Genomic DNA, 72,089 nt, shown 5'->3' with positions numbered 1-72,089 from the left:
TGACAATCAGTCCTTCCCACGTAAGGGGTGATCGATAGTGGACGTATTTATGCACTGTGGTCTGTATTTCTTCTGCTTATTACTATTTTCCGTTCTCGTGTGGTGGACATTGTTATTTTTCATGTACTTTTTGTTGCAGACAGATTGTCATTTTAGATTTCAATTGAACTGTTATTGTTATCTTCCTTTATCTACTACGAATCTGAATTGCATAACAACTCATGCATGCTTGGGAATTGTGCGCTTTTACAGGGAATTTTGCAGGGAATATATTCCCTGCAAAAGCATGATAAAGTTGGTGTGAAGTTGAAATGATGGGGAGAACATTGTCCAATAGTTCATGAGTAGTAAATTTTTCTATAAATTAGTTAGGAGTCCCATTGAATTGCTCAAACATAGATCAAACATAGAGATGTTGATAGGATGCCAACGCTAGTATAAGAAATCCAAACAATAGTTAGCATTTCTTACGAATTTTTTTTTGGGCTGCCCCCATTCGAAGTCACAAATTTCATACATTTATATCACCAATTATAAAATTATTTTTCATGGTAGCCCACTCAGCACGTACGTACGCATTAGAAGCAACAGATGGTGACATCGAGTATATGTCTGATTGGGATATGAGTCCTGATGAAGATGTGTTGCGACAGTTGGAGGAGGACATAATCACATGGTTGGAGTATTGAAGAATTGCCGAGCACATTGTGCGCAATTACTTGGCACCAAATACCGCTCGTAGGTATTTGTTTCCGACAACGCGATGCGGTCACATTTTCATGTTGCAAAACATGCACGTTTATTCGCAAACGTGTTTTTAGGAGTTCAAGATGTATCCTCCGATGTTTATGCACTTCAAGCATATTCTGCACGATGAATACGGATTGTCGAGCTGTGCAAACATCGATGTGTATGAGCAGGTCAGCATGTTCTTGTGTATACTGGCACATGGGAAAGGATATTGACAGGTGCAAACTCTATTCGGGCATTCGTTATAGACCATATGTCATTATTTTAAAAAAGTCCTTCGAGCATGCCTTGCGTTCGGCGTGAACATGGTAAAACCAGATCCGAGGAACAATAAAAGCGCAGGTCACCATCATCCGGATTCAGAGCGCTATCCACTATTTCAGGATTGTATAATTGCAATCGACGGTACGCATGTGAGAGCTGTATTGCCGAGACATCAACGAGACAATTTTATTGGTAGAAAAGGCATTCCAACACAAAACGTGTTGGCTGCATGTGATTTCAATCTTTGTTTCACGTTCGTATTACCGGGCCACACAGAGAACACACACGATAGTCAAATCTTGTCCCGAGCTGTGCATAGTCCGAATGTCAATTTCTCAGTTCCTGCGAATGGAAAATATTACCTTGTGGACTTAGGGTTCGCACACAGGCCGGGGTATATGGCTCCTTATAAGGGTTCTGACATTCAATATCATTTTCAACAATTTCGCGATGTGGGAGATGGGCGACGGTGTTGTTTTCGAAATGCACGTGAACGATATAATTTTCACCACTCTTCATGTCGAAACGTGATCGAACGGGCGTTTGGTGTTTGGAAACAAAGGTGTAAGATTCTTGATCGGATGGCTGGGTAAGTATGCGTGCGCAAACTGCTGTGGTTATGGCCACGATGGGAATACACAATTTTCTTCGTAGAAATAGGCGTATGGACGAGGGGTTTCGTAGAGCAGAAGAAGTGGAGGATGAAGAAGTTGAAATAGAGCTACCAGACGAAGAAGATGAAATCGCCGCCGAGTGAGATGCAATAGCCGAAGACAATGTGTCGTGGCACGCTCTACACGATTATATGGCACATGCACTATGTTAGTAGTTTAGCGTGCATTTAGCTGATATTTATGTAAATCGTACGTATTTGTACTTCATTTAATCTTGTCGTCGTCGCTTGACACGTCACATTATTTCCTCGTGTCGGAGCATTTCACTTATGGTTCAATCCCTATTTAGTTGTTCGATGAAATTAAAATTGGTGTGTGTCGTGGACGGTAAGATACTACTTCGGTTTAAACATTGCAAAACAGTTGTTTACTATCCCCGTATAGCAAAGTAGATTGCAAAAAAGAGGGTGTGTTCTCTTTCACGTTTTCGGCTCGTTTTTGTTTTAGATTTTTAAAAATGATGGAAACGTGTTCTCTTTCACGATTTCGAAAATGAAGTTTTTAAAAAAAACTTACAATACCCTCTTTGTTAGGTTCCTTTGTTGACACTAGCTCCCATTTAGTTTTGTTCAAAGTTATACTTTCATGAAATATGTATTTGAGAAATTGATAAAAATTATGGATCCGATGAAACATGTGATTAAAATTAATTGTTGTGTTTGACCAAGATTTTTAGCAATATTTTTAACTAGGGACTAAGTATTATACTTATATGATTAACTACTTTTTTATTTTTATTTTAACAAGTGATGTTATACATATGGCTTGAGCGATGAGATTCGTTAAGAAAAAAGAAGGAATTATTGGCAAATTAACATTGATCAACTTGAATAGTGGCCGGCTAAATATTAACTGTTTCGAATCTTTGCAAGCTTGATGGGCATCAAATAAATATTAGTCCTTGTTTGATTTTGCTAAAAGTTGAATTTTTAGTAAATTTTGATAAAAATGATAAAATTTGTGATTGAAAAGTGCTATATAAGTTATGGATTCCATAAAATAAGTGGTTGAAAATGAGTTTGAAAAAAAAAATTAAACATAAGGACCGACTAGGGACTTCGTATTATATATTAATGTTGTTGCCTGCAACTGAGGCTTTAATCATTTGGATTTTGGACCACCCAAGGCATCTTTTCAGATGTTGCACTAAGCTTATGTGATGTACACATCTTCAAACTCTCAATATCCCAAGTCTCTTTCTTTTGATAAATTAACTAAAAACAAAGGTGAAAACATATACATAAAGAAAACATTGCAATCCAATTGGAGAACAGTATATATATATATATATATATATATATAATGGAAGTGAACTTTGAACAAAGCTTATCTATCTAAAACCGGTACACAATTGCATAACGTCGTTTTCACTGTGTAGGATTAAGAAAGTACTCGTTCTTACAAAGATCCACCGCAATCTTTCGTCTGTAAAGTGACATCCTCTCTGCTGAAACTGTTTCTATCGGATGCTCTAGAACGAAGCATTCTATATATTTGAGTATAAACATTATGTAATTTGGCCTGTACAAGAAATGCTCGTATGTTAGTTTAATGTGCCATAAACGAGAACTTAACAACGGTATTATATAACAAGAGTTGAAATGCTCGCCCATTGTGCTTCATTCGTTCCTTGATATGTTTATTTAGGTCTCGTCTGGTGGAAAGGGATGGACACTGCAACAATCCTTGAACCATAGTGTATATTGCGTTTGCGTGTGCCTTGATTGCATCTGGTGTGTGAACATTATTGCTACAGTCCTATATCTGAAATTTTCAATCAGGAATGTTGACCATGAAAAGATAACATTCGTTGTCTGGATATGAGCTTGGAATTAATAAGTACTTGCACCCCATCCACGGATGACTATGTAAAGGCAATCTACCAGTGACATAGTCTTGTAGGCGCATTCTATCCATTTCACCTCTCTGGTTTTCCATTCGAAAGTCCATTTGCCACCTCATGTGACGAGAGCACTCCTCTTCGAATTAGAAGTCCAAAATTGCATATTATTTATTGAGAAGTGTACAACCTTCATTTATACGACGCCTCAATAACTTCAACTCCAGCTCAATATACTAATAAAATAAATAGATGTAACGTATATCAGACATATTAACTACGAAATCAAATTGAGTTGGATTTCTAAAATTTCGTACCGCAGTATTCAAATCTTCGTTCGATCTAGTAGCATTCTCAGCATGTCCCTTCCATAGACGTTCCCATTGCCGTCGTCCAAGTATGTACTGTATGACACAATTGACATTAGTATCAAATAAATCAACACATAATTTCTGGTGTTGCCGTAATAATGTTTAGCATTTGAACTAGTAAGAATGAGTTAAATTTGTTACCCTGGTTCGTCTGTCGCTACGAAATCTCTAAGGCTCCGTTTGATTGCACGAAATTTTCCATGGAACTTGGAATTCGAATTCCAACTTCCACTTTTGGCCTGTTTGATTGACAAAATTTTCCAGGGAATTGATTTTCCATGAATTTCTAGGTACAACACCTTAAAGCGTGATTTTCCACCTTTTTTTTTCCTAGGGGATAGGTGGTTTTTGGTTTTCCACCTTTTTTTTTTTTTTTTTTTTAATTGTTGGCAATGGGAACAAATTTTAGGAATAATTGTAAAAGAGGATATCCCTAAAATTGACAATTTCCACGTAAAACAAAGTCAAACGAACATTAAAAAATACTTTTACTTCAACATTTTCCACGTGAAAAATTTATACAATCAAACACAATAATTTACAATTTCCATGAAAACAATTTCTAGGTAATTCAATTCCCTGGAATTCATTTTCTTTCCACCTAAATTCCATCTTCGCAATCAAACAGACCCTAATTGTCCTATTCTTTTTCATGTCGTAGTCTTCTAAGGGACGACTTGTCGATGCTGAAGACTGCGTGCACTTCCTCTTCCTTTCCCTTTCTCTTCTCAACCTTTGAGCATGTTCGATTTGTTGAGACGTTGATGGCTCCTGTTCATGATCAGTAGGATTTGGACTTGCATAGGGAGAGACATCTTGCTGCATTGAACCTATAATGGCTTCCATGTTCGATTCCCAGTTAGATAATCTGTTCTGCATATTCTCAGTATGTTCATCAATGTATAATCTCACGGAACATAAACTGGAATCCACATAACACCGCATTTGCTCTTGTTGCTGTTGAAATAATTCTTCTTGTCTTTGCGGAACTGCCTGATAATGGGCTTCTTGTGTTTGCGATTCATGGGTCATATGACTTTGAAACAAACCAGATAGAGAATTATCTATGTATGAATGTAAACCATGTTGCATGTAATCTTGCAACGATTTGGTATGTTCTTCAAACAACAGCTTTTGGTTGTCAATGATCGCGTGGTTCAGGACTCTTGATTCTTCAACAAAATCTGCCTTCAAGTTGCCACATAGATCGAACATATCTGATATTGTATGATGCCGGTACATACCAAACATTTCTTTCAAACGGTCTTCAGTTACATATCTCGAGGTACCAGAAGCAGAACTAGGCCCAGCTCCAATTGAAGTTCTCGGTGTACCACCACTTATCGCTTGCTGCGCACGAAGGTGATCCGATAATGATTGTGCTACATTATCCAATTCTTCGTTGACAATGGCATCTAGCATACTATGTTCATTGTCAGCTGGCAGTGACAAAGTTGAGTACCACGATGTTTCTAATTCTTCTTTGGTAGGTTGTAGCACTGCAAGGACTTCGATCTGTAATCATCATAAACAAGTTCGTCTCAGCAAATTTTTCAATGTCAGGTTTTCCAAATTTAATGTGAATGTCAATGTACGTTGGAATTAAAAAGTCATACCTCTTTCGTATCCAAAAATTCTTTAACAATCGTTTCCTTCAGTATTGTAGTACGCCTCCACTTGTACATTCGTGGAATCTGTGCTGTTCTGTACCTACGGCGTCCAAACTTTTCCCTAATCTGTGGAAATGTTTCGTATATCCAATACTGCAACAGAATTATAGCTAAATGTCGATGTATATTTTTTACGAAGAAATTATACGGAATACGGGAACACTTAGAATATGAACAACATACCTAAAATGCAAGTGAATAGCCTTGTATTGTATACTTACATTCTGATTGTCGGTTCTGTTGCATCCTTACCACTCGTTCCAATTGCAACTCTTTCAACGAATTTAATAGAATAAAATATGCGGTACGGCCCCATGAATACGTAAGGAACGCATTTAGATGTTCAACCATGCCCAACGTTCTATAATCAATTTGTCTTGAAGTTGCTTTCAACTCACACTCCACCAACATAACTAGTCCCAACTTAAATTTATCTTCCTCGTCTTCGCAAATATGGAAAGTTTCAAAAAGCATTCTATTGCTAATTTTTTTACCCCCATTGAAGTATTGATCTCTAAGACGATCGTTACTATAGTCAATTTCAATGGATGGTTCATAACAAGGTAGTCCAGTAATTAGGCAAAATTCTTACATGCCGAACCTAGCAACATGGTCATCTAACCGTACCCAAAGTTCATTATTTTTGGCACAATGTACAATTCACATTATAAATTCTTGTACCAACTTGCTACTAAATTGTTCATGTTGCCCCCTGAACATAGCTCCGTAAACAAATCCACAAAAAATGCTACATAATAAAGAACATTGTTGATTGGTATCTATGAATTTTACAAAATCGTTAATGTATTCGCGATTTGGATACTGGACGATGGTAGCAGAAAACCACTGATATGAAGAGAGAACGTATTCTAAAGACATCTGCGTAATTACACAATAAATAAAAGTTTAAAACGAATTATTTTGTTTATGAAAAACCAATATAGAAAATGCACGTAGAAAAAGTGCACAATTCATCGTAAATTATATTGTTAGACAAATCTATTTTTATTTACAAAACCACATCTTAAAGCCTGAGAACAATAAAACAAAAAAATAAAAAAAGGGAACAACATTTTACAAAGCAGTGTGTCACGGAGATGAATCTCCGTGACACACAGCATTGCGTGATACTGTGTGTCAGTGACACAGTCCAGTGTGTCACGGAGACACACTCTCCGTGACACACATGGAGACAGACTCCAGGACACGGAGAGTGTCTCCGTGTCACGGAGATGCAGCGACACTTGACTTATGTCGAAAAAATTATGTCTCCGTAATACAAACAAATTTTTTTTCTTCGACAACTTACTACTAAGTAATACAAATGTTGAATAGAATTTTTGATGTGGTTACCTTTTTCAGTCGAATGGGCACTTTTTTGGAGTAAATGTGTGAGAAGCTTTCCAACAAAATGTGTTGCCGAATGAATGTTATCAATGAGATTGTAGTTACAAAGTGTGGAGAGTGAATGGATGTGAAATGTGTGGATGGGAGAGTGAATGTGAGGATAGAGTGATTGTGAGAATGGCTCTCTACTTAAAAGTGTGCATGCATGTGACAATTCCTTGCAAATTGTGTGGAGAGGATTGAATGTCAGTAACAAAGTTGTTGTGTAATGAATAATTGAGTGAATTGTCTGAATGAATTCTGTATGGGACTATATTCTCGTGTTGTTGTGATGTTAACTTTTTGTACATATTCGGATATATATCAATGACTTTTTTTACACATCAATAATGTGGATTGTTGTCTTGCAATAATTGGAACGTTTCGACAAACTCTAATTTTCTATAATTTATTAAAGTTAATCGAGTTAATCAAACTCTAATATGTATAGAGAGTTGTAATTGCATTACAAGGATCCAAAGAACTACTACATTTTGACCGTGTTTGTGGTGTGTCACCATGAACGCATTGACATTTCATGGTGTTCTTAAATAAAATATTAAAAAAAATTCTCAAATTTTCAAAGTAAAAGCGTTTTTCAATTTTATGTTTTGGAAAATAGTTTCTCGAATATGTATTTTTAACAATTTCGAAACATGCACACAAAACACAATATTAAAAATGAATTCAAAACTCAAAACTACAAAATTGAAACTCGAAGAGAAGAGACCCTAAGTGTTTTACAAAATTGTATTGGTTGTAGTTGGTAACACTTATTTAAGAACATTAAATGCACGTGCAACTGAACAAGTGGAAGGGCAGAAATGGAAAATAAACCATTCAAATATTTGACTAAAAACATCTACTCCATGTGTCCACATGCATTGTCAGGAAAGCAATACCTTCTCTGACACGAGTTGTACAAAGAGTTGAAATAATGATGTTTAAAAATGGGTAAGAATTCAATTGAATGGGGGCCAAACAAGCGCTGTATTTCATCCCTGTGACTTCTTTTCTCACCCAATTGACCCCTAAGACTCTCGAATCTTCATCCAAGGTTCGACACAACTTTTGAGTATTTGCACCTTAGCCTTAGACTTTGGATTTGCTTCATTTCAACCCCTTTTCTTTTGTAATCATGTTCTTTTATCTTCCAATTGTATCCAATTAAAATCTTTAGCATCTTCGATCTTCATTCATCGCCCTCTCATCTATGGATTGCTTGCTTTCACCATTTTTCGTTATTTTTGCATTCTTTTCTCCAATTCTTCATCAAATATCGAGTTTTAATGTAATATAACACAAGTTAGGTAGTATTTTATCCAAAAAACAGTAAAATGTCATCTTTTAGGACCTCGAATAATTGTAGAAATTACACCTACGAACCCCCAAACTTGAATATTTGTTTGTCATCAAACAAAATAAAACCTAACAAACACACAAACAGACAGTATTTATTACCTAATTGATGGCCAATCAATCAAGTAAAGCAAAATGATTTACCTAGCTAACTCGACTTTTTATCTCAGGATTGAAATCATAATACAAAATCTATGTATTTCTTCAAAATCATAATATAGAAATTAAAATCTACTTTTTCAATGTAAAATTGACGTGTGTGTTTGAAGAATTAAGCATAGCATTATGAATTCACAAGTAGTTTCAATTCCCGACCCGCAATGGTCAAATATGTTCTTCCACCACTCAAAAAATTCACACACCCGAAATTTATTCTTTTCGCTCTTTTCAAGTGTGTGTACGGTTGAATTTTTATATTATCTTCACCTCTCTAGTTTAAGTAAATCTCACTAATTTCAAGTCGATATATCAGTAAACAAGGATTCTCCATAGTTTGATTGCTCCAATCTCCAGAACTCAACTAGGCTAATAATATCTTATCAAAAGTCAAATTTTCTATTATAGGTGCTTGTGACTTAACCTAGGCATTCAGTCCGTATCTATTTCATGCATCTGCTTTTTCTATTTTTTTCTCAATTTTTATTTCAATTTTTTTTATTTGCAGCATTATCTCCCTTAAGCTTTCTAAATGACCCTTTTAACGAGTATTAGACCAATGACTCCTAAGTCAGTTGACTTTAGGATTATAAGTTTTAACACCCTTACAGGTTTAATGACTCGAATCATAAAGGCTACGAAGAGAAATTTTCAAATAAAATATTTTTTGATTCTTTGATTAGTGCAATATCCCTCATTAAATACATATCTAAGTAAACCAACTTCTAACTTGAGACTTTCGCCCAATTTCATCCTATTGATCTTAGACTATCCACACAAGATTTTTAATTTCTCATTGGAATCCCCATATATCTCCATATCTTTCCACAACAGTGAAATCCCGGAACTATACTATATTTGGTCTAAGGATGTAAAATATAGTGATTTTGGGTTTAGCATCCATGGTCCACTATTTCAACATATTCAATTATGAAATCAACGCATTCCTAAACAATGCTTAACATAATTCACGTGCTCAATATATATCAAATTTCACATGGAAAAGCAAGAATTAATCTAAGTATGTAACCATTCACCATTCATATATCGATTTATAATTCAATACAATCATCATTGCTAGTCAGGCTGGCTAACTCTTACAAGCACACACGAAGAAAATATTTTTGTTTAATATCCGAGACAATAAAACACACACACAAAACAAAGACAAAAGAAAATTCATGTTTTTCACCCCCAAATTTAAACTAAACATTGTCCTCAATGTCTTAAATTCTAAATAAACATCTAATTGGGTGGGGAGAAAAGGAAGAAAGTACAATCCTAATATGCGCGTGAAATCCAATAGCTAGATTTTCCTATTGCTCTGTGTTGTTTCTTGGTCATTGTTGGTTCAAGTGTTCTACACGTCATGTTCCTACACGATACGATTAGATAAATAATTTAAGATCAGATACTTAGAACAAGTGTTACTTAACTTAAACATTTAATAAACCAACTAAATCTCAAGGGCCTAAGGGGAAAAGACACATGGATGATGAGTCTCTAATTAAAACTAATAACTAATTTAAATTATCATATGACTAAAAATCATAATAAATGAAAGGGAAAAAGATTGGGTTGCCTCTCAATAAGCACTTCATTTGAAGTCCTTAGCTTGACCTTATTGTTTAGACATCATGTAATTCTAAAGAATGCTTTTAATGCCTTGCTCAATTTGCCTCTTTTAACTTTGCTTTACTCTTCGTTGTTTCTACAAATTTTAACACCATCCCTCCATTGTGATATGACTTCCCTATCTCATCCAATTTAAATTCAATTGTGTAAAGTCCTTTCTCCTCTTCGAGTTTAATTGCAAATTCAATGGTAGAGCAACCAATGAAGTCGACAGAATGTGGATTGACATCTTCTTCATTAATTGACTCCTCTTCTTTTTGTTCATTTGTAATTGAACTTTCATCATCTTTGTTCTCGTCTTCCATAATTGATATCTCCTCAGATTGAATGGTCAGTTCACAATCTAAATCTACAGGCCATGGAAATTCTTTTCTTTTAAACCTTTCGAGTGAATTATACCCCTACTTTTTAAATTCATACCAGAATACGTCATCTCCCACACAGAGTTTGTTTTTATCCAACCTAGCAAGATTAGTGTAGTATTTTACAAATACCTCATCGTTCAATATGGAAGGACCAAAATCCACAAGCGTGTCGAAAGGAATACACTTGTCCACAGGCATGTAGGCTTTAATGGATGTGTCAACTACTAGTCTTCGACGTCTTAAATATTGCTTAAATCATAGGAGTTTTAGCTGATAGGGATCAGTGCACGTATTCAAGCAGTAGTCAATATAATGCACACTATAGTAGAATTCATAATAGATATATTTTTCCTTCTAATTCATGTTGAGATTATTTATTACAAAAATCTTTTTACCATGCCAGCGTAAAAATCCAGATGCACTACTAAATGGAACCTAGAAAGAATATCAAACAAGAGAGATCAAGGGTGGGTAACCAAAATCGACAAAAAAAAAAATAATAATAATAATAAAAATAATAAAATAAAAAATAAAATCGAATCGAATCTAATCTAATCTAATATAAACTACTAAACTAAAATCAAATTCGTTATTCCCCAGCAACGACACAAAAACTTGTTGGCATGAAACCCGCAAACATACGAAATCATTGTACAAGTAATAAGATTTGTGAGTTAAGAGTATTCTTTCCACGAGGAATAAGGTCTAATATCTAGTTCAATAGCTTTTATTAAATTCGAAGGAATAAAAAATCAAAAGAGTTGTGATTTGTTTGTTTTCTATACTAATCCTAAACTAACAAATCAAATAAACTATTTTCCACTATGTGAATGTTTGTATTGGAATTGTGAATCCTCTTATTATCATTTAATTCAATTCGCAATCTAGTAAATTCATGCATTCAAGACAATTGATTTTCCACTTTTATTCAATATTCGTTTCCAAGATATATTAAACATATGCTTAACATAACTCAACCCTATTCCTAATCCGAATTTATATGAAAAACATGCATTCACAGGATTTATCACACAAGATCTGCATGCCATAGATATTATTTCTAATATCTATTACTCATGTGTTGATTTTGTCGCGTTCTAGACTTATTTTAAGTATTCTTACACTACAACAAACACCTTGCCATCTAATAGGTGATCAAAAAATCAAATAGCTCAATGAAAATGTAAAAACAATCAAGAAAAATCATTAAATACTAAATTAATTGTTTTGAATTAACATAAACAAATAATAGGGTTCATCATTTATCCAATACAATGAAAAATTTAGCCAACCATTCTAATTATTAAATTATACAAAAATAATGAAAAAAATCACCCGAATCGAAAAAATATGGATGAAAGTAGAGAAATCCACTTTCTTAAATGAGATCTTGATTTTGAATGGATAATCATAAAGAATTTTGAACAATTCCTTTAATGTTGATGATTTAACCTCCCTTCAAAATATGTTGAATCTATGAATTTTTAGGTTTAGGGAGGTCTCCTATGTTGTGGACGTGTTTAAGTGTATATAGGATGTCAAAATATTGTTTCCATGTAAAATTTCATTGAAATAAGGAAATTGGCCCATCACAGAGAATTTGGCCCGCGTACATGTACAGGTATAACCTTGCGCACGCACCATTGAGCCAAGTGGCTCTCGGGTTGGGAGAATAAGGGTATCGTGCACGCACCATGAAATGCCCCAAACGCACGCAAGTTCGCTTTAGTTTGTCCCTAAGCCGCTTTCAGTATTTTGGTCATACTTTCTCTTTCGTGTTCGATTGAGATGATTCAAAATGTGTTGAAAAGCTGATTCAAAGATATACAATTCTTTCGAAGGTACATATTTTCTAATTCGAATGTTTGCTATCCGAAAAATAGGTCTCAAGTTGATGTTAAAAATTCGGAGCATAACTTCTTTGGCAGGAAATTGATTTGTGATAACACTTTAACTATATATCATCCATTTGGCTTTTTTTCTCACCCAATTGACTCATAATACTCTTGAATCTTCATCTGAGGTTCGGCATAACTTTTGAGTATTTGCATTTTAGTCCCCAAAACTTTGGATTTGCTTCATTTCAATCGTTTTCTTTTGTAATCTTGTTCCTTTATCTTCCAATTGCATTTAATTAAATCTTTGGCTTCTTCAACCTTCATTTCGTCGTACTCTCATCTATGAATTGTTTGCAATTTAGTTACAATATCCTCAAATCATTCTGAAATTATTACAATCCATGAATCAGACACAGAATGTATATGGTTAAGGAACATAACCCATTATATCTAAGCATCATACGGATTAATTTTAACAAAAGATAGTACATCAATTTTGTATGAAGACAATGCTGCTTGTATTGTACAACTCAAATGAGGATATACCAAAGGTGACAAAATGAAACATATTTCTCCAAAATTCTTTCACACACGAGTGTCAGAAGAATGGTGACATCAATGATCAACAAATCCACTCAAGTGACAATGTGACTGATTTATTTACAAAAGCACTGCTAACATCAATATTTAATAAATTGGTTTACAAGATTGAAATCGTTGACTCGAAGACTTTCAGTAATCAACATTAAGGAGAGCATCCATACTCTTTTTCTTTCACTTAGTTTTATCCTACTGAATTTTTATAGCAAGATTTTAATGAGGCAACATTTATTTTTAATACTCCAAAATAATTGTACTCTTTTTCCTTCGTTTATTTTTTTGTCCTATTGAATTTTTATCAAACAATGTTTTAACAAAGTAGATATTTTATAATATATCATTCAAGTGAGAGTGTTGTAAATGGTATGTTTATTAGTAAATGACAATTATACATCTGTAACCCTAAGAATTATTACTATTGTATCCCTTATACTTTATATAAATATGTATCTTTGGTTCTCATTATAATAGACATAAGTCTATTAACTTTTATTTTATCTTCTATTTTTCTCTCTTTTCATAACAGGGTTTTTTTTTTTTTTTTTAAATCTTTTCTTCTCTTCTCTTCTCTTAGGAAAGATGCTTATTGTACATCACCATTTACAATTTCTTTTACGGGATATGAGTGATGATAAATTGAATTAAAATTATCAAAATCTTTTCATCACATAAACAATTCTACTTATGTAATGTGGGTTAATGATGTGAAATTTTTTTATATTTGGTTATTGAGATTTTGACTCAATCAAAACTTGTCATATTATCTGTTGATAAATAAATTTGTAAATTGTGATGTAAATGTAACACGAACGATTTGTAATATTTTTTTAAAATTAAAATGCTTTCAAAAAAAACATTTTTTACTAAACTTAAGTGCTCATTACCCATTTTACCCCTCTAAAAATAGATATGTACGCGTCAGGCGCTATTTTGGAGAACTAGGGCTATTCCTTTTTAACTTCAATAAAACCCTGAACCACTTTTATGCACTCTCTTCTAAACCCAGACGCCTGCCGCGCTTCTCCTGGTACTTCCCTTTATGTTCTCAGCAAATAATTAATCAGGTAATTCTATAGAACTTAATCTTTTAATATATTTGATCTTAATGCGTGCGTGAATTTTTCTTTTTTCCCAATCAATTGACAGTTACCCTCGATTTTAATGTTAGATGTACATGGTGTTTCTGCGTATGCATATTATGGAACAAGATTATCCTTGTACTTTTAATTTTTAATGAATATTTTTATTTAATTGATTGTCTGAGTGTTCAAAGTTTGACTTGAAAAGTTATATTTTCTGCGCCTAGAGCAATGAAGTTGTTTACTGTTTAGAAGATTTTGTTGTTAATATACATGAAATGATGAAAAAATAATCAACACGTCTGGTTCCCCTTCCTTTTTTTTACTGAGTTGGCAATGCTTGATTTATTGCAATATAGGGTTGCATACACTTGGTAGCTGAATTTAAGGAGACTATGGATGTTTCCAGTGAAGCACGTTACAAACCACCACCTGAGTTTGAGGAGGACAAAAAAGATCCACTTGTTGAACTCAATTTAACGGACTCAACAGAGCTATGGCTCATTCAGTGGCCCATTAATCATGTAAAAATCATTTTACCTACATCATGTTCATTATCTACTTGTATCAAATTTTACTTTTACTTTTTCTTTTTCAATTTAACTTGTTTCAAAATGAAATGATCAACATCTCTGGTGGAAGATTGTGTTTATCTAGAACAAGGAGATGGATAAAAAATATTAACAGGTGTCTATCGGCTACTGCTTTATTTCTTACCAAAGTGATATTTGAACCCACAAAATGTAAAATATAGTCGAATATCAAAAACTTATGTCCAGTTTCTAAAATTTTTCCTTCATGGTCTTCTATGTACAGTTTTATCATATTGTTCTTCTGGAAACAAACATGTTAAGATTTTTCTTCTATGTTTTCGCATTTTCATCCTATAATGGTCGAAAACTGAATTTCCGTGTATTTGACATTCTTTCCATCAAAACTCATCTTGCTTCTTCAATCAACTATACTGAACAAATTTTCTTTTTAAGTGACCTCATCATTGATTGTTGTTGTGGCTTTATGCAGGCTTCTGATTTTGACGGGCAAGAACTGTCATTGAAGCTTCACCATGATGGACATTTGGGCAGTTTTGAAGGTTCTTCTGGTAATTTGGGTTAAGTGTTGCCATATTTGCCTATGTGCAATACAGTTTAGCTATTTCTTCACTGTTTTAGCATTGTTTTGTGGTGACAGGAAAATCATATGAAGTGGTTAGTTTCAAATTCCAGGATCCTGAGGCAACTGTTTTCTTATCTTCGGCATCAGAGTCAAAAATCGGTACTCATTTTTGAGTTTTCTTGTCTTACTTTATGTATATTTCTTGGATTGTTGCTTTGTTAATGTGATTAATTATAGTAATAATGAGTATTGTCATGTTTGCTATTAATATATTAGGATTATGGATATGCAATTACTAGTTGGACATTACTCATACCAGTAAAAGTTCTTTTCGGATACAAATGTAAGGCAGCATGATCAAGTTGTTATGAATTGATAAAATAAATTAAGATGCAGAAGTTAGCCAAAAAAAAAGAAAGTAATAAACATTGATATATTTCATAAATTTGAAGTTTTACTGCCCTTATCAACCTTCTACGTTTCTTTAATAGCCTTACCCATCATTTTAATATGAACATGAGTTAGGGCAGCCGATGCCTAGTTTTCTGCAAATACCTGAGAACGATTCTCTGCATTGTGTGTCTGCACTAAACCGTGGACAATTTTAAAAAATTAGAATCTGTAGTCAACGTGAAGTTAGTAGTTTAATTTTAAGAACTAGTTGTTTTCATTTTGTAAACAAGTTGACTTGATTTATCCATTTAGTTATCTTTTCTTGTTCTTGTTAGAACCATTACCGACCATGATTATGACATCCTAAAGTAGAAATTGCAACTGGCGTATAACCTAGCACATGGATGGCCACAACATACACGAACTGTGATTCAAATGTCGTTTGCAAAGTGTTAATAACAAGTGATTTTAACAGACTAGACTTCTTGTAAGTTCATTTATTTTTGGTTCTTATGATTGTTAAATGAAGCAAATAAATATGCGTGCTAATTATATTGCAAAAAATAAAGATGTAACATTCCGACTGAATCTGTTGTCTTGTACACAATAACATGACCCAAATAATTAAATTGACTGCAGGTTGTGTAATTTTACTTGTGTCTTTTGTCCATGATGCTCAACCTGATAATGTCACGAATGAACGCGATTGTCTGGCATTTTGAACCCTTTGTGCAACATCCAATACAAATTTGCCATTCATTGTGTTTCTAATTTCTGAAGTTATTTTTTTCACAAGAGAGAGTGGACTTTGGACTCACGAGTGAAAATCATAGACAATTCTCTCATTTATTGTCCCTCTGTGTTGGAGTAGCGCAGAAGTTACTGATTTGTCTCCTTTACAGTTACTCTTTTGCATTTGATCTTACTTATAAAGTTCTCCTTAATGTTGTGGTGAAATGTACACTGTAAATTTGGTTTCATTTTCCATTGATGCATTTTATTTCAGCTGGGAAGATCTCAAGGCGTGTATCTCTTATCCATTACCCTGAACCTGGTGAACTCCAAAAGCACAATAACAGTAACTTGAAAGAGATGTCTCAGAGGTCTTCTGCAGCTACTTCAACAATGTCGGGTCGTCACTTTGCAACTCCTCGAAGTTCTCGGCAAAGAAGCTCTCAAATAATGAGTGGTTATGTTTCCTCCGCGCCTAGTAAAAACAAGAGTTCCATGTCTGGTCATGGGGAGTCTCCAAAGCCTCCAAAGAGAGGACGTGTTGATGAGCAGAGTAAGTCCATTGGTCAGTCTGCCCAAGATTCAGGAAGAGGAAATAGTGCAGTTACCTCGACTGGATCCTTGGAGCATTCTGACAAAAGAAAATCAAAGAAGCAAAAGAAAAGTGAGGTTTGAAGTGTTGTATGCTCAAGTAGTTATAACATACTGTCATACCTTAGTACACTGGATATTCATCTTTATAATATGTTGTGCATCTTTTACTCTAAATTTGGAAGTTCCAACTCGAGAAAATTTTGTTCTTTGCTTCATTTTTGGGATCATTTGTTGAGTTTCGGGGAGCCTTTGTTTGATCTTTGATTTTATAAGCCGGCTTTCGTTCTTTAGCCAACGTCATTGCAGGTTCTTGTTGATATAATGCATCTAGTGTACATAAATGATGGAAGGAAAATAATGTTCTAGATCTCGGTGATTGTTAATTTACTCGTATTAAGCAAATGTTTTCAGCCCCCATTTGAGCCCCATTTTTAACAAATAATGAATTTTGTAATAGTAATTTTTTAAAGATTTGTGTGGTTAGAAGTATGAGAAATTTGTGTTTACACATATTATTTTATTGGAAGAATGTGTGGTTAAAAATGAGTTTGAGAAAAAAAATATATATTTTGAGATAATGGGGTTCAATTGAATAATGCTATTTGTAATCGTTCACTGCTACAATTGCTTTATATGATTAGTGATGGCAACGGGACGAGGCACGTCTCGCCCCAACCCCACCCCGCCCGCGGGGTAATTTTTTGCCCCGTTTACTGTCTCATTTAATTTAATTTAATTTTTTTTTTCACATTTTCAAAATTTAGAGTTATATATTAAATTATAAAATACAAATTCAAAATTTAAAAATTCAAAACAAATAATGCTCAAATTAACATCAATATTCAAAGAAACACTCGAAAAATTAATACCCAAAAAAAAAGATATATATATATATATATTATTTTTTTTTTAAATATACACGGGGCGGGGCGGGGAGCAGGGTTTTTTTCCCCCATTCGGGGCAGGGCCCCGTCGGGCCGGGACGGGACATGGTAAATTGCCATCTCTATATATGGTATACATGTGGAGTATGTGGAGGTTAGTAATTTATTGCATTAAAAAAAAACATAAAACATAAAAACCTACCACATTAATGTACCAAAATACTAATCATCACATGTATGTCATATAAAACAACTACGACAATATGCGACTGAAAATAGCATTAAATTGGGGCTCACCTACCGTTGGTCTCCTGACTTGGTGATACTCAAATTTCTTCTTTTGTTACTTCATAAATATCATCACATTTGTAAACATTAAAAAGAATAAATTGCAAAACCTTCTGAATTGAAGTGCAAATTTTTAGCGTTTATATTGGGTTAATTTCATTTTTGATCACTCAACTTCAACTGGAATCTCGATTAGATCACCCGATTTTAGCATTATTGTCACTTGCATTTATCTTTCACAAGAATTTTAAAAAATAATAAATAAAATAAAGTAAAATTCTCTTGGTTTCAAAGGTAGGATTATGCAATGAGATAACCATAGCAAATTTCCAGACTCCAGTCAGCTGCGCCATCAGGCTGGATCAAGTTTTGGATTGGCCCATCTAGATCCATTAAACTTTTGAGTGCAAACCAACTGAATCCATGCCAAATTAGACAGCCCAACTTGCTTTACACCTCAAATAGCATGACAGGCTAGCTCTTTTTTAAGTCGAGCATTGCCTAAATTTGCTAAACTTGAAAATGGGTGCTGCATCTTTATAGAAATTCAATAATCAGGTCATGTCAACCAGAAAAAACACAGGATGGAAACAAATTGTTAGCTTTCTCATTGATTCAAACTGTCTCAATTCTCCATATCGAGTAAAGATTTCAACAAAATCCATTTCACAATACTGTTTTCTGTAAAATCTCCATTATCTGTACGGCTCAAGAGTACGGAAGATTCATAGATCCTACTTGACAAATTCCTAAATCTGATTAGGGATGGATTACGGTGAACTTGGATGTAGAAATTCAAGTTTATAACAAAAAACATGGCTGCACCGGCAACCAATTGGATTAACCAATCTCACTTTGGGTCGGACCTAAGCCTTGCTTCCAAGCTCATAAAGCCCAGCGTCAACAACTCCAATCCATTTTAAATAGTCCTCTTTATCTCTTTTTAATGCAAAAAGCAAGAGAATAGACGAATTAATCCCAGAGTATCCCGATGACCCACTTGCTTCCATTTTAACCTAACCCAGTTTTAGTCCAGGGTAAAGGTCTAAGCATCGGATGACTGAGAGAAGGCAGGGAATTTCCAGAGTTAAACAGTGTACTCGGGGTAGAAGAGGATGGGTGTATAGCTGTAAGTGGCAGTCGGGGCCCAAGATCATACATCCCTTGTTGCATAAGGGACATATGGGGATGGCCAGGTTGGTTATGGCCATATCCAGAAACAGAAGGTGGTTGTGAGCCTAAAATAACGTGCTGCCTATTTCCCGAGCTATTATTTACAATGGCTGAACCAACGCCGGGTGGGCCCATTGCTCGAGATCCTCCAGCAGATCCAAACTGTGCTGACATCATGAGGCCTCGTTCTGTAGCCAATCTCTGCCGGTTTCTTTCCATCTGTTCGCATTCTCTCATCAATAAGGTCTCGATTTCTGCAAACTGCTTTAGCTTAAGCTCTAATCTCTTCAACTGAAAGGGAAGAGGAAGCACGATTGAACTTGTTAGAAATCCAGCAATATGAAGGCCTAGTATTTAAGAAATATAGTGTTTCCTTTCCATCTAAAGAATAGAATCATAATAAAGAAGATGCTACATGTAATCACATTGTATATAAGGGTGTCCATAATGGAGGCACCTGCCACGCACAGCCCACAGGCGTCTCGACCAATGCCGAGGTGCCGGGTGTAATGGACACCCTTATGTAAAATGTAATGTACAACAAGATTAATCCTCATAATAAATGGATTAAGCAATTCAAGGCAAGAACATTACAACTTCCAGAAATAAAATATCAAACAAAATATCAGATGATAATCCATTTGCTAGTACTAGAAAACTAGAGGACAGCATTAAAAACCTTGAAAGAGAGAGACTGACTAATTTTAAGTGAATGTGTACCTTGTAATAGTTGACAAACTATAAATGGTCACAAGACTGATTATAGTCAGCCCCATATCTCGTTATATTTTAATTCAAGGATGACTAGTAATTTTAGACAGCACTGGTAAATCTGTGATGTTTCTTGATCATATCCTCAGCTGATTCATCGGTTACCATGGATTTTTGGATTCAAATTTTCTGAATATTCTAACTGTGACACATTTGCTTCACACTCACAGATCCAGCCAAGGGCATATATGTTTGATATGCCTATGATACATGCATATGCATAAATGCATGATTCTAATGAAAACATCATCCAACATGTATTCTCTAAAGAACTTGACGAAAAAAGGTCAATACCACAAATTTAGGAGGATGGTCATCCAAACTGGAAGTTTGCTGCTTCCAAACTGTTTACCGGTTACTAGCTTGCAAGTTAGTATTTTGTGAGTTTGCCCTGCCAAGAGGGCGCTCCAAAAGAAAATAACAGGAAATATATTAGGGGAGGGCGTGGGGGTTCCAAGAGGTACGATTTCAATCAGAGCACGGAAGTAGAAACTAGATCAGACCCAAGAAAAAGCAGAGCTTTCCTAGATTGCAGCATGGAAGATGTTGCTTACTAGATAAAGATAAAGATCATGTAGGTCCAGATTCCAACGAACAACATAAAGAAAGATAGTGAGGTGCTAATGCTTTCTCAAGGCAATACAACATTAGCAAGGAGTATCAAAAAATTTAATGGTGAGAGTTCAAGATGCACACTATGAAAGACAATGTATAGACTTATGTTACAGGGATAATTATAAATGAAGTGGTTAACTACAGAAATTGTGGAGCAATTATTAATTTTATTTACTTTACAAATCTTAGAAAGGAAGTAAGGTAATACATTAGAACATCGTACAGCTTGAGATATTGTCATCCTAACGCTGATATGTTAGAGACGCGTGGCGTAGTGTGGTAGTGTCTTTCTGTTGCTTGTTACGGAGGATGGTGTGGGTAAGAAATTTTAAACCCTCACAAAACTTTAAAAACATTTTTGAAACTCTTTTGCAGAGCGAGTTGTTGTAAATGTTTTTCAACTTAGTCTTGAAAAAGTTAACAAAAATAGTTATCAAGCCCGATCCGGCCTAGGCACTGGGTCATCAGGTCATTGGTTGAACAAGAGTTTTGTAGGAAACCGAGGATGGAAAGAAGCCAGGAATGGAAATTATAATCAGTTAGAGATTGTGTTTGGTAGGTTTATTTATTTCCTAACTTAATAGATTACTTTTCCTTTTCTTCTTCATCGTGTATAGTATAAATTGGATGTAATAGGAGTAATTTTTTCATTGAGAAATACAGGACGATTTTTCTAATTTCGATTTCATGGTATTAGAGCTGTGGTTTCTATAACCTAGCAAATCAATGGCTGAATTCCCAACCAACAGCAGGGAGTCAACAACCTCAGAAACATCCCATTTCGAAGCGGAAACCAGTCATTCAATTGGCCCCAATGGACTCGAGAATTCTTCCTTCCAACTCATGGTGGAGAAATTGAACGGAAGAAACTTTCGGGGATGGACCCAATCCATAAAACTAACAATCGATGGAAAAGGAAATCTAGGCTACCTTACCGACGAGACCAATAGGCCAAATGATGCTACTCTTCTGCAGAAGTGGAAATCCAAAAACTCAATGGTGATCACCTGGTTGGTGAATTCCATGAAGTCGGCAATTGGGAAGACTCATCTCTTTCTTTCTACTGCAAAGGACATTTGGGATTCAGTGAAAGAAACCTATTCTGATTCTGAAGATTCATCAAATATATTTAAGACTCAATTATGGCAGACCCGTCTGGGATCGAGAGACATGACAGATTATTACATGGAAATGGTGGCTCTTTAACAAGAATTGGACCTCAATGTCAAGGGGTGGAAGTGCCCAAACGATTGTACTCTGTATAGAAAGAAGCAGGAGAATGAAAGTGTTTTGTGCGGGTAGTCGCTAACAATTAAAAAGGGATCAGACGATTGTATAAGGAATAAACCTTTTGAGGCAAAGTCCCGAAAAGGGGTGTTTTATTGACGATGATTTTACAATTGGAACTAAACATAATGCCTCCAAGGGGCGCAAGTACACGAGTATTGAAAAGAAATGTTTAAGTCTAAACTAAGAAATTGAAATTACATATTTTTTATTTGAGAGTGTTTGATTTGGGGGCTTTTGCTCTGTCTTTTCTTCCTTTTATATTCCCTTCATGATCTTTTCGTGATCAACCGCTTAGAAACTGCTTAATTGCTTTATAACTGCCCACTTTCTTCATGGTGACCAACTTATCGTAGAACTGCCGTCTCTAACTGCTGCCACTACTCTTTGTCGTTCAACCGTCTTCAACTGAACTCCTTGAATTGTGGAACGTGATAAGATTACTCAATAACTGCTTCGATAACTGCACTTTTGGATAACCATAACATCTTATATTTGCTAAGATCCTGAGCGATTCGAAGGTTTGGACAAAAACAGGGTCATAACTCTGGGCGACTGCAAGACACTTCATTTGCTCATATCTTGGGCGTCTTACAAGTTTGGGCGATGGTGTTACCGCGTTCTTGGGCTTCCACTACATTCATTAATAACCCTATTTGGGCCTTTATCCTGAATTGCCCAGTTGGGCTTTATTCTTTGGACTATTCGATTTGGGCTGCACTTTTAGCGTGTCAACAATTACCCCCCAATATGGCAGAATTAATACCAATTATTAATTTTGCCATATTCACTTTGTGTTTCCCAGCAACATTTGAAATTCCCAAGAATTTCAATCATTATTTTCTTCCATAGCCTGAAAAGGCGCGACGTTGCAAACCCTTATAACCCCCAAATACACGCCGTTTCATCGCACCACTAAATCACGCCTCATTGTTTCGCACTTCTCTCTCTCAATATTACTGTTCATCTTCTTGCTTCTCTACTACGTTTCTCAAGCAAACTTCCACAAAACTTTATTTTGTTCCCAATGGCTGCTTCACAAACCCAATCTGGTGACTCTTTCAGTTTCGAAGACTTCCAGAAAATCCTCACTCGGCCATATATAACTCCGAACTTCCTTGCACCAACTAATGTTGAACTCAATGAGTTCTATCTAGGTCCTTCATTCAACAATGCCGAGGTCATCGAACAACTGGTGGTGGGCCAGCTGTTCCCTTGTACTCAAGGTCCTCTGTTTCTGAACTCTTTGCCACTGAGGCCGCTTCGCGAAAGAGGTATTCGCACTTGGCCTAAATCTGATGTTATTTTTCGTAGATGGCATACTCACCTTGTGGGCCATGGTCCTACCAAGGTAATTTTTGATAGTGCTAGGATTTCTGATTTGTTAGATTTCTCTCTTCAACCCCCTATTTTTGATCCAGCGCTTTTCCCTGTTGCTTTAAATTTTTGGTCCTCTGAATATAATACTTTTGTTTTCCCTCTTGGTCCCATGTCCATTACTTTAAGGGATGTTGGGGCCCTAGTAAATCTTCCACCTTTGGGCGATATCATTTTTCCTGGTATTTTGATTTCTGGTGTCGCCCCAAAATTTGACAGAAAACTCACCGAGTCCTATTCAAGCCTGCAATGTTATTATAATCACTCGAGCGCTGAGCCTTCTCATGCTGAGCGTGTGGCATTTCTTCAAATTTGGCTTTATAAATATATTCTATATGTGCCAAGCATGAAGCCTTCTATGAGCTATTTACCCATAGCGCACGAATTGGCACGTGGTAGGCCTCTGAATTTATGTTCTTTCTTTTTGGCTGCCCTCTATAGAGACATGACTTCTCTTCAATTCCAATTGAAGAATGGTACATCTCCCAATGGCAGTGGGTCTCTTTGATTCACTCAAATGTAGTTGAGAGCCTATTTTCCATCATTTGGTACTCTATCCTTGTCCCTTCATTCAGCTAGCTGCTACGAGCTAGCTATTGATCCACTAAGCCCTGTAAATATGTCCAGAAGGGACATCTTTTCATTTTTTTTATACTTTGAATTCAATTCCTTCTTTCTTTTCTTTTTCTCCCCCTTTAACTCCAGATTATGTGCAACTCCCATCCACCCTGGATAGTGCGAGCACATCTTTGCTCGTTTGGGTTCAGTTTTTGACCGGGAGGGAGTTGTTCCATGATATTTTGACTGGAACCAATGCCAAAGCTGGGGTTGAAATATATGCTCCCTAATTTTTTGCTCGTCAACTTGGTTTTGGCCAAACTTGGCCTGTTCTCCCTTATTATTCAAGAAATTTGATAGATCACTTCCACATCATTAATAAGGCAAGGGCAGAAGCTATAGATGCTCGCAATATTCTTTTGACGAGTAACTTTTCATTAGCCCCCTTCAATCCTAACTGTGCCATCCATCCCCTTTTTGAACAACTCTGGCCATCAGTGAAGCGCAGATTATTTGCAACTGATGCCAATCGTGCTTTTCATTCACTGGATTAGCCAAACATTTCTCCCACTTCTCCTGTTTTGGTTACCCCTGTGTCCATTAGGAGTCCTTCCTTCCCTGCTCGTGCTAAACAGTCTGTTCGTCCATCTACTTCTCTTCTTGCTAAGCCCACTGCAGCTAAGAGTGCCCCAAGTCGCAAACGGCCAGCCTCAGCATCTCCCATTTTGGAGGATGATGATGATGACACTCCTCTCATCGTCAGGAGAAAGGTAATTAAATTAGTTTACTCACAAGCATACCTTTTTATACTTGAAACTTTTCTATGTGCTGATGGTTTATTTGGATCTCTCAGAAAAGTTCAGCCTTTCCTTTGAAGACTTTGGTGTTGGCAGCTCCTGCTCCATCATCCTTTGCTGAGGCTACTTCATCCAAACCAGCTGATGAAGGGACTACGCTTAAAGAGAAACCTTCAGTTCCAAAATCCTCATCACAACCAATGGATGAGCCACCTTCTTCCCAGGGTGTCAACCCCCCAAACGTCGAACCAGAAGGTCATACATTTTTTGATGTTTTACCTTTACTTGTGTTATTGGTTTTTGATTTGTTGCTTTTTGAGTTCTGCAGATGCTCCCATGGGTTTGCCCGTTGTGGCAAAGTCTTCTCGCCCAGACAAAGGAAAGTCCTCACAAGTGGTGGAGCCCCAGGTGGTAGATTTGGCTGGGGATATGCCACCTCCCAAGATTGCTGATGAGATAATCTTTGCTTCACTTTTACTTTCACTTTGTTTATTGTAGTGAAAACCTTCAATGTTGGTAATTTTCTTTACAGGATGCCGATAAGATTGTGCGTTCCATCCAGGACTTGTTCACTTCATGGGGGCAAGTCAAGACGTCTCGCCCTATTTCAACCGGTCGTCCTTCTGCTTCTTCAGAGGAAGATATGAAGTTCCTCAAGCAGTCGATATTTGAGTATGTGTCCTTTATTGATATAAACATCGGTCAGGCTAGTGCTGCCAAACATAAGGATAAGTTTGAGCATTTGAGTGCGAAGTTGGCGCAAGCACTGACACTTCCGTCGCTCAATCTTTCTGCTGATTTTAAAGCGACATTGAAAGTTGTCCATTCCGAGATTCTCTCCTTGCTGGCCAAAAATGTTGAACTGAAGGCCAAGAGTACTCAATATCTTCGCGTTGTATCTGAAAGAGAGTCTTTGCTTCTAGAGATCAACAAAGTTGAGGACGAATTGAAAGAAATCTCTTCCGAAGTTATGATTGAAGACTCTTTGATGACCAGTTTGGCACAGATGAAGGAGCTTCAAGCAAGGATGGACGACTGCAAGGCGAGAATGACTGCTAAAAAGCGTAATGTCTCCCAAGGAGTTGAGCGAACCAAGTCTTCGGTCGAACAGTACAAGAAGCTGGAAGTTGATGATTTTGTAGCTGAATTGGATATCACTTCTTCTCGGCAGAGCGAGGATTGGGGGAGACTTAGGGAAAGGATTTGTTCGGTTTGGGGCGAATTGTAATTAAGACATATAATGTCTTAACTTTTCTTTTTGTAACTTCGTATTAACTTTCCTCTTGTAACCTCGTACTGATATCTATTGGTAATTCTGAACGTACCAGCAGCCATTATCATTAATGAACGATTAATTTGTCTTCTTGTGTATTTATTGACATTTTCTTTAATCGTCAACCCCACAAGCATTTAACTGCTTTATGCTAAGATTCACATACATTTTCTCTTGGTATTTCTGTCTCTTTTCCCAAGACTTCGGACCATTTGATTCCAGTTACTAGGCACGAATGTTACTGTTCATATTCTGTCTCTTCACCTTCACGCCCTTATAAATATACTTATATTCTACACTTGTCATTTTCATTTCCATTCTCTTCTTCAAAACCAATTTGCTGTCATTGTTTGACATTTTGACAATCGATCCAAAACCTTCGTCTTCCATGGAAATGGATCATTTGATCCACCAATTTTGCCATCTTTTTTAATGTCACCTTTGGTATGGGAGATATAGGAAATATTCTTTGGCCAGCGAAGTTCTTCTCATCGTCTCCATGTTCCTTACAAGGAGTTCGATGATGGAAGACAATTTTTGAGGATGCCTTCAAGCCACCTTGCTTGCTGAGAGTGCTTCTCAGCCTTCTTGCCCGTTATTGCAGTGATGCATCTAGGAAGGCGATGTGAGGGTGCTTCTTCTTCCCTTCTGCTTGCTGAGAGTGTTTCTTGGCCTCTCTGCTTGCCTTTGCAACAGTGCGATCAGGATAGCAATCAAGGCCAATTCACCCTCTTACTTGGCGATCGACCTAGAGATTAGTTTGCTCTCAATTGTAACTTATAGAGCATTTAGTATTTTGTATTTTGCAACTTTGTACCGAACGTTTGATAACAAAGGAATTTATTTGAGCGTATTTCGCTCTGGCCCTTTTTTATTTACGATCGTTCAACGCGATTTGATTACACTTTTATTTGTTCACTTTCCCATAAGGAACATATTTTTTCAAATATTTGCCATTAATGAATCTCATGTGCTTGATGCCATCTAAATTTTCCAAATGATAGGCCCCATTAGGCAACACACTATTTACTTTATACGGCCCTTCCCAATTTGACGACCACTTGCCATACTTTGGATCCTTGCTATCCAAAGGGAGTATTGTTTTCCAAACCAATTCGCCCAGGCTGAACGACTTGGCTATAAATTTTTTATTATAGAACTTAGCCATTCTTCGTTTTTGAACTTGCAATCTATCTAGGACGTCCAATTTTAATTCGTCCAACTCCAATAAGTTTTGAACTAGTGATTCGGTATACTCATCATCACTTAACTTATGTTGCAAACACACTCTGATCGATTGCACGTTAATTTTCATAGGCAAAACGGCCTCCTGTCCATAAGTAAGTTGGAAATGAGTGATTTTGGTACTTGACCGAGGCGACGTTCTATAAGCCCATAAGGCCTTGTCCAGACATTTGTGCCAATTTTTGGCATTTTCATCTATCATTTTCCTTATGATATTTCTTAGAATCTTATTAGAAGATTATGCCCGTCCGTTGGATTGAGCGTAATATGGTGTGGAGTTCACTAATTTAACTCCAAACTCGCTCAAGAATTTATTCACTTGATCCCCATTTAAAGATGTTCCGTGATCCACCATCAAGTTTTGTGGAATTCCAAATCTATAAATGATATGATCACAGATAAATTCTATGACACTCTTCTGGGTGATCTCCTTTAAAGGTATCGCTTCTACCAACTTAGTGAAAAAATCAGTTGCAACTATAACAAAGGTATGTTGCTTGGACGATGGGGGATAAATCTTCTCTGTCAGATCTATCGCCCAACCTTTGAACGGCCAGCGTTTGATAATAGATGTCATTTCTTTTGTTGGCGCCCTTTGTATTGGACCATGCTTTTGGCATGCCAAACAACTCTTCGCACATTGAACACATGATTCTCCCATCTTAGGCCAAAAATATCCATTCCTAATAATTAACCATCTTATCCATTGTCCTGCTTGATGAGCTCCACATATTCCTTCATGCACTTCAGCCATGATCGTCCTGACTTCTTGCAAACTTATACATTTTAGCAATATACCATCAGAGCGTTTCTTAAACAACTCTTCATCTATCAGTGTATAGTTTAGCAAACGCAACTTCATTTTTCAAATATCTCCTTTATTAGGTTCTTTAAGGAACCTTTTAATCTTTGTCGTCCAATCTATTGTATCTCTATCTTGTATGCAATGAATTTCAATCGTTCTCGCCCTCCTTTGGATCACGGGCAATATTGTTCCATACTCACAAGTAGACTTCCAATTTAAAACCTTTTAGTACCCTGAGGCCATCTGGGCCAATTCGTTTGCCACATCATTATATATCCTATTAACACATTGAAACTCTATTTGGTCGAATTCTTCCAACAACTCTTGGGCGATTTCATACTGACTTATAATGGAATCACTTTGGCATTTAAAATCACCAATCAATTGGTGAATTACCAATTGAGAATCACCTCTAACGATCACATTCTTTACCCCCATATCTATCATTAATTCTAGATCCATGATTAAGGCTTCGTGTTCGGCCTGATTGTTGGTGCACATCCTGTTCAAAGTGAATGCGAACTTGTAACAAATCCCTAAAAGATTTATCAATGCTACTCCTACTCATGCACCTTTAGAGGTTTTCGATCCATCGAAATATAAAACCCAAGGTTTTAATTCGAATGAATTGATCTCTAACTCAATTTTTTCAAGCATATCAAGGCATGGATGATCGGCCAGAAAGTTAGCCAAAGCCTTATTTTTGACTGCCTTTTGGGGTATGTTCGAATTCTAATAAAGCTAATGTCCAAAGGCCTAACCTTTGGTGCAAAATAGGGCGAGAGAACATACACTTAACCAAATTTACTTTAAAAATTAAATAAATGATTACGGGTCGTAAATAATCCCTTAATTTTGTACATGTGAAATATAATGCAAGACATAATTTTTCAATGGCAGAATAATTACATTCACATTTTGTTAATCGTCTACTCAAGTAGTAGATCACCCTTTCTTCACCAAATTGGTCTTTCTGTGCGACTATTCCAGCTATTGATTCTTTTTTAGCCGATACACACTTTCATTAAACGTCCTTGGATTGGTGACACCAACACTGGTAGATTTAATAAATATGTCTTTAGACTTTCAAAAGTTTTTTGATGCTCTTCTTTCCAGACGAATTCGTCTCGATTTTTCAACTTTAAAAACGGCGAAAAAGATTTAATTCACCTGCACAGTTAAAAATAAAGCGCCTTAAAAAGTTTACTTGGTTTAGAAACCTTTGCAATTCTTTTTTGTTGCTAGGTGGTTTGGCCTCCAGAATGGCCTTCGCTTTATTTTTATCAAGTTCAATCCCCCTTTTGTGTACTAAGAAGCCAAAAAAATTCCCTGCATTAACACCAAATACACATTTCAAGGGATTCAACTTTAGTTTATATTGCTTCATTCGCTCAAATGAACATCTTAATTGTTCAAAATGGTCCTCTTCTTTAATGGATTTGACCACTATATCATCTACATACACTTCAACAAACTTGCCTATCATATCATGAAAAATCAAATTCATTGCCCTTTGATAAGTTGCTCCTGCATTTTTCAGGCCGAAAGACATAACTACCCATTCAAAACATCTTAGAGACCCAGGGTATCTAAAGGCAGTTTTGTGTATATCTTCCTCAGCTATATAAATTTGATTGTATCCTGAATACCCATCCATGAAGAAATACATTACATGTCCGACAGTCAAGTCTACTAAAGAATCTACCGTGGGCATTGGATATTCATCTTTAGGTATGGCTATGTTTAGATTCCTAAAGTTTATGCACACCCTTAGTTTACCATTCTTTTTTAATACCGGCACGATATTGGACAACCATTCAACATATCTGGCCGTTCTAATAAAGCCTGCTTTTAATAATTGCTCTATCTCTTCCTTAATTTCAGGGAGTACATTAGGAGCGAAACGCCTAAGAGATTGCCTATGAGGTTTAAAATTAGGCTCGATTGATAATCTATGTTCCACCAAATCTCTATCTAAACCAGGCATATATTCATATTCCCAAGCAAAACAATTTTTGTACTCCTTCAATAAAGCGATTAATTTATCACTAACCTCTTGATCAAGCATTTGGCTGATGAACGTTAGGCGATCTTCTCCTTCATTACCAATATTCACTTTAATCAGGGGGTCTTGTGCTTGAGCGTATTCAGGCTTGGCGATCCTTATCACTTCGTCGTCCAGTTCCCTCGTAGGCACTTTTTCTTCTAAACAATCCACCTTATTGACTTCTTGGCCAACACTTTGTTCCAACTCGAATACTGTCAATTTGTCTCTTAATACTTCCAAGCTTCTTCTTCATTTGCCTTGTCCTTATGTTCTTTATTAAAAGCCATTAATTTGGCTTTGAAGGCCTGAATATCGACCATTTACCTTTGTTACTTAAAACTCATTCAAAACTCCTTGATTATTCTTTTGCCAATTACTGGCTTCTCTAGGGCCACTATGTTTGGCCTTATTTGACTGAACATTTCAGTGAGTGCATCTACCGAAAATGGCTCCACTCTGCGCGACAATCTAAGTTTCTTCTCCATCTTGGAATATTCTGATAGGTCCATAATTTCCTTCGTACATGAACCTTTCCACTGAGTTTGCTTCTGCGATAAAAGGTTTATGATTGGCCTGCACCACCTCTACTTCGCCCTTGTCATTCCAAAAAACTAGGCATTGATGGAGCGATGAGGGTATAGAGCGACTTTCGTGTATCCAATCTCTTCCTAATAACACATTGTACCTAGTGGGACCATCAATTACAAAAAAGACAATGGTCCTAGTAGTTGTTCCTATAGTTATGTCCAATGGCATAACCCCTTTAGCTGAAATTGCTCCTCCATTGAAACTTGTCAGGACGACTTCCGTTGGGATCATATCACCTTCTGTCTTTGCGAATTTCCTCATCATCCTAGATGTAATGGTATTTATAGCTGCTCCATTATCAACAAGCACTTTTGCCACACGTATGTCGTTAACTAGAGCTTTAACGTACAATGGCCTCAAGTGTTTGGTCAATTTCATGGCTAGTCGCTTAAAAATAACATTTTCGACAGTATCTATTTCCACTTCCTGCTTGTCCTCTGTCGAGTTACCCTTTTGTGATAAGTCAACGTGCAGCATATCGCACTGAGCCTCTGTCTCCTAAATTTCCTTTTTACTGTTTTCTAATGCTTCTTCTTCAGTTACCCAACCTATGGGAGGAGGCATTATTCTTGGAGGTGATCCATACTGCACTCTCTTCTTCCTTTTGGGCGTCCCGTACAGCACGTAATAATCGAAAGAACGCCCAGATGGTTCTCCCAATAAGTCTACTTCACGAACTCCCTCTCGATGTAGTTGCTTCAACAGAGTATTGTACGATACTTTTCTTCTCCTTTCTGCTTCCAGATCGATTTCCTCTTCGATGTCTATCATACCATCATCTTCTTTACCATTGTAGGCCTCTCTAGAAGTTTGACCTTCTTCATATTCCAGCATGCATGCTTCATCTTCGTTATCCTCCTTTTCTTCTTCTCCTTTCTCTTTATTCTTGAACTCATTGGCTAGTAAATAGTTATTAGCCACGACAGGAGGTAATGTACCAAACTGAATAATAAGGGGCTGATCTGGATCTTCTCCATCCCTTCTATCTTGCTCAAACTTGGACATCCTAGAAGAAGTCTCTGGCAATTCTTCCATAGGTTCGCCTGTACCAGTCTCTTAACTGTCTTTGAGAACATTTTGATTGGCTGCCTCGAGTAGTCTAGGTGCCTTAGGACGTAGCACTCCCTGTTGTTGCCTCATCATTCGCCCATAGTTCCATTGAAAACGCCTTTGTTGAGTTCTAGTCATCTCGTTGAATGGTATCGCCCTTCAAACCTTATACTGGGACGAATGCCATACATTTGGTTGGCGAGGTTGCGGTTTGAATGTTCTCCCATTATTTACTGGCCTGAACTACCTCTCAAAAGGCGATCCCTTATAGAACGATGTACCCTGCCCTCTACCAGGCTGAGAGTTTGGGAAAAAACTAGGGCAATGGTAAAGCTGCCATATCCCTGGTTTCTCTGCATTTGGACTCACTTCTTTTTTGCATCTTGCACATAGGACGTCTTCGTCCTTTTTGGGCTCCTTCCCTTTGATACGTTCAAAGACACTGGGATGTGGTCCAGGGTCTTCTTCTCTATCATCTATAAACAACTTGGATTTTGGCAACTTGTTTTTGAAACCAGACGTTACCATGTTCACTCCAAGTGGCTGTGGAAAAGGATTTTCATCCACTGCCATCTTCCTCTTATCCTCGAACGTAATTCGTCCTGATTCAATGGCATCCTGTAACACATGATGAAAAACCAAACAGTTGTTAGTCAAATGTGACCATGCATTATGCCACTTACAATATTTTTTACCCTTAACTTGTTCAGGGTTTGGCAATTTATGCTTATCGCTCAACTTTATCTGCTTATCCCTATATAATTTATCAAATATAATGTCAGCTTTGGTTACATCGAACGAGAACGTTCTAGCCTTTATGTTTTCATCTTTTATAGGCTCATCCTTGCCCGACGGTCTAGGCTTAGCCATTATAGGACAAGTATACGTGTCTCCTTTAACTAATTCGGCCAAACACATTTCGGTTTGATCGTAATACTCGTCATTAATGGTATGAACATCAAAATTTGGGTCTCTATAATAAATCCCCTTACTAGAATTTTTCATTTGCTCTTCTTCTCTTATTAATCGTTCATACCTAATCATGTTCGCGCTCAATTGGAAAAGATCAGGAAATTTCTTGTCTTGAAATTTCTTTTTCAAATCAAAGTTTAAGCAACCTTGAGCGATTTTGACAAACTCCTTTTCGGGCAAAGGTACAAAATATTTACTTCTTGCCGTCTTGAACCTTTGAAGGAAACATTCTGCCCATTCGTTTGGCATTTGATGTAGATTCGCCAAATCGGTCAAAGTAACTTCAGACTCAGTCTTATAAAACTGAGCGTGGAACAATTGCTCCAATTGTTGCCATGTTTGGACAGAGTTTGCTGGCGAATTGATGAACCAGGAGAAGGCTACTCCTGTTAATGAACTAGGGAATAGTCTCATTTTATGGTAATCAATTACGTCACCACTTTGCAATGTGAATCGCCTATGTGTTCTAGAGTAAACACCTTTCCTAAACTGGTAAACAATGAGAATTCTGGCACTTTATACCCTCTAGGCCATGGATATGTTTGGTCTACTCAATCAGAATATGACTTTGTTTAAGGCGGCCTAATGACAGGACGTACCCCAAAAGCCATCTGGTCGTGCACTATTTCCATAATCTCATTCCTCAACATGACATTGGGGTCATATGGAATTCCTACAGGTTGGTTGACCGGTTGATTTGCTTGAGACCTGATGTTTGGTCCTTGGTTGGCAACAAAGTTGCCATGATTTGGGTCATTGTTACCATTAGCCTGAACATTTATTCCATCATTAACACATGGGGTATTCTGTCCATTATTTAGGACATTATCTCTTACGTTTAAGTTACCCCCCACGTTAGATGTACCATTGCCACTATTCTGATTTGGTATTACACCACCCCCCTGGTTTGAAGTAGAGGGATCAAAAGGTGATTTTACCCCTTGATTTAAACTTAGGACTGGGGGATTATGTCTCACAATTGTCCTAGTTTGAAAGTGGTTTGCAAGAGGCACAACTGGCTGACAAATTTGGCATACTAACTTATTCATTATTTCGTTCAAAGTATTCAGTTGTTTGGCCATGTTGTCATAATGTGCATTCCTATTCTGGGTAAGTCTTTCCATATTATGAATATTTCGTAAATTTATTTGTTCAACGACATCTTGTGTGAGTTCTCCAAGTAATGTACGCATGGTTCGAGGACTCAACTCTGTCATTGGTTCGTAACGACTATGATTGCTCTGATTCTGTCCATCTATTTGTGGGGAGCTATGCTGCTCCTCATATCGCTCGATCACAGACTGGACTCCTCCCTGACTTGCTGCTTCCTTATCGAATTTCTGAGGCATATTGTTTCACCTTTTGTATCTTCAACACCAAACACCAAGGTCCCACTTGGCATGCCAAATTGTTTCGCGCGGGTAGTCACTAACAATTAAAAAGGGATCTGACGATTGTGTAATGAACAAACCTCTTGAGACAAAGTCCCAAAAAAATGTGTTTTATTGGCGATGACTTTACAATTGGAACTAAACAGAATGCCTCTAAGGGGCGCAAGCACACGAGTACTGAAAAGAAATGTTTAAGTCTAAACTAAGAAATTGAAATTACATATTCTCTGTTTGAGAGTGTTTGATTCGGGGGCTTTTGCTCTATGTCTTTTCTTCCTTTTATATTCCCTTGATGATCTCTTCGTGATCAACCGCTTAGAAACTGCTTAATTGCTTTATAACTGCCACTTTCTTCATGGTAGCCAACTTATCGTGGAACTGCCGTCTCTAACTGCTGCCACTACTCTTTGGCATTCAACCATCTTCAACTGAACTCCTTGAATCGTGGAACGTGATAAGATTACTCAATAACTGCTTCGATAACTGTACTTTTGGATAACCATAACATCTTATATTTGCTAAGATCCTGAGCGATTCGAAGGTTTGGACGAGAACAGGGTCATAACTCTAGGCGACTGCAAGGCACTTCATTCGCTCAGATCTTGGACGTCTTGCAAGTTTGGGCGATGGTGTTACCGCGTTCGTGGGCTTCCACTGCATTCATTAATAACCCTATTTGGGCCTTTATCCTGAATTGCCCAGTTGGGCTTCATTCTTTGGGCTATTCGATTTGAGCTGCACTTTTAGCGTGTCAACAGAAAAGTTGTATGAGTTCCTTGTGAGGTTGAATCATGAGATTGATGATGTCAAACGTAGAATTTTGGGCCGTTGACCACTACCACTGACGCGAGAAGTGTTCGCCGAAGTTCACCAAGAAGAAGCTCGGAGCTAGTAATATTGAAGGAGGCGTCTAGAGAAGTGTCAACCCTAAGCAGTGTAAAAGATAATGGACTCCAAAATTTTAAAACAAATGGGCCTATGAACAGAGGGCCTGGAATCGGCTTTTATAAATCAAGTAGGCCAAAAATTTCCTCGAATAATGGACAATCAAGGGGGAATGGAGTATTGGGCTTGTTACTAAAAGGGGCTGCAACCGGGTTAACCCAAAAATAAAAGAGACGACCTTGATGTGAGCATTGTCGCAGGTAGGGCCACAAAGAAGACATGTTGGGAAATTTTCGAAAAACCCACTAACTGAAACCAAGACAAAATACTAGGAGCCGTGGATACGAAGCTAAAACAAAAAAATTCGACCTCGAGCAATGCATTCAACTACAAACAAATGGAGCGACTCTATCAAAGGTTCTCTAGCCTTCAAACATCTAGTCAGCCAAAAGGCTCCTCTAACTCTTTAGCCCACAAAGGTAATTGAAGAAGATGCACACGTGAGAAGAAATTCTCACTTTTTCTTATATTCACAACATTGATTACGATCAATTTATATACATTAGGTGAAAGAAAAGAAAAAGGAAACTAATCTTCTAAGTTTGGAAGTAAATTGTCCTACCAAAAATTACAAGATTACAATCTCTAATTAATTCCAATTACCATAAATGCTTCCTTACTATATTTGGTCCTTTCTACACTCCCCTTCAAGTTGAACTGTAGATGTTAATCATGTTCAACTAACTGATATTTGGACAATCCTTTTGTGAATATATTTACCGTTTGTTCTTTTGTAGGAGTATATATCATTCAAATAATCCTGTTGTCCACCTTTTCTTTGATGAAATGCCTGTCCACTTCTACATGTTTAGTTCTATCATGTTGTACTGGGTTGAGAGAAATGTTAATAGATGCTTTGTTATCACAATAGAGTTTGATTGGAAGTTCTACTCCAACTTTCAATTCTTCCAAGAGTTTCTTTATCCAAAGTCCTTCACATATTCCTTGTGCAACAGCTCTGAATTCAACCTGATATGATCCAGGAGTCGAGCCCAACGAAGGCAAGTGCAAGACGAGACCCGTTGATAGTCGATGGCGGACCAATGACGCGATCAAGGGCAAAGCAAGTGAAACAAGCGATGGAATTGCTCTTTCAAGAAACCATTGATGGAACCATGTTCGGGACTTAAAATGGAGCAACTTTCATGTTCAGGTCGAAGGCCGAATCAATTTGGATCAATTTGTTATCAAGCGACAAAAGCGGAGGCTGAAAACAACACCATGCAGCCGCACAGACAAAACCACATGCGGCCACACACATGCATACCGAAAACCAAAAGTGCAATTTCAGTTGAACCATGCGCCGCATGGATTTACACCATGCGGCCGCACAAGCAAAAATTTTGGCGAATTTTTCAATTTTGGCAATTTTTCATATTTTGTTAGATTTTGATTCTTTTCCATACTTTGGAGATTATACTCGACTTTTGCACGATTTTTACCTAGTTTTTAGGTTTAGTATAAATAGGAGTTTCCATTCAATTGTTAAAAACCTTTTGACATTATTGATATTGAATTAAAGTGAGGCGTATTATCTTCTCTTCATCATTCTTCATTGAACAATTTCAAACTTATCAAGTGATCACTTGTGGCGTTCAAACAACCAGATTTAATTCTTGGATTACGTAATCAAGGGGTCTTTCAAGCGTCGTTCTTGTTGGGTTTTTTGGTTCGACCTTCTTTGGGTTAATCCTAAACTCTTGGATTAAATTGGCTTTCTTGGGTTCGTCAATCTCGTTATACGTTTCGTAATCAACGTTGCTACGGGGTTCGCATCACAACCTTAGCACTGCTTCTTGCTAACACATTTTGTTTCTTACTTCTCCAAGTTGTCATATTTCCCCATACAAAGGTGCAGTAGCTGGAGGTATACCTTTTATCTTCTGTTGATCCAGCCCAATCTGCATCTATGAATATTTCTAATCCTTTACTCTTATTTTTCCCGAAGAATAGACCTTTTCCAAGGGTTCCCTTTAGATATCTAAGAATTTTATAAATTGCTTCTAGATGAATCTCTTTGGCAGCGTGCATATGTTGACTGACCATACTGACTGCGAAAGCAATATCAAGTCTGTGTGAGAGATAGATCAATTTTCCAACTAGTCTTTGATATCTGTCCATTTCCACGGGTTTTTCGGTGCCCTTTGTGACTTTCCCTGGCTCAATAGGTGTATCACTTGGTTTGCATCCCAACATGCCTATTTTAGCCAACAAGTCAAGAATGTATTTTTGTTGGGAAACGCTGATACCTTTCTTTGATCTTGCAATCTCCATTCCCAAGAAGTATCGCATTTGCCCAAAGTCTTTTACCTCAAATTTAGTTGCTAGGTACTTCTTTAGTCTTTCCATTTCAGCTATGTTATCCCCTGTCAAAATAATATCATCTATATACACAATAAGGATGGTCTTTGCTCTTTCCCTGGATTGATGATAGAACATGGTATGATCTAACTGCCTTTGTTGATATCCCTGAGTTTTCAATACCTTTGCAAATCTATCGAACCACGCTCTGAGTGGCTGTTTAAGCCCATATAAAGATTTCCTGAGTTTACATACTCGATTTTCCTCATTTGACTTGTTGAAGCCCGGTGGTATTGTCATGAATACTTCTTCTTCTAGTTCCCCATTGAGAAATGCGTTCTTAATGTCCAACTCCTGAAATGGCCGACCTAGGTTTACTGCTAATGACAGAAGAACTCGAATTGTATTTAGTTTTGCCATCGGTGCGAATGTTTCTGTATAGTCAATGCCATAGGTTTAAGTATACCCTTTGGCAACCAAACGAGCCTTGTAGTGTTCAATCGTCCTATCTGCCTTGTACTTCACGTTAAAAACCGATTTGCACCCTACAGGTTTCTTTCCTCTTGACAGGTTTACCACTTCCCAAGTTTCCTTTTTCTTTAAGGCTTTCATTTCCTTCATCACTGCCTTTCTCCATTTGGGTGATTCCAAGGCTTCTTGAATATTCCTTGGAATTTCTGTTTCATCAAGGTTAGCAGTAAAAGCACGAAATTCTGCAGATAGAGCATTATAAGACATAAATTTTGAGATAGGATGTAGAGTACATGACCGGGTTTGTTTTTTGAGAGCAATAGGTAGATCATCACTTGGATCGGACGGATTTACATCAGTTCCTCTCACCGGTTCGGACTCTTTGGGTGCTTCAAGCATGAGAGTTTCCTTACACTTCGATTTAGGCCTTCTTGAGTACACTAGGATCTCTTTATCACTTTGTTTTCCTTTATCTCCCCCTGAATTCAAGTTTTCTTCTGTATATGGCACCTTAGAAGGGTTAGGGAATGTGAGGTCAGTTGGGGAAAGGTTAAAGTCCAGGAACTCTTTATTTGAGAACCGATCTTCACTCGAGTTCTCCCCTAGAAGAGAAGGTTTCGAGAAGTAAGGTGTGTTTCCGAAAAAGCTGACATCAAGGCTAACTACGAATCTTTTTCCAGATGGGTCATAGCATTTGTACCCTTTTTGAACAGGTGAGTACCCAATAAACACACATTTGATAGTGCGTGGTTCAAGTTTGTTCCGATATTAGGAGTGAATGTGTACAAATGCAGTACTACCAAATACTTTTAGAGATAGGTTTAAACTAAGGTGGGAATAGGGGAAGTATTTTTGAAGCCTTTGTAAGGGAGAGTCGAAGGAGAGCGTCTTACTAGGCAGCCGGTTAATTAGATAGGTAGATGTTAAAATGGAATCCCCCTAGAATATTTTTTGGCATGTTCATAGTAAATATTAAGGCATGAACTATTTCTCGTATGTAACTATTTTTGCGTTCAGTAATCCCATTTGTTGGGGGGTATGGACGCATGAGCTTTGATGGACTATTCCATGTTTTTTTAGGTAATCTTGCAAAGTAGAATTGAAATATTCCGTGCCATTATCAGTACGGAGAATTTGAAGTTGTGTTTGAAATTGCGTCAATTAGAGGTGGGCAAAACCTGACCAAACCTGCTCAAACCGCCCAAACCGACCCAGTTGGGTCGATTTTTTTGGTTGTTTTTAAGTGGGTTCGGTTTTTGGACTGCGTAGGTGGGTCGGGTTAGGTCGGGTTGTGGGTTAACTCATAAAAACCAACCCAACCCACCTATTTAGAGAAAAAAGGGGAAAGAGAAATAAATTGCCTAAACGTAAAATCGCTATTTTTAAGATTTAGAGTTTCATAAAATTATAACAAAAATCCCATTATAATTTCTAATAGACAAATTTTTATATCGAAGTTCTCAAATCACAATGTATAACTCAAGACTTCGATTGGGTCTTCTCGTAATCTCTATCTCTTAGGATATTTAATTCTTGTACTGGTTTACAAAAGTATCTTGTAGAATGGTTATATGAACTATGGACATAAATGTTGAAGAAAAAATAAATGTTAAGCTTCTATATAGAGGCTTGATCTAATTTCTGAATAAATCGATTTCTCACATTTCAAATAAGCTTGTGAAGCATAATTTGCTTGTTATTGCCTAAAACTATTGAAGATTTGAGATAAATAATAATTAAGAAGTTAAATTTGAAAGAAGAAAAAAAAATTGGCTACCAGTAGAACCACCTGTCTTACTTTTTGGTTTGGCTTCAATTTAATAAGTATCCTTGTCTGTTGTGCAAACTTTTGTTAATCTAGGTTTGACGATGAGCCTATAGGTCCGAAACGGGAACTTGAAGAGGGATGCAAAGCATCATGCATGCGACCACTCAAAGAATATCAGGTGATTTTGACTGAATGAAAATAAACCTTCCTTTTTTGTTTTTTCTAATTTAATATCTTCTTCTCCATTTTTCAAGTTTCCTGCCTTTTGTGTTCTTTTCACATGATACTTAGTATTGCTAAAGCCTAAATGAAATGTTCTATGCATTTTACATTTTTGAGTTTTTTGTTCAGTCTTCTTTATGTTTAATTATATGATAATAAATTACAATTTGTCTAACCCGACCCGACCGACACTTGATTGGGTTGGGTTGGGTTTCAACATTTACTTAGGTTGGGTTGGTTTGATTTTAGATCAAACCGATCGTGTTGGGTTGGGGCAAAAATCGACCCAACCTAACCCACGCCCACCACTAGTGTCAATATCATGGAATGGAAGTTCATGAATACAAATCTAACATCGATTTTTTCTTTCAATAAATAAACCCAACATACCCAAGTCTGGTCATCAATAAATGTAACAAACCACTTTGTTTAGGTACGATTAGGAGTGCGGGATGGTCCCCATAGATCACTATAAATCATAGCAAATGGTTTAGATGGTTTGTACTCGCATTTTGGAAAAGATGTACACTGATGCTTTGCAAATTCACAATTTTCGCATTGAAAGTCAATAGGTGTTTTTATTCATGAAAAATGAAAGACAAACATTTTTTAAATATTGCAAGCTAGGGTGACCCATTCTATTGTGCCATAACAAGATTTCACTATCCTTCGAGGTAGATGAAGAATTACAACTTGAAATTTGACCTAGTGTACTCACATAAGCTTCGTCGAAGTAGTACAGTCCTTCACATTCCTTAGCACTGCCCATCGTCTTCCCCGATGAAAGGTCCTGAAAGACACAATATGATGGAAAGAAATTAGCAGAACAATTGGATTTTTTTGTTAATTGACTAACAAATAACAAGTTACACGACAAATTTGGAACATGAAGGACTGAATCCAATGTTAGCGAATTAGATATTTGAATATTCCCTTTTCCTGTAACAGATGAGAGCGAGCCATCTACAATTTTAACTCGAATGTTACCAGGGCAAGTAGAGTATGAAGAGAATAGGTGATACGAGTCCATCATGTGATCGAATGCACTAGAGTCAATGATCCCAGCTTTTTTATATCGTGAAGTATTTAATGCTCTAAGAATGGTACCTTAGTGGGCTAGTGAGCTAGAGGGACCTTTAGGGAAAGACTGATCGGATGTTTGAAATTTTGAGAACATTTGATAGAGTTGCTCCAGTTGCTCGGGATTAAATGCACTACCTGAGCCTGGATTTTTTTTTATTTCAACTTGATAACCCCGGCTCGTTGTGGTTTGTCTTGATTTCCATTCATTGGGTTTCCCATTAATTTCCCAACATGTGTCTATTTTATGGCCCGACCTGCGACAATGCTCACACCAACGATGACCCCTTTGTTTTTGGGTCAACCCATTTATAGATCCCTTTGAAAAACCCGAAATTCCACTTCCAATTGAATGTCCATTAATATATTCAGCTTCTGGCCTAACTGTCGGCCCAATTACCTTACCACGTCCAGGCCCATAAATTGTACCATATGGAGGTCCAGTCTTCTTTCCAGCCAAAGCCTCCAGAGGCCTCCTTCAACATTACCTGCCGGCGAGCCTCCTCACGATGCATCTCTGCGAACACCTCACGAGTGGACGGCAGTAGACGACGACCTAGGATTCGACCTCTGACTTCATCTAGTTCTCAATTCAGACCTACAAGAAATTCATAGACTCGTTCATTTTCCTGCTTCTTTTTGTATAAAACAATATCATCAGGACACTTCCATTCCTCTTCACTGCTTAGGGCGAGATCTTGCCAAAGAGATGTCATTTTCATGAAGTATTCGGTGACATCCCGTGTCCCCTGTTTTGTCTGCCATAAGCGAGTTTTCAATTCAAAAATTTGCGATGCATTACCAGCGTCTGAGTAGGTGTCTTTCACGGCTTCCCATACATCTTTTGCTGTCGAAAGGAATAGGTAGGCTTTTCCTATAGAAGGTTTCATAGAGTTCACAAGCTAGGCAATTACCAAGGAATTTTCAGAGTTGCAACGTTGCAGCTGGATGGTGTTTATCGGTTTCTTCGTTTTTCTGATACATGAATCACTAATTTTATCGACTGGGCCCATTCGCGATAGTTTTTTTCATTCAATTTTTTGACAGTGAGTTGGAACGATGAATTCTCAAATGAGTTGTGACCAATTGAGGAATTAACCTCTGTTTCGGTATCTGACATCGTAGATGCCGGACTGTTAGCGGGAAATTCCGCCATGGTTTACTAGCTCAATACCATGAAGAAGATGCACACATGAGAGGAAATTTGCAGTTTTTCTTATATTCACAACATTGATTACAATTGATTTATATACATAAGGTGAAGGAAGAGAAGAAGGAAACTAATCTTCTAAGTTTGGAAGTAAATTGTCCTACCAAAAATTACAAGATTACAATCTCTAATTAATTCCGATTACTATAACTTCTTCCTTACTATATTCGGTCCTTTCTACATTTCTGAGTGCCTTAAGCACTTCACAAAATAAAACCCCTTGCATTATTGTCTCTGATGCATCCGATCACATGACGGACTCAAACCACTTGTTCTCATCATACTCAACTTGTGCCGAAAATATTAAGGTGAAAATTGCAGATGGCTCACTCTCTTCTGTTGCCCAAAAAAAAAAAAAAGAGCATTCAAATATCTAAGTTCCTAATATTAGAACCTGTCCTCCACATCCCAAATTTATCCTGTAATTTGATTAGTCAGCTAACCAAAAATTCTAATTGTGCTACTAAGTTCTTTCCATCTTATTGTATCTTTCAGGACCTTTCATCGGGGAAGACTATTGGCAGTGCTTAAGAGTGCGAAGGAATGTACTACTTTGAGAAAGCTGATGTGAGTATACTAGGTCAACTTACAGGTTATAATTTTGCATCTGTCTCTAGAGATAGTGATAATTTGTTATGGCACTATAAAATGGGTTATCCTAGGCTTTCATACTTAAAATGTGTACTTCCTTCACAGTTCTTGAATAAAACATCGATTGAACTTCAATATGAGAGTTGTGAAATTGTAAAACATGAGCTTACATCTTTCCCACATTCCACGTACAAACCATCTACACCATTCGCTATGATTCACAGTGATTTATGGGGACCTTCTTGCATTCCCAACTGTACCCAAACAAAATGGTTCGTCACATTTATTATGTCTCAACAATCCCCAACAACATGGAATTGTTGAAGGGAAAAACAGACACCTACTCGAGATTGCTTTGTGCCTTAATATTTACAAGAAACATGCCTAAAACATTTTGGGGAGATGCAATCTTAATAGCTAGATATCTTATCAATCGTATACCTAGTCGTACCCTCTCTTTTGACTCACCTATACAAAGATTCCAAAAATACTTTCCTACTTCTTGTCTTAATTCAAATCTACTCCTAAAAGTATTTGTACACATTCATCATTAGAAAAAGCTTGAACCACATGCAATCAAATGTGTGCTCATTGGATAATCACCCACTCAAAAAGGCTATAAATACCATGACCACACCACCAAAAAAAAAAAAAAAAGTCTTTGTTAGTCTAGATGTGACATTCTTCGAAAAATACCTTCCAAAAACCTTCTCTTCAAGGAGAGAATTTGAGTGAAGATTAGTTCTTAGATCGAAAGTTCTTGGAATTTAATCTTTTCCCACATGACTTAAATATAGAACCATTCACCCTCTTACTATCTAATGTACCATATACAGAAACCCACTTGAATTTAGGGGGAGATGTTGGAGAAAAAACATAATGAGATTCTAGTTTACTCGAGGAATTCTAAATCAAAGTATAAGGAAACCCTCACACCTGAGGTGCTAAGAGAGTTGAAACCTATGATGAGACGTGATGAGAAAACTTCCAATGAATCCATACCTCCAGAAAATGATCTACCCATTGCTCTCAGGTGAAACTCGGTCAAATACTCTTCACCCTATTTCAAAATTCGTATCTTATAATTCTCTATCTATAGGATTTCGTGCTTTTGTACCTACACCTTGATAAAACAAAAATTCAAAAAATATTGAAAAGGCCCTAGGATCCCCTAAATGGAAAGAGGCAATAGTGAAGAAAATGAGAGCTTTAAAGGAAAAATGAAACTTGAGAAGTGGTAAACCTACCAAAAGGGAAAACACCTGTAGGTTGCAAATGGATTTTCAATGTGAAGTACAAAATCGATGGGACAATAGAACGCTAAAAGGCTCATCTAGTTGCCAAAGGGTATACACAAACATGTGGCATTAACTATACAGAAACATTCACACCAGTAGCAAAATTAAATACAATACGAGTTCCCTTATCCTTAGCTGTGAATCTGAACTGGCCCTTTCAACAGCTGGACATTAAGAACACATTTTTGAATGGAGAACTGGAAGAAGAAATTTACATGACCATACCACCGAGCTTCAATGAGAGAAATGAGGACAATCAAGTGTGTAAACTGAGAAAATCTTTATATGGCTCAAAACAATCACCAAGACCATGATTCAATAGATTTGCAAAAGTTTTGAACACTCAAGGCTATCAGCAGTCCGATCATACCATGTTCTCCTAACAATCTAGAGATAGAGCAAAGACCATCCTAATTGTATATGTTGATGATATGATTCTCACCGGGGACAATATAGTTGAGATGGAAAGACTAAAGAAGTGCTTGGCCACCAAATTTGAAGTAAAAGAACTAAGACAAATGCGATTTTTTTTGGGGGATGCAAATTCAAAGATCAAAGAAGGGTATTAGTATCTTAACGAAAATACATTCTTGATCTTTTGACTGAAACTAGCATGCTAGAACGCAAATCAAGTGACACACTTATTAAGACTGGAAGCATAACAAATAACACAGGAAACTCGATGGAAATTGATAGATACCAAAGATTAGTTGGTGTGTTGATCTATTTCTCACACACTAGACCTGACATCACTTTCGCGGTCAGCTTAGTAAGTAAACATATGCACTCTCCAAAAGAGGCTCACCCGGAAGCAGTATACAAAATCCTTATGCACCTCAGGGAAAGGATTACTCAACAAGAAGCTGAACATGATCAACATCTACAATTCAACTTGACGAGAAGTATACGAAACTAAGGATGGAAAGAAGCCAGGAATGAAAATTATAATTAGTTAGAGATTGTGTTTGTTAGGTTAATTGGTAGGTTTATTTATTTCCTAACTTAACAGATTACTTTTCATTTTCTTCGTCGTATATAGCATAAATTGGCTGTAATAGGAGAGTTATTTTTTCATTGAGAAATACAGAACGATTTTTCTAATTTCAATTTCACATAGACAAAACTAAAGTTTTTAAGTTAACTATCACTAATCATTTCTGTCCATAAATTCTTTATATCATGAACTTATTTTTTCAGTAGGACCTGTTTGATGTAGATCTTTTGACAATAGATTTTGCAAAAAGTAATTTTTGTGAGAATGTGTGATTAAAGAAAATTTTATGGGTGTGCGCGCAAAATTATTTTGTTAGAAGAATTTGTGGTAGAAAATAAATTTTAAAAAAATTGTGCCAAATAGGGGCATAATATTTACATTTTAATTTTATTATTTTTTGAATTCTTTAATTTATAATTTTTGTATAATATAGTATTACCAATGAAATGTCTATTGTTAACATTTTTGTACAAACAAATGTTTTATCGGTTATATAAAAAATTAAAGTTAAGTCCATTAACATTTTCGATTCATTTTAGCTAAATATAATTTTACTCTACATAACAAACCATAAAACAATTATCTCATTTTAAAAAAGTTAATATAATGTTTTGTTCGAATTTTTTACTTTATTCAATTATATATAATATGTGCTCCACTATAATTTTTTCAAAAATAATTAAAGAGGATAATAGATGATTAACTATTAAATATATATTCTACGAATACACAAATAATAACAACAGTTCTTGGCTCCATTGGTAGTCTTTCCACATTTTAAAGTGAAGGCCATGAGATCGAGCCATTGATCCCTCAAGTATGCCAAAATAATTTTCCAAACCAGGCCAACCAGGTCACTGGTTCACCTGGATTTAACTAGTTCTTCACCAAGTGCAATCCGAATAACTAAGGGCACCTGTCTTGAAAAAGGGCCCGGCCAGTGGTTTGCCAACCCGACCAGTCGGTCAGCACCGGGTTTTATAACTATGACTCAAAACTCTTTTTCGTTTTGTTTGATCAATAAAGTTTTGACAAGGCACCAATTCAAATAACAGCACTCTTTCATGCACACAAAATGCTCAGATAAAATTTATTATTTAAAAGAAAACTCAGTTCCCATGACAAAAAAATAAATAAATAAAATAAAATAAAATAAAATATATATATATATATATATATAGGTTAATTTCACAAACGGTCACTGAACTTACAGAAAAATTACAAAACGGTCATTGAAATTTAAAACTTTCAGTAATGGTCACTTAAGTATTGGGACGCTTTCAAAAATGATCACTGAAGTTTAAAAATTTTTGAGCTACTTTTGCGACAATTTTTCGACCACTTCCGACCACCGATACCATCGGATTTTGATACCGTTGGAAAGCTTACAATGTCCTCTTCAATTACAACCAAAAATCTCCCCCAAACTCCAAAGGATTCAGCCGGAATAAACCCACAAAGTTGGCTAACTGAAAAGGAAAAAATCTGCCCAAATTTTCAGATTTTTGGTGGACTTTTGCGGCGATTTTTTGACAACTTCCGACCACCAAAATAGCCAAATTTTGATATTTTGGAAAGCCCACAATGTCCTCTTTAATTAGCATCCAAAATCTCTCCAAAACTCCAAAGGATTCGACTGGAATAAACTCACAAAATTGGCATCCCAGATTTTCGCCTTTTTGGGATGCCGATTTTGCGGGTTTATTCCGGCCGAATCCTTTGGAGTTTGGGGGAGATTTTGGATGGTAATTGAAGAGGATATTGTGGGCTTTCCAACGGTCTCAAAATCTGGCGGTCTTGGTGATCGAAAATCGCCGGAAAATTGCCGTAAAAGTCGCCCAAAAATCTGAAAATCTGGGCAGATTTTCAAATTTTTTGGGGCGACTTTTGCAGTGATTTTCCGGTCGAATTTCTAGGTGTTATGGAGAGATTTTGAGTGGTAATTGAAGAGGACGTTGTGAGCTTTCCAACGGTATCAAAATTCGATGGTATCGATAGTTGGAAGTAGCCGAAAAATTGTCGCAAATATAACAAAAAAAATAAAAAAAATGTTTTTCAACTTTAGTGACCGTTTCAGAAATTTTTTAAACTTCAGTGACCGTTTTTTAAAGCGTCCTAATACCTAAGTGACCGTTACTGAAAGTTTTAAACTTCAGTGACCGTTTTGTAATTTTTCTGTAAGTTCAGTGACCGTATGTGAAATTAACCCATATATATACACTACTGCAAATGCACCGAATTTATAGAAAAGATAAAAGACCAAAAGTCCTCGATGAGACCAGAAAGGTTGGTACCTGATGATTTACAATATTAGCAGATAACCGTTGAATTTCACGTTCTTCATGATCAGCGAAAAGCTTCGCCTTCAATCCTGCAGCAGCAAGACCAGCTTTGGCAGCATCTTTCACGCTTTCAGCAGATAATGATAAAGCCTCTGTATCCTGCTGACTCCAATGACTTTGTCCTCCAATCATATCTTCTGAGAATGTCATTCAAAGGAATTAAAAGAAGAAATGAAAAGAAGACTAAATAAGCCACAACATACCTTTTTAACAAAAATTGGTGTTTCCTCGTGAGGACTCCTCCCTCCCTTACAATTGTCCTTAGACAAGGCGGCCAAGGAAGCATGGGCACAGGCGGCAGCCACTCTTGGCCCCAATGCAGAGGTCAGAAAGGCGACCTAGAAATAACAACAAATAAGTATATATTAAACGTGGAGAAAATATGGCAGGAGCCAACTGAGAAGCCAGTATTTGAGGAAAAATTATGCAATGCTAAGTTAGAAACAAGGTATTTCAGTAAGAACGGCTAAGAGGTGGAAAAAGATAGGAGCACTTCACTTTGAATACGTATGCACAACGATGATGCAATTTAACTAGTAACGAGTAGATGTCAGTGTAAGAAATCTTTGACATTCTTTCCTACAGAAAGCACTAGCGGGAAGAGGAAATACAACCAAACCATACCACCATAACGCTGTCAGGGGATTGAAGGGACAAGGGAATATGTGCAAGTATAGAAGATAAAATCAAGCTAGAGCAGTCAAATAGTTAAGTTAAAATGAATGGTAGGTGAAATCTGATCTCACTCAAGTGAAACAACAAACCCACATTGACGCAGCGGAAGGTTATAGGAAAGATAAACAAATCTCACGAAGATTTAAAAAAAAAAAAAAAAAAAAAAAAAAAAAAAAAAAAAAAAAAAAAAAAAAAAAAAAAAATCCTCAACAAAATTTTTATTCTTTTTAATCAATGCGACCTCAAATGGCTTACAATGCTTTATATAGCGAAAATTCTAGGAAAATTCAGAAAAATTAAATAATAATAATAATAAAAGAAATCAAGATAATGACTAAAGCCCTGTTAGAACCACATTATTGTAAAAATGACAATGAAAAATATAGCCGTTATGGGTTCCACACAAGAGATAAAAAGTCAAATATGGTGACTCGATATGATGGATAACGGTCATATTTTTCATCTTAATGAGGAAATAATATAGCTCAAACAGGGCCTAAAATTAAGAATCCTAATCTTAAGGATTATCCTCCAACAAATGGAATTTAAATCCGACTTAAATTGATTGAGATATAACCAAAACAAAAATTACCAAAAAAGGGGGAAAAAATACCTAAACGAAGGAACTTGCCCAAAATTGGCCTTACTCAGGAGCGCTCCTGAATCTTGTTCATTGGCACGTTTCTAATCAAATTTGACTACAATTTCACAAAAAAAGACAACCCCAAAATTTCTCTAAAAATAAGAAAGTTACTTATTTCTGCTTGCGTTATTCCCATTTTTCTATAAAGTCTAATTCCTTCTACACATCATTTCCACTTCCTTGAGAAAAATTCACCTTCGAATTTGGCGGGAAAGTAACGTCATCATTAGAATTATCACCACAAAATGATACCAGATGCTTGGTATTAAAAACGTCGGTTGTACAAATGCGACTGAGCAGCTTCAACCGATATACATTGGAATTAATCTTCTGAATGATCTCCAATGGACTAATTTTTCTTGCGGCAAGCTTGGTGTATTCATGAGCTGGAATACGATCCTTTGTTAACACCGCCCAACCAAAGTCACCTAATCCAAGAATTCTATTGGACTTAATCCACCATGGAACTCAGGGATATCAACCTTAAGCCCTAATTCCCAGCACCTATTCTCCTCATGGCCAGCTCCTCTCCGTGGGACTGGCAGATCTATTGGATGATCCAGTAGAGTGCAGCGATCTGCTGGGTCAGCAAGTCCACTTGTTGATGCAGCTGTGCGATCTCATCACGTCTATTCACCTCCTCTACCGAGGCTTCACGAGCACATGAACGTCTCCTTGGTGGCATGGTGAAGGAACAAACCTAGCTCTGATACCGACATAACAGAAGGTTATAGAAAAGATAAACAAATCTCACAAAAATGAAAAAACTCACAAAAAATTTTATTTCTTTCAATCAATTGTTGCCACAAAGAGCTTACAATGCTTTATATAGTGAGAACCCAAAGATAATTCAGAAAAATTAAATAATAAAAAAAATTCAAAAATGGAAAAAATCTAGATAATAACTAAAATTGAGAGTCCTAATCTTAAGTATTATCCTCCAACAAATGAAATTCAAATCCGACTTAAATTGATTGAGATAAAACCAAAACAAAAATTATCAAATAAGGAAAAACGCATAAACGAAGGAATTTGCCCAAAATTGGCCCTACGTCAGGAGCAAAGCTCCGATTCTTGTTCATTGGCATGTTTCCAATCAAATTTGACTAAAATTTTGCCAAAAAGGACAACTCCAAAATTTTTTCAAAAATCGAGAAGTTGCCTATTTCTATTTGCGTCTGTCCCATTTTTCTATAAAGTTTAATTCCTTCTGCACCACATCACACATTTACACCACCTTTTGGTTTTTGTTTCCTCCAACTGTGTTTTCCTCTCCTATTTCCGAAGAATTCAATAATGCATAAAATAATGCAACTAGGCACAATAAGCCCACATAAATCATAAAACACCTGTGAGTTACTGGGCTGAGAGTGAACATTACTCTCTCAATGCACAGAAAGATGGAGGACAAGGCCACAAATTATTTAAGACAACTCAAAATGTTGAGACAGCTTTAACTGCACTAAGACCCAATTCATAAACCCATATACAGATCAGGAAACACTAATCTCCAGTTAATTATAATTATCTGGACAGAGAAAAGATGATACTCTCCCATTTCAAAGTGAGGTAGGAGAAAAAGCTGACAAAATTATTTATATTAGTTCACAACCTGAAAGAAAGCCCAACTATACCAATACTCAATGCATTAACCGAAATAAGTAGAAAAGCTTTCTGCCTGGTATGGTGCTATCTCAATATGGGACCATAAACCGTAAACAAGTGGCATATCAAACTGCAACATTTCGGAAAATAATCTCTGAGTCTAAGTTGGTTTCAAGCTTGACCTATTTAGACCACAATAAATCTTCATAGAAAAACCCAAGAATACCCATAGATGAAAGAGTATTCCAACTTATCTTACGTTGGTTAAAGTGACTTCAGCAAATAAAAGAGAGAAATGAAAATATGCGGAGTTAAGGACAAAAACACACGGAAATAGAAAGAGAGAGGAAGAGGAGTGAGGGGGGCGGGGGGGAGAGAGGGAGTTATATACAAATTGCTTAAGCATGAATACTGGAGAAACAACTTACCAGGTTCATAACAGGGTTTCCGGAATTCACAAAGGGAAATTTATTTTCAAAATCACCATCTTCCAAGCTGGACCCTGTATCACATAAGAAATGTGTGGAAACACAGAAGTTGCTCAATGTGCACGAAGGAAAAATACTGCATAATAAAGCCCGCATTGCTACCATTTGAATTGGGATGTAATATTCCATGATCATCTTGGCTCCGTGCAATTGACAAACCAGTTATCCTTGGAACATCAATGTTTTCCAGTGAAGCACCATCTAGAGGAAGACGCACAAAATGAAGGATGCACTGTGCTTTTGACTTTGTACCAACATGCCCAGCAATTTGATTCCAGTTTTCGTTGTACATTTGCATACCCTCAAGCAGTAGTAGTGTTTCCTGGTTGCTCCAATTATCTCCATCTGCATCTCCATAACCATTTACGGAACTGACCTTCACAAAATCAAGGCTAGAGTGACCTGCAACAAATCTCCCCTCATTGAAACAATCCAAACACAACAGTGTATCAGCCTGTCAAAGATGTTGGTTAGCCACAAAAGTAATACAGCATAAATGTCGATAAATTTTTTCATCACAAACTTCAGAAACTCAAAAGGTATTTAGACTCATGGAGGACCGGGAAAAAAATGCTTTATTTATCACCTACTCCGCAAATGAATAAAAATTAGTGTATCAATACCCAGTCACTTGGCAGCAATGACTGGTAAAAATGTCATGCTTTTTATCTATTCGCCAAATATTCAAATTCTGTAATGCCTGAATCACAGAAACCTGAGTGATATTTAATTATGACAAGTTTCCATCTGGGGAAGCTGGGAGGGAATGCCTCACTCTCTCCTCAACAGCCCTAAAACTCTTAGCTTGTTGAACTATTCTTGGAAATTTTATTATGTAAATACTGTTAGCCATATATAATATCATGTATTATGGGATTTTATTGTAATTTATATTCTTACCATAGTTAGAAAACTTACCATAATTGCTGTAAATCTCATCTTTATAAGAGATGTACTCCCTCGATGGAAGGGACAATTCGAACAATTCAAAACCATTTTAACATGGTATCAGAGCCCTCCCTTTAGATTTTGCCTTCGAGTCTCGATTCACTTTTGGTGTGCTTCGGTTGAGGAATTTTGGTCTTGGGTTGCCGGCAATTTTTTGTTCACGAAAATTTTCTGGAGCAAGCTTCTCGGTCAACAAAATCGGCGATTAGAGTTGTCCTCTTGGTCGATTGATCCCACCGTTGAATTTTCTTGGCGGTGGCTCGTTGATTAGTGATTGTGCAGACATTCTTTAGCTTTCCTCTTCTCGGGCTCGACATAGTATACATTCTGTTTCGAAAAATTCTGCCGGCGACTGCGTCTCGGGTTCTCGCCGTTCGCTGTTCGAATTTTGTTTGACAGATTCTGGGATTACGTTTTCGCGCAGGTGCATCATTCTGCAGCAAGTCGTGGTCTTCCCTCTGTTGACAAGGGTAATTTTCAAATTGGCTTAGTCAAACAATCAATTTTGCAGTTTGACCATTTTTATTTACTTATTATTATTATTTTTTTATATTCACCACATTGATCTCTTGTCAATAAAAAAACAATTGTGTCCTTATTTATATTTCACAATTACAAAAATATATCAATTTTTTGAAAGACAATAATACCCTTAAAAGTTTAAATAAATTCAGTCACTTCTATATGCAAATTTCAAAATCAACTTTACTTATCAGTTTCTCCAATACAGTAAAAATGAAATTTTTTCTTCCATCTGCTAGAATATTGAAATCTCACAAAATTATCAAAGGTTCAACAAAAAAACAATACTCACAGTCGGCATTGAAAATTGGTAAGTGTAAATACGTATTTTTAAGTTTGTTTTAGTTAAATTTACTGTTTGAATCTTTAAATTTCTTTTTGACAAAGGCAGATGAATTATTATAGTATTTAAACACATATGTATAATTTTTTTTATAGCAAAAACGAAAAAAAATCATCTCTATATGCATATATTTTATAGGAAAAATTTATAGGTGTTTGTAAAATAAATATTTAAACATTATTTCCTTGAAAAATGGAAAAAATAAAAAATCCCAACGTAAGTTCCAGGATTAAACAGCCAGCTAGAAAATCTGGGCCGGATGTTTCCAAGAATTCTTGAATTTAATTTAGGAATATTTGATAAAACAACCTAATTTATTTGTTCATAAAAAATTCCAGCATAAATTTTTTTCCCCCTTTCAGATTTTATAATTTATTTGTTCATATTTAATAAATGTTTATTAAAATAAATATTAATGAATATTTAATACTAATTGAAATAAATATTTTTGAAACAATTAAAATAATCAATGAATTATTTGAAGTACAAAATTAAATTAAATATGAAATGAACAATTTAAAAAATTATATATTAATTCCTTATTTTTAATTTGTGGCAGATATGGCATCAGCATGTGTCCCAATTTATTATTTCGATGAATTTCAAATGAATGAAAATGCTCAATGGAAATGGAAATGGACAAGTGAAGGAGATGGGGTTAAAGCAATTTTTATAACAAGGAGTACATTGTTTGCAGAAATGTACCATGATATACAAAACATGCTTAACGTCGATCCCTCTCAGTACGATATGGAATTGAGATTTTTGTTTCATAAGCATTCAACCATTCCAATTCCACATATGAAAGTTACTTCTGAAGTGGAAACGAAACATCTAATTAAATTGAAACAAGGTCGAAAGTCGACTCCTATTTGCATAACTTTATTGGGGAAGAATGTCTACGAGGGTGAACACGAAGTTTTAAATGAAGAGAATTGTAATGTAAATGATGTTTGTGATACAATTCACATTGTTCGTGAAGATGATGTGATTATTCCTGAAACCATTGCTACTTACCATGATCACACTGTTATGCACAAAATTCCATCGATAGTTGAAGACAACGAGAATGAAAATGCATTTACAAGCGAGGATTTGATTGCTTTATCCCGTAGGAGACATGAGTCGGATGACAGTTTCCATTGGTGTTTGCGAGCGATTAAGATGGACATGAATGAGTTCTTTGTAGTCTGTAAGTATGCACAGAAACATACTTATGAAGTGAGTATTCGTCGAAATGATCATAAGCAGGCCCGATCATGGTTCATTGGTCGAGAAATAATGCACAAGTTCCAGGATCCACGAACGATTTACAGACCTTCGGACATCATTAATGACGTTCGACGAGAGTACGGGGTGGTCATGAACTATCAGAAGGCTTGGAAGGCTAAAGAATGTGCATTGGAGGATTTGATGGGTTCAACTGAGGAGAGTTATGGTAAATTAGCCAAGTATTTTAAGTGTTTATTTTTTTGTTATTTTAATTTTTAATTATTTTATTTCAATTGTTTATTTATATATAATTAATTATTTAATTGAATTTTTTATTTTTCTGTTCATTTAATATTTAATAGATTATCTAAATTATGATTATTTTTATTTACATTGGTCAGGTATTGCTAAAACATGGGAAGAATTAATACTCAATCGGCATTTTTTATTGAGAAGGATGACGATAATCACTTCAAATATTTCTTTATGGCCCTTGGACAATGTGTTTGAGGATTTTGAAATGCAATGCGACCCCTAATCTTAGTCGACGGTACAACCCTTAAGGTGAGATATAGGGGCAAGTTGATTATTGCAACATGCCAAGATGCGAACATCCAAATAAACCCTCTTGCGTTTGGCATAGTCAACGGAGAAAATGTTGTAGCGATGAGTTGGTTTTTCACGAAGTTGAGAGAAGTAATTGGGGATGTCGAAAATCTTGCATTCGTAACCGATCGAGGGCAGTCAATAATAAATGATATCGCCGAAGTCTTCCCCGAGGCACATCATGGTTATTGTATGTACCATATACAAAGAAATCTGAAGACTAGGTATCGAGGCAAAGACATCGTTGCGTTGTTTAGGAGGGCTGCAGAGGCTTACAGTTTTGAAGAGTTTGAAAAGATCATAGTCGAAATAGACAGTAAATCACATGCTACATGGAAGTATCTTACAGAGATGGGGATTGAACATTGGGCACGATCACATTTTCCAGGACCTCGATACAACATGATGACGTCGAAAAATGTAGAGTCGCTTAACGCTTTATTCAAGAAAGATCGAGAGTTACCAATTCTTGCAATGATTGAGAACATTCGTGACAAGCTAAAACAGTGGTTTCATGATCGACGTGAGGAATCACAGAGTTGTGCAAATGTGCTAAGCCCGACTCAAAAAGATAAGCTCTTCAAGACTCTAGATGTGGCGAGAAGGTATATGTAGAACCACTGGATCAGTTTTGCTTCTCCGTGAGATGTGCACGTAATTTTGGATACATTGTGGACTTGAATGATAACACGTGCACGTGTAGACAATTTCAGTTGGAGAGTTTTCCGTATACACATGCAGTGATAGTGGCTATGCATAGAGGATTTCCACCACACACCATATACAGTGTATATTACATGACTGATTATTGGAGAGCAGCGTATGCGGAAACAATATTTCCTATACCAAATGAAGTCGAGTGGAAAGTTCACGATCACATTCTCCCACTGAATAACTTGTTGCCACCAGCAGTTAGACCACGTACTCCTGGACGTACACATACGTCTAGAATACCATCTACCAGAGAGTTTTCCCAGCTTCGTAAGTGCGGTAGGTGCGGTGCAATAGGGCATACTAGAAGATATAGTACAAGTCAGATTCCTCTGTATGACAATATAAAAGGTATCAATTAAAGTTTAATTATTTGGGACAATCTAATTCAAAATTTTGGTAATCATTTATGAGAAATTAAGGTTTAGCATTTTAAGTAAACTAATTGAAACAATATGTCACCAAAGTGACCTCTTTTGTGTAGATTGGTTTGTTTAGGATTCTTCGATGCTGTGTGTGTGTCTTTTCATGCGGAAATTAGCCGGCCCAAAAGAAGGTTAATATCTGGCCGAATTACATACACACTTGTGGTGATGAATGTGTGACAATTATAAGGTTTCCATGTGAATAATAAATCAATCCAAAGATGGGCTTATTATTTGACAAGAGTTATTCTCAATGTTTGATCACTACACTGAGAGTACCACTTGCAATTAATATTACTGTCCAAAGATTTGATATTGATGTTGTACTAGGTATCTTGAGATGAGATTTACCATTATTTGAATTTATCATTTACTAAATGTGGATATAAAATCGAGCATAATTAATCTTTTTTTTTATTTTTTATTTTGTTCTCTCTACAACTAGCTAATCTACTACTATATCTGCCAATATTAATTATATTCTCATACTTAATGGGACAAACTTCAAGGATTGGAAGGAGAACATATTGATTGTTCTTGGCTGCATGGATCTAGAGTTTGCTCTTTGGACCGAGCAACCCACTCCTCTTACGGAAGAAAGTTCACCTAATGAAAAGAAGAACTTTGAGAAGTGGGATCACTCAAATCGCATGAGTCTAATGATCATTAAGCGCAGCATTCCGAAAGTCTTTAGACGTGTAGATACCGAAGAGGTATCTAATGTCAAGGAGTTCCTTGCTGAAATTGAGAAACATTTTGCGAAAAACGATAAGGCTGAAACAAGCACTCTTTTGCAGAGCTTGATTTCAATGAAGTATAGAAGCAAGGGGAGCATAAGGGAGTACATCATGGAGATGTCTCACATTGTTTCAAAACTTAAGGGACTAAAGCTCAAGCTGTCTGATGACTTGCTCGTCCATTTGGTATTGATCTCGCTTCCTGCACAATTCAGTCAATTTAAGGTCAGTTATAACTGTCAGAAGAATAAATGGTCTCTAAATGAGCTCATTTCATATTGTGTGCAAGAGGAAGAAAGGTTGAAGCAAGAAAGGACTAAAAGTGCTCACTTGGCAAGCACTTCTAAGGATAAGGGCAAGAAAAAGAGGAAGGAACATGAAGCTGCTCATAAGGGTCCAGCACAAAAGAAAAAGAAGGAAGACAAAGAAACTTGTTTCTTTTGCAACAAAACTGGACATGTGAGGAATGATTGTGCCAAATATCGCGATTGGCGTGCAAAGAAAGGTACAACTCTTACTTTGATCTGTTCTAAGGATAATTTAGCTTCAGTACCTAAAAACACTTGGTGGATAGATTTTGGTACTACTACTCATATATGTGTTTCTATGGAGGGCTGCCTGAACTAGTGAAAGCCAAGTGATGGTGAAAGATACATCTATGTAGGTGATGGCAAATCGGTGGAAGTTGATGTAATACTTTTAGGTTGTTATTAAGAACTGGTTATTATTTGAATTTGAAAGACACTTTCGTTGTACCGTCTTTTAGACGGAATTTAATTTCTGTTTCTTCGTTAGGCAAATTAGGATATTGTTGTTCATTTGGAAACAATCAGTTTAGTCTTTTGTTAAATTCAAATGTTATTGGTACTGGTTCGTTATCTACATATGATAACCTATATTTGCTTGATATTATTGCATCATATAATGAAACCTTGCATGTGGAATCACATGGTACTAAACGCAAATTAAATAAAGAAAATTTAGCAAAATTATGGCAAAGCGCTTAGGTCACATATCAAAAGCTAGAGTTGAACGACTTGTGTCAGATGGTATTTTAAATTCCCTTAACTTTACGGATTTTGATGTATGTAGTGATTGTATCAAGGGAAAACAGACCAAAACAAAGAGATTAGGTGCTAACAGAACGTCGGATGTCTTAGAATTGATACATACAGATATTTGTGGACCATTCCCTACGGCTTTCTGGAATGGTCAACAATATTTAATATCATTCATAGACGATTACTCACGTTATGGATACCTATATCTCATTAATGAAAAGTCTGAGTCATTTGACATCTTCAAAATTTTTAAAACTGAGGTTGAAAATCAACCCAACAAAAGGATAAAGAACGTTAGATTTGATCGTGGTGGTGAGTACTATAGCATATATGACCGATCAAGTGAACAATGTCCAGGACCACTTGCCAAATACCTAGAGGAATGTGGAATCGTCCCTCAATACACTATGTCAGGATCACCTAGCATGAATGATGTAGCTGAAAGATGAAACAGAACTCTTAAGGACATGGTAAAGAGTATGATTAGTCACTCAAACTTACCAAAATCACTCTGGGGAGAGGCATTAAAGACCGCGGCTTATATTCTGAACAGAGTACCAACTAAGGCTGCTGCTAAAACACCTTATGAGCTTTGGACAGGCAGAAAGCCTAGTTTAAGGCAGTTTCACGTTTGGGGATGTCCAGCTGAGGCTAGGCCTTATAGGCCACATGAAAAGAAATTTGACTCCAAAACAGTAAGCAGCTACTTTATTGGCTATTCAGAGCGATCTAGGGGCTACAAATTTTGTAATCCCACACTTAAGTCAATTTTTGAAACGGGAATTGCAACATTTTTTGAGGATGTTGAGTTTGGAGGGAGAAATAAGGTTAGAGAGATTATCTTTGAGGAAGAAGTTGAGGGAGGATCGGTCTCGATTCCTACTATTACTTTTGACAATATACAGGTTTCTATACCTGTCATTGATCAAGAAGTATATCCAGAACATCAATAAGACAATGTTGAAGAACCTCCCACCCAAAATGAGGTAATTATTCCAGAAGTACAAACTCAACAACCTCAAGAACCAATGTCATTAAGGAGATCCACGATAGAAAGGAAAAATGCTATTCCAGATGATTTTATAGTATTTCTCTAAGAACATGAGGAAAATAATGGAATGATGGAAGATGATCCAATCAATTTCCATCAAGCCATGTAGGGTTCTAACTTTCAACAGTGGATTGATGCCATGAATGAGGGGTATAAGTCTATGCAAGACAATAAAGTTTGAGATCTTGTCCCGTTACCAGAAGGTACAAAGCCCATCGATTGCAAATGGATTTTTAAAACCAAAAGGGATTCGAAAGGTAATTTGGAAAGATATAAGGCTTGTCTTGTGGCCAAAGGCTTTACCGAAAAGGAAGATATCGACTTCAAAGAGACTTTTTCTCCAGTTTCAACGAAAGACTCTTTCAGGATAATTATGGCACTTGTTGTACATTTTGACCTTGAGTTATATCAGATGGATGTTAAGACGACGTTTCTCAATGGCGACATTAACGAGACGATCTATACGGTACAATGGGAAAATTTTGTTTCTAGAGACTCGAAGAATATGGTTTGCAAATTAAAAAAATCCATCTATGGGCTCAAGCAAGCTTCCCGTCAATGGTACCACAAATTTCATCAAGTAATTATCTCATTTGGTTTTGAGATGAATGTTGTTGATGATTGTGTGTATCACAAGTTCAGTGGGAGTAAGCATATTTTCCTGATTTTGTATGTTGATGATATACTACTTGCCCTAATGATATAGGCATGTTGCAAGAAACCAAGAGATTTTTGTCAAGGAATTTTAAGATGAAAGATCTTGGTGACGCCTATTTCGTATTAGGGATTCAGATACATCGGGATTGCTCTCGAGGTATTCTTGGATTGTCACAAAAGAACTATATCGATAAAGTACTTAAGAGGTTTGGCATATAAGACTGCAAATCAGGTGACACCCTTGTCGCTAAGGGAAACAAATTTAGTCTCAAACAATGCCCGCAAAATGACTTTGAAGTTAAGGAAATGCAGAAGATTCCCTATGCATCAGCTATTGGGAGTCTAATGTATGCTCAAGTTTGTACACGTCCAGACATAGCATTTATTGTTGGAATGCTAGGCAGATATTTAAGCAACCCTCAAATGGATCATTGGAAAGCAGCCAAAAAGGTTATGAGGTATTTAAAGATAACAAAGGATTACATGCTCACATATAACAGATCGGATCAGTTGGAGATCATAGGATACTCCGATTCTGATTTTGCTAGATGCCAAGACAGTAGAAGATCCACATCAGGCTATATCTATCTGCTAGCTGGAGGAGCTATTTCCTAGAAAAGTGTCAAGCAGACACTCATAGCTTCTTCTACCATGATTGCAGAGTTTGTAGCATGTTATGAGACATCTAACCAAGGAATATGGCTGCGAAACTTTGTCACTAGGCTGCGCATTCTGAACGGCATAGAAAGACCACTAAAGTTATATTGTGACAATAACTCGGCAATTTTGTATGCCAACAACAATAGGAGCACATCTAAGTCAAAACACATTGACATTAAATTTCTGGTTGTGAAAGAAAGAGTACAGAGTGGAGAAATTTCAATCAAGCACATTGGAACGAACTCCATGATTGCGGATCTGCTTACTAAGGGATTGCCACCCAAGGTCTTTCATGAACACACTGCTCGTATGGGTGTCAGATTTATTGAGGATATCGTGTTTTAATGGGAGTTTGTATTCTTATTGCCTTATGTTTAATTGGACACATTTGTATATTTGGATATTTTTCTGTACAGAAATAAAGTATTCAGATCATTTCACTATATTATTATATTCAGTATTGATCTCACTTAAGATATAAGGTTGGGCCAGTTGGAAATAGACATGTTTGGATCACATAACATGTAATTTCCATGCTACGCTCTCATGATTGATCTATGTCATTTGGTCGTATGGGTGTACGTGACCATTGATGGATTTAGTCATGTTAAATGTGACGAAAATCGCTTTGATCCTACACCAATATGACTAATGGATGAGATTGTTTGGAAATACCCTTAATTATGATAGCAAATTTTGAGCTCATAAGGTTGTGCACATTTAAAAGATTATATGTATGGCCCAGTGGGAGATTGTTGGAAAAATTTTATCATTTGGGGTCACACATTTATATGATTAAATTGTGCATTGCTATCTTATAGTTTTAGTCCATTAAAGTGACCCAATGAATTTAATTTTGGACTAATGGGTATCAATTATTATGAGATTAAAGTGTGGAGGCCGGGTAGGTGTTTTAAATTGATGAGGGGCCAGTTTAAAACAAATAAAAGATGATAACTGTTGGAAATTTACTTATACATGCACAGCGAAAAATTAAAATTATTTCGATTCCCACCTAGGATCCCTTTGTGTTTAGATAGAAATCGTGATAAAGATTGTACCTTTGAAGAATTCTGCAAATCTTTTGCTTTTCTTTTCGTTCCAGCAATCTTGATTTGCCACCCACAACTGTCTAATTGTCCAACCTTCAACGGTGATCCACACAGAGAATAAGATTGCAGCTACCAGGATTTTCTCTCTTGTGCCAGCAAGAATAATGAAAAACATATGGATCTCAAACCCTAGCCATGTATTTATATAAACTCAAACGGGCTCGACCCGGTCCAATCCAATATTTAATTAATCCATTTAATTAAACCCGGTCCGTGAATTAATTAATTCGAAAATATAAATAACAAATCCAATTAATGAATTTATCCAACGATTGTTAAATTAACCAATTGTCAATTTGCAATCTCCAAATTCCCTTTTGTGTGCTACCCATTAGGTTCCTGACCACGATGCCTAACGACGTGAAATATTATTTTGATCTAATCAAAATTGATAAATTAAAACACCCTCTTAATTTATCGTCAATTCACACTCGTCATCTCTGATTGACATCTAGCAATGTGTCAGGATAATACATGTGACGGGAAATGTCACGTGGTATGACAAAACCAAATTCGTTCGTTTACCGTAAAACTATAATCCCTTCATCAATATGATCCGATCAATTACGAGATATGAAATTGTGTCAATCCCGAATTTCGATCATATCTTTCACTCCACTATTAAGTCTATATAAGTCGAAAACTCATTTTCGACTTATGAATACACATTGGCCAAGGATTTCGTTATCGACTTAATTGAATGAAACGCAGATCATAATCTCTTACTAGCTAAGAGTGACGAATTCTTTATTGGTCAATCACAACCTTCATACGATTCTTGACGTACCCAAACGATGTCGTATTAGCGGCCCTTTGTAGAGCAACATCCAATACCGCCAAAGTATGACTGTCCTCATATAAGGTACCATGACGACCTCAAGTCTAAGGACCAATCCTACTACCGAACATTAGCGATTAACCACTGACACTCAGATAGTTATCCATGTGGACTCTCGGCGGGTCTCCAATATTTTGTTCTATAACAAAACATCCACGTGTCATTTAAGTGTCACCACACTTTAGCTTTTGAAATCAGCTACTTACTTCACAAGTAAGAAATGTCACACGTGATAGTCTATCCGTAATAACGATATCCGTATCTCGTTATTACTTACGACCACGGACGATTTAAAATTCAATCAGATGTAATTTGTATCTCACAATCACAACTCACTGTGATTAACAAATTACGAAGATTTGAATCTACGGACTCTATTATTTATTTAATTGTCTATTAATTAAATAATAGATTTGCCATTTAATTGCATTAATTATATATAAAAGTATTTATGTCCAAGGTTCATTGGACCCAGGGCATAATACTTACAATAACTGTCTAGCAGTTATTTATCATGGGGTCATGGCCCCCAATTGACGTGATTTTTCATAACCTCTGCATCCCCATTAACAGAGAGTTTTTTCACGAATTCCAAGGGATCATTGATCAATTGGAAGATTGTAACCCGTTCAAAATCATTTTTAATCTATGGATAAAGGTACGCTTCAGCTTTCATTTTGTTCTCTTTGATTCAACGTGGATCAATTGATGAAAGGATTAAAATTGAATTATTAGTTCCTTTCAAATCTGGATTAAAATCTATCATAGTAGTCATAGTACTTCACTCCAAAAGTCTGATTTTATTTTTCCCTAGTACAATCAGAATTGTTTTGCAACCCAACTTGAGGTAAGCTCAAATGTACAATGTCAGAATTTGATTGACTTAACTTATTTACAGTTATGTGCCTTTAGGGTACTTGCTTATCAACAAAAGAACCCGTGGTTCTCTGAAAGGTATCAACACAGATTAGAAAGCAAAAGAACAGAACATAAATTTGCATTGCTAAATGAAGCTGAATTACAAAGTTTGATGGGAAATTGAGAAGCCCATCTCTCTCCCAATTTCAATCCCTAATTTCTACCTAACTATATTGAAACTACCCTCCCCCATTTACAGATAAAAGCCTATACAGTTTATTGTATTAAATTTCCGTAATACCACATTCCATGGAACATGAACTTGTAGGTACCTATCAATACCCCGCCTACAAAATTCACCTTGCCATCAAAGTGAAAGTCCGACCCAATTACTGATTTTAGAATACAGTTAATTCGAACAATTTCCTTTGCAAGAACTTAAGTCATGTCGAAGTGGAAAATGGATGTTTGGGTCCGATGAATAAAATGAACCTACTCGATCAATCAACTACCATTAGTATGGTATACAAAAGAACCCCATAGCTGATTGCACCCACCACTAAATTCCCAAATATGAACTACAACAACAGGAATAAAATTGTAAGTTGCCCGACGATCAAACTCCTCGACTAATCTACCACCTCTTGTTGTGCAATTGCTCTAATTCTCGCCATGGTTTTTATATCAAGTTGACCCGCATTGATGGAGATCTTAATAGCGTAAGCCCTTTTTTGCCATTTCTTCCATGACTAATTCCTCCTAATCATCATCCCCCGATACTCCCAGCGAACTATTTTTGCAGTGATGCCCAATAGAGTTTTTTCCATCACATCTAAAGCAGAGGCACTTCTCCATTTTTAGTCTAATCACCAATAAGTAAAGAGGTTAATTTGAAAAGAGCTTTGCAAATCAGAGAATGTGGATGTAGCTGTTGATGCAATTTTTTGGTATCTTGAAGTGGTTTTGGACCAATATTAGAGGTAGATCCTTTTTAACAGGTTGGATTTGTTTTACAGAATGATTGGGGCCTTTTTAAGCAAAACAGGAAGCCTTGCACTTGGGTTGGTGTAATTAATTCTTCATTATCTTCCTCTTTCTCGGCCAATAGCTCCATAGGTTGCAGCCACAGATCTCAAATCTAATGTTTGGCCCAGAACCTTCCAACTCTAGTGCGCCAGATTCCACCTTCAATAGCGAGGTTTATAGCACCCCGTACCCCCAATGACTAGCCATTAATTTCAAATTTTTAGGACTTAATTGTAAGGATTTTAAAGTTTAGTGCCTATTAGCAACTTCCGAAATCTCAGCTTCAGTTCATGTCTACAGTACCCAATTTTTCTTATCTAAGTAGAAAATGACATGTTTTATGTTATTCTGTGTCAATTAATATTTTAGGAATAGTCAAGTTCCTTAAATTCTACTAATTTAAATGGTTATTTATTGTTTGTGTGATTAAAAGTTGAAGAACACAGGAGAATGATTAGAGAAATCAAATATTGTTATAGATTTGTAAATTAATGGATTGAAATATTTGAAATTGAAGAAGAAATGGGATTGACAGATTGAACATGCTAAGTTCTGCAATATGCTGTGGTCCGTGAAATTCTTCTGCATATTGTATTTTGTTTTTAAGTTTGCAATTTCACTTCTATTTCTCTTGTTATTTCTTTAGCTTGGTAGTTTTTTTGTTGTAGATATGCCTTCAAATTCCTTCACCGTTGTTGCCCAGACTTCAATGATCAACCCTTGAATCATCATTCACCTTATTTATCTTCAATCACCTTGTAAATTAAAGCCTATAAAAGCAGAGTTGTCCTAATGAGGTGGTTGTAACTCATAATCCTGGACATGGCAATTTAATTATGGTGCTAATATTTACGTTACTGATTACAGTTTATTACATGAGTTAAGAATTTTGTTTGTGTGGTTGTCGACCATCTCAACATGAGAGGAAGGAATGTTGGAATATGTCACAGTTGTCGACGCAAATGGCACTCATTATGGGAATGCACGAGAAAACATCGTTGCCCATGGTGTCCACACAAATTTCAGAAATGCTTCGAGGTTGAAAAACAAACACGTAACAAAGGGTGATTATTCAACACTTGCAGTAACAATTGTGGATATTTCGATTGGGTGGATGAAGGAGAATCAAGTGAACAATGTAGTGACGTCAATGGAGTTATAATTGTTGCAAGGAATGATGAAGTTCAAGACTTGCGGAATGAAGAAGTTCAAGACTTGCCTAGCATGCTCGAAACTCTAGCCCGAATAACTGAGACACAAGATGTCGAGGTGTCACTACTACAAGTGACATTCCGCAAGGGAAAAGGATGCTTGGAATCGGATGGGAAACCAAAAGGACCGGCTTGATTATTAGTATTTTAGTCAACGGGTTGTTCGGGTTATATATGTAATATAAAGACTTGTGTAGCGCTACTATATATTTTGTATGCCATTAGAATTTATGTTAAATGCATGTTATGTTTCTTCATTACATTTTGTGAGTCTATATTTTTGTTCGTAAACGATGAATGGTAGACATAAGCAGCGTATGTTAGCAACAATGAAATTAGTGGAATGGTCGAGATAATTCAAATTGGAAATATACATCATTGAGCACTTGACGGAAAGTTGTTTTTCTCGACATCTTTAGGTATACATTTGCATAAATTTAATTGTGGTATCATTTCAAGAACTTAATCATTTTTTTCTGTCGAACACTTTAGAGACTTAATTCTAATTCACACAATTGAAATTCTTAGCCAATTAAATATACCATTTATACTCCTCTTAAGATATGATTTTAATGATGCCCATTTATAACCCGCAGATGGCGGCTAACATGTGACGGAAAAAGAAGGCTAAGTAGTAGCAAACGTATTGAAGTTTTCACGTAATTTGTAAATTCATCTCCAATTTTTTTAGACAATTGTGTCTCAATCTGTAAATATTTACTGTAAAGATTTAGCATCATCAATTGTATTTTGTGTATTGTATAATACATTATGCTAAAAATTATAACTATAACTAAAGATCTTGAGGCTAGCATGCATAAGAAGAAAATTCAAACTAAACCTACCTTACCAATCTACCTCAGGGTAATGTAGCTTCATTCACTACAAATATCTTTCTTTCTTAATTCAATAATGAAAGCATAAACCTGGTCTCAAATCCGTGTTCCATACATGAGACTAAATTGATTCGATACAATCTATTTGGACAGGGAACGATGGAGTTTTTCTAGACATCAAAGCTAAAATGGTTATCATGTCATACCCATTAGACAAACCCAGTTGATCAATATATTTAAAAATTAAAAATGACATTTACCCAAAAAAATAATAATAATAATAATAATCATAAAGCAGGAACCCACTACCCACAACCACCGGCACCGGCACCGGCACCAGCCTCCACTAAACTAGACAGTAAATTCTTGAAATGATATCACAATTACATTAATGCTGGAAGGAGAAAAAAAGGATTAAGTTCTGCCATAATGCAACACTAGCACAAAATAATTGTAAAACACGCCAAATATTCCTTACTAATTTGGAGCAGCACTTAATTTCTTTCATTAATTTACTTCATCGCTCATACTGCCTCTCTGCATCCACACTTCTCTGTTTCTCTCATCACTCATGTATCTTCATGAGATGTCGGCCAGCTTCTTTGCACTCAATCGAGAGCTTTTGGAGCCCTCACTGTTTTGGGGCATTAGGAGCTTCAACATCGTTGAACTTGCCCAAATCATCCACATTCTGGAGCCCGACAATCTTCCTACAAACCCACCATTTTGTAATTCTACCCAAAATTATAAACATTGTTGTGCTAGTAATCCAAACTAATTAAAATTGAGTATAGTGAAAAGCATTCCTTGCATAGTTGAGAAGCCGTTGATGACGTTCTTGTAGCAATAAATTAGACAATTTTTAGCTTCCTCTTTGGAGCCCTTTACAGAATTCATATAAGAATGATAGAATTCTTCAATTTCTTGAAAAGTTTTTGTCCCACAAAGACCTTTTCATTCATGGAGTGCAACTCATACGAAACTTTATTTAAACAGTAAGTCCGACCACATTCTATTAGCCAAACTTTGTTTATCCAATTAAATATAGGATAACTTAAATCTATGCAGACCAAACCAAAACCTAAGTTATAAACCAAAACGAAATGCATACTCCCATTCAACACACACTGATGAAATATGTCCGATACTATAAATTAAAGATAAAGTAAATGCAGCAATGAAATTAATAACACAATTTCCTCACTTACTAGTGCAACAAAAATGCAGACTGCTATTTCATAGGACTTGAGAGCTTATGATTGCATCCATGTCTTTCTTACCATCATTCGTTATGCAAAATGATTGGTGGCAGAGACGTAGCATATGCTCAAAATTGTTCCCACTTATAAGGTTGGACCATCTTGTGGCGGCATAGGCATATAGTAGTAAGGAAATGGGTGACTTGCCGAATAGTAGAAAAATTAGTACACGTATTTGAAGAAATCATATAGAAATGTAGTAAATTAACCTCGTCATCACCTTGTAGATGGAATATAACATTCGTTGGCAATGGAGGGAGCGCATCCGATGTTGGCAACGGTCGTGTACAGACAAAGCTTTTGGCATCGCCCTACATAAACAAAGAACGTAAATAACACGTAAAATAAATAGTTAAATTATATTGTGGTACTCACCAACAATAGTTGTGAATAAGAGAATGGTGTTTGCGTTGAAGATTGTTCTTGCGACACTACAAATTCAGGTACAGCCTCCTCAGTATTACTGTGCCTTTGTCTTGGCCTCTTCCCCTTGCTCGTCGTCGAACTTGCCTGCATGTAGAATATAATGAAATTAGAACACGCAATTCATGGCCGTAGAAGAATATAGATGTGGAAAGACGAACAAACCCCTGATTTCTTTAACTCCAACGGACTTTTTCTTCGAAGTCGTCGGGGTGCCTCCTTTTTCTTTGTAACATTGGGATCCCGTATGTTGTTGGTTGTAGCAATTTGTGAAGGAGTATAGTGAGAAACGATATTACTTGCAATACACGACTTTGTAGACTTCAGCTCATTCGCTTGTACTTTTATCCAGTCCAATAGGGCACGTGTCCGACACTCATCATCTGCAGCAAGGTCAGCCACCTCCGTAAAAGCTTTACGCATACTGTCATACCTCAACTGTTCGGGGGTACTGACCAGACCGTCGTAATTCATTACAACTCTTGTGTATGCTTTGCTAACATCTCTTCTCCACCTTCATAATGTGTAATGCTCAGGCAACTGTGTGACGTCATTATGAATCAACATCGCAATCACATGTCTACAAACAATGCCTCGAAATTTGAACAAGTGGCAGCTGCATCTAAACTCAGATGTCGCTCTCTCAAATGAGACAAAAAAAATTTTCTTCTTCCGCTGCTCAAAATAGAGGACATCCTCTCGTACCACATACGTGGTCCCTGAAGATCCCTCCTTTTCAGATATGAGATCACAATATACCTTACCCTTAAATTCTTCTTGGACTTCTCTGAATTTTGAAATAGTATACACTGATTGAAAATGCCTTTTGATTTCATAATTCATGGCACATGGTACAGTTTGTGAGTATGACTTGAAATCAATTTGGAACTCCTTTTCGACCTTACTTCTGAGTGCTCTTTCATATTGTTCCACAAACTGCTTCAGAGAGGTCTTCGAATGGACATAACCGTCGAAGAACACATTCATACTCTCACTTCACTGAGTTGTGGACATCCTCGCCCAAAAAGCCATTTTCAAAAAGCAAGGCACCCAACGACCTCTATTAACATACAACCCCGACAACCATTCATTATCTATCAACTCATATGTCTCGATCATCTCTTTCCAACCTAATTCAAATTCTTCAATATTCTGTGAATCATACACCAATTGATGTATAGCCAAAAATATGGAAGCCTTATCAACATAGTACCCAAACTTCTCCGGCAACTTCTTCAAAATGTGCCACAAACACCACCTATGCTTTGTATCTGGGAAAACAATCTCAATAGCATTTTGCATAGCCCTATCTTGATCAGTAATTATTCCATGATGAGCTCTACCATGCATGCACTCAAGTCATGTCTTGAACGGCCAAACAAAGGTATCCGTGTCCTCGTTCGATAACAATCCACAATCGAACAAAGTTGATTGACCGTGATGATTTACACCAACAAAAGGTGCGAATGGCATGTCATACTTGTTAGTGAGGTAAGTTGTATCAAATGTGACAACATCCCCAAACTCCATATATGCCTTCCTACACCTATTATTGGACCAAAACACGCTCTTTAGGCGAGACTCGTCGTCTACATCCATACTGAAGTAAAAACCTGAGCATCGTGCTTGCATTTTTGAAAAATAACTTTGTATTGCAGCCGCATCTCCTTCCCCAAGTCGCAATCGCCTCACTTGTTCAATATAATTGTGACAGTCCTTTTTCACACACGTCATATTCTCATATCCACCTGCTTCAACAACTACGAAGTTGAAACTTTTATGTAACGGAATTTCTGCAAAATCATTCACTTCAAGTTTCTGTTTCACAGTTGCACTCAACTCTCTGTTGCATCGGTACAACCTAGACTTGGAAGGGCTAGTTCTATGGTTATGGTCAAGGTGGACAGTATTAATTCTCCACATTCCATGACTATTCGAAGAAGCAGAGATCCTTGCTTTACAATCTGTTTGACTGATTGGTTGTGGATTTAAAGAGCCGCTTGCATTACTCGGTCTTCGACCTTCACGACTACATGTAAATGTCGCATATTTCAATAGTCCGTCATCCCCCTTTTTTGAGTTTCTTTTTCGAACTGGAAAACCAATATCATAGGCATACCTTTTGTAGAAGTCATACGCTTCTTTATCATCGTTGAACATCATACCCACCTCTGGTACAGTCGGCCCATTTTGTCTTATTGAATTCTGGAAGAAGTTCGTCATTTCCAAATTTTGAAACAAGTTCGTCATTTCTAGTTTTCATAATTTCCTATGCTGCAAGAAAAAAAGAAGTTAAATTATGACAAGTCCAATCTATATTAATGTAATATTTAAAAGGTAGGAAAAACTGCTAAAGATAATGACAGGAAACCAATTCATTAATTCCGGGCAGGATGTTATGTTATACTTAGAAATCATTTCGTAATTATGTTCATTTTTTGGGCAGGAGATGAAGCTGAATGTTGGGAAACTAAGTAAATAATAGATCAAAAAAAAGTAGCACACGTAAAGATAAAAAATAAGTATTATACTATCTAACTAATTAGTAGCTAATGGTGTCATAATAGGTTAATGGACCAATCCAAGAGGGTGACTCGAGGCGCGTGTGCCCATCCCAGCACCTTGGGACCGGCCTACGGGCCACAGAGTGCTGGTCTGCTCAAAATTTGGAAAGGCCGATCGCTGCCCGGCCCAGTTAAACATATAGTTGTAGATTTTTATTTTGTTTTTTTATTATTGCTGACTTTTTGAATGAGAAAAGGCAGTATAGAAGTAAAGTAAATAAACATACCGTAAGTCTGAGGATCAGAAATAAAGTTCATGTGCATTTCGAATGCGTTTGCAGCTATGAAAACATCTGCTCCAAGATCACTATTTAGACTACTCAGCATTGCAGTTAGCTGCGGATTATACAATGCAGTAGCTCTCTGAAATTCCACGACGCCTTCGCCGTCTCTGTTCCACTACATTGCATTATCACTTATCTTCCCATCCTCAAACAAATTAATACTCAAACTTGAAATTGTTATGTAAGTGATAATGTTTTTACTGTAAAACCTAAACAGATTGTGTAATTGCTATCAATCTAGACATATTTGACAATACATCAACCATGTTGAAGTAGGTTAGATATAATATTTACAGTTCCGCTTGGCAAGTAACATCAAAACTCATTTTTTCCATAATTTATTTCTTACTCGTTAGTCTTATTTGAATTAAGCAGAAAAATCTTCAAGAAAAGTGAAATTTCAAAAATCAAAACTCAGATCATTACATTTTCTACTTACTGAGTACCAGAAAGTTAGTCCAAAATGGTGATAGCTCCCAAATGTTATAGGCCTAAAAAGATTACGTTCCTTGCGTCCCAAATTTTGGGTAAATGCTTCATCGTTTTGATGGCTGCCAACGAAGATCGAACCCTTTGCGGGTACACGCGAACCCTATACAACCCGACTCCAGTAGTTTAACATCATCGTATACTACGGTCGGCCGTCGAACGAAAGGATGGGCTGCCAAATATTGGAATAGAATGGGAAAAAAATCAAAAATGAGGAGGGTTTTCCCCCAAGGTACAGCGCCGGTTGCCTTGCCGTCGACGGTGAGGACTTCTAACCACACAAATATGCAATTTCCCGTCAGACAAAAGAAGGCATTATTGAAGAAAATGGCGACAATGAGAAATGGCAGAAATGCAGAAGTTTTCCCGCTTTTCTTCGTCCCTGTTCTGAAGAAAAAGGCATGTTATTTGTTATTTTTTCTATTAATGACAAAAAAGGGACGAAGTCAACGAACAAGAAAAAGTGTGACCTAGCCAGCTCAACATTTTTCAAAATTTCTGTAAAGCCCCTGTGAGCCTCTTTCGGTACAGCCAGCATTATTCATCTTCTTCTCTCTCTGACACATAAGATATGCATATTAAAGTAGTGTTTTGTTATTTGTAAAGTCAAAGGGAGCCTCAATTTTGTCCAAGGGCCAAATCATCCTCAACTTCTCAACCCATTTTTATAGGTAAGTTCGCGATGTTGTATGTGAATTGTTTACGTTGTTTTAGATGTTGGAATCATGATTATGGGTCCCATAAGAATATGACTATGAATGTTAGCATGATATGGGGGCTGGAGTTTATCACGTAAGTTCTAATAAAATTGTCTCCTCTACGTATGTTATGAATTTTCATTTTTTTTAAATTCTAAACACGTTATACAATATACCGACATACTTATTGAGTATCATCCCCCCCGGCCCTTACAGGGAACTAGCGGAACGAGGCGGTTAGAGCTAAGACGGCTTTTGGCAACACGATTTAATATTTATGTCTATAGAAATTATTTTTTGGTTTTCTTTAAGTGACTCTAAGATAGAGGTCAACTTTGTAAATCCTAAAGTGCGAAATAATTCCGTTAGGGGTAAGATTGACACATGATCTTCCAAAGCGGATAGGACATAAGAGTACAACTTAGGCACAGGCCCGAATCATTAAAATGATAAAACCCCAACTAAGTGAAGGTGAATTTGCATTGCCTTCTGCTGCTCAAGGGCTAAAATTTCTAAAAATCACGACGTCTATCCAAGTAGCACAAACACTCTAACTAAGGTAGCATGTTTGTGTCCGACACGTGTTGGATATGTGTTGATACCAACACTCTTCGAACACTCTACAATAATCATTTTTCTTTCTTACTATAGTTATTATATATTTTTAACTCAAAGTTATTAGAAAATAATAAATAAGTACTCATATTTAAAAGATTTCAACAAAAAAAATTCAATAATAAGTATAAAACTAAATTTAAACTATATAAATGAAGAATTTTGAAGAATTTAATAAACGTGCCATATTGGTACTTTTTTTAAAAATCACGAGTCGACGTATTCGACACATATCGTGTCGGACACACGGGTTTGTATCAGTGCATCATAGACATCTATTGATGGTCAGAATCATTCTCCAAATAATTTCTCCAATTCGCCTCAATTTTGTATAGGTTGGAGTCGATCTGCCAATAAAGACCATGCA

General features: G+C 36.5%; 3 protein-coding genes across 5 annotated transcripts; 1 reads left to right on the top strand and 2 right to left on the bottom strand.

Moving 5' to 3' along the window:
* Positions 1-12,842: 12,842 nt before the first annotated feature.
* Positions 12,843-17,061, top strand: LOC111400704 (mediator-associated protein 2-like). The gene is made up of 7 exons (XM_023028095.1): positions 12,843-12,859; positions 13,016-13,129; positions 13,816-13,972; positions 14,347-14,511; positions 15,011-15,089; positions 15,179-15,262; positions 16,503-17,061. The coding sequence occupies exons 1-7, from the start codon at positions 12,843-12,845 to the stop codon at positions 16,901-16,903; spliced, it is 1,017 nt and encodes a 338-aa protein (XP_022883863.1). The 3' UTR covers positions 16,904-17,061.
* Positions 17,062-18,503: 1,442 nt separating this feature from the next.
* On the bottom strand, positions 18,504-51,959 carry LOC111402366 (SWI/SNF complex subunit SWI3C-like). 3 transcript variants are annotated; one of them, XM_023030606.1, is made up of 5 exons: positions 51,495-51,959; positions 50,679-51,030; positions 50,517-50,590; positions 47,369-47,503; positions 47,225-47,302 (listed from the first exon to the last, which is right to left on the bottom strand). In XM_023030606.1, the coding sequence occupies exons 1-5, from the start codon at positions 51,570-51,572 to the stop codon at positions 47,294-47,296; spliced, it is 648 nt and encodes a 215-aa protein (XP_022886374.1). In that variant the 5' UTR covers positions 51,573-51,959; the 3' UTR covers positions 47,225-47,293. The 3 variants fall into 3 exon arrangements, with proteins under 3 accessions (XP_022886372.1, XP_022886375.1, XP_022886374.1); XM_023030604.1 differs by lacking the exons at positions 50,517-50,590; positions 50,679-51,030; positions 51,495-51,959 and adding exons at positions 18,504-19,458; positions 40,369-40,440 and having other exon boundaries at positions 47,118-47,302; positions 47,369-47,446; XM_023030607.1 differs by lacking the exons at positions 50,517-50,590; positions 50,679-51,030; positions 51,495-51,959 and adding an exon at positions 18,504-19,458 and having other exon boundaries at positions 47,118-47,302; positions 47,369-47,446.
* Positions 51,960-68,068: 16,109 nt separating this feature from the next.
* Positions 68,069-69,295, bottom strand: LOC111400703 (protein FAR-RED IMPAIRED RESPONSE 1-like). The gene is made up of 2 exons (XM_023028094.1): positions 68,553-69,295; positions 68,069-68,411 (listed from the first exon to the last, which is right to left on the bottom strand). The coding sequence occupies exons 1-2, from the start codon at positions 69,293-69,295 to the stop codon at positions 68,069-68,071; spliced, it is 1,086 nt and encodes a 361-aa protein (XP_022883862.1).
* Between the last annotated feature and the right edge of the window lie 2,794 nt (positions 69,296-72,089).

The sequence above is a fragment of the Olea europaea genome, chromosome 10, assembly GCF_002742605.1.
Source record: "Olea europaea var. sylvestris chromosome 10, O_europaea_v1, whole genome shotgun sequence".
Classification (NCBI taxonomy): domain Eukaryota; kingdom Viridiplantae; phylum Streptophyta; class Magnoliopsida; order Lamiales; family Oleaceae; genus Olea; species Olea europaea.
The sequence above is the reverse complement of the archived record's forward strand: the minus strand, read 5'-3'. Positions and strand labels throughout refer to the sequence as shown.

Coding starts and splice junctions, on each gene's coding strand:
- LOC111400703 (XM_023028094.1), bottom strand. CDS start 69,295: ATGACGAACTTCTTCCAGAATTCAATAAGACAAAATGGGCCGACTGTA. Junction 68,412..68,552: donor ACAACTTACCTCACTAACAA/GTATGACATGCC, acceptor CATGCATGGTAG/AGCTCATCATGGAATAATTA.
- LOC111400704 (XM_023028095.1), top strand. Junction 13,973..14,346: donor CTCAGCAAATAATTAATCAG/GTAATTCTATAG, acceptor ATTGCAATATAG/GGTTGCATACACTTGGTAGC. Junction 15,090..15,178: donor CAGTTTTGAAGGTTCTTCTG/GTAATTTGGGTT, acceptor TTGTGGTGACAG/GAAAATCATATGAAGTGGTT.
- LOC111402366 (XM_023030604.1), bottom strand. CDS start 47,297: ATGATTGGAGGACAAAGTCATTGGAGTCAGCAGGATACAGAGGCTTTA. Junction 40,441..47,117: donor CTAATATTGTAAATCATCAG/GTACCAACCTTT, acceptor TGTGTCTTTCAG/GACCTTTCATCGGGGAAGAC. Junction 19,459..40,368: donor ACTACTTCGACGAAGCTTAT/GTGAGTACACTA, acceptor CTTCCCTTTCAG/TTGAAGAGATTAGAGCTTAA.